The 56,377-nt window shown below is 35.7% G+C and overlaps 2 protein-coding genes across 2 annotated transcripts; one reads left to right on the plus strand and one right to left on the minus strand.

Annotated features, from left to right (window-relative positions):
* Positions 1-5,270: 5,270 nt before the first annotated feature.
* On the minus strand, positions 5,271-31,673 carry ssrp1a (structure specific recognition protein 1a). Its single transcript, NM_212802.2, is given in 18 exon segments — positions 5,271-5,760; positions 5,841-6,003; positions 9,235-9,335; positions 11,512-11,679; positions 12,321-12,456; positions 12,618-12,663; positions 15,559-15,688; positions 17,054-17,126; positions 17,501-17,722; positions 19,428-19,556; positions 19,642-19,745; positions 19,931-20,060; positions 22,334-22,434; positions 22,526-22,719; positions 25,119-25,224; positions 29,129-29,314; positions 31,004-31,059; positions 31,517-31,673. Coding segments are annotated over 17 exon segments (2,124 nt in total). The 5' UTR covers positions 31,058-31,059; positions 31,517-31,673; the 3' UTR covers positions 5,271-5,679.
* Positions 31,674-35,608: 3,935 nt separating this feature from the next.
* On the plus strand, positions 35,609-51,687 carry clcf1 (cardiotrophin-like cytokine factor 1). Its single transcript, XM_021481150.3, has 3 exons — positions 35,609-35,941; positions 46,081-46,241; positions 47,997-51,687. Exons 1-3 carry the CDS (start codon positions 35,926-35,928, stop codon positions 48,960-48,962), a joined length of 1,143 nt encoding a protein of 380 aa, XP_021336825.2. The 5' UTR covers positions 35,609-35,925; the 3' UTR covers positions 48,963-51,687.
* The last annotated feature ends 4,690 nt before the right edge of the window (positions 51,688-56,377 follow it).

Raw genomic sequence — 56,377 nt, forward strand, 5'->3', positions numbered from 1 at the left:
TCCTGCACTCCCTTCCCTTCACCCAAGGGTGCTCAAATTTAATCCTGAAGGGCCGGTGTCCTGCAAAGTTTAGTTCCAACCCCAATCAAACACCCCTGGGCTAGCTAATCAAGCTCTTACTAGGCTTTACGGAAACATCCCTGCAGGTGTGTTGAGGCAAGTTGGACACCAGCCCTCCAAGATCGAGTTTGGACACTCCTGCCTTAACCCAACTCACACAGAATGGTCATCTTGAAGTATAAAGGCTCTGCATCAATGCAAATGACTTTACCCATCATATTCGAAGTCATTTGAAATATCCCAGTGCTACTGAAATTATCTCATTCTCTTTACAAAAAGACATATTAATGTAAAGATAACAAGATAACAGATTTATAACTTCTGGGCCCGGTTTTTCAAAAGTAATCCACTAGGATTTTGGATAAGGGATTGGATCAAATCTTGAAAATGGGTTTTTCAAAAGAAAAAACAGATTACATAATCGGATTAGATCACGTAATCCAATCTTGGTTTTGATCCGGATCAAACCTTTGGGTTTGGGGTTTTCAGACCTTTTTTGTAGGATCTGGATCACTTTGATCCAAAAAACCTGGATTAATCTGATCCCATCAGAAGGGTGGATGTAGCTTGGATTTCATGCCCAAAATGTAATGAAAACTTAAAATATTTAGGTTTTAATTTTATTTGTTCATCCATCAGGCTATAGTGAGTATAGGATTTAATGCAAAGTAGAAAGAGTTGGGCCTCATAAAACAATCCCCCAAACAGCGGTGATGCAGCAACTGACCAAAAACAATCAATTTTATTCTGTCTCTAATTGATTTATCTATATTCATCACAATGGAAAATAATTTTCTTTTTAGAATATTTATTAGTGATGCATGCAATGATTACAGAATAACAACAACAACAAAAAAAAATGCAAAGAATGTCAATGACTGATTTTTGAAATCTCTTTCAACAATTGCAAAAAGAGACTGAAAGGGCAGAAGCACAACTTCGTCTGGCAGAGAAACAACTGACCCTAACCAAACTTGAATGCCAATGACTTGAGATCTGCCTCCTAAGAGCTACGCTCAGACAAGCTGCTCTCTCCACATTAGATGAGGAAGTCTGAGATTATTGTGGAGTTTTTGACATTAAGTCTTTTTTTATTTTATTTACATCTATATTTGAAATCTATTATAAATAACCTCTATGTACAGTGTTGTAGGTCTGTAGGACTGCTGAAAGAGGATGGGGTGGGGTTTTTCTTGTTTTTATTATTTATTATTATTTTAATAATTGTTATATTTACTAAGTTTTCATTTCAAATAAAAATAAAGTTATATTGACACCACGCTGGCTATTCTACTTGTTGCTCTTTACATATCTATACTTCTACATTGTGATGTCCTATCCTGTTTGAGCACTGGTTATCCAGATTTATTGATCCAAGATTTAGATTTAAGTTCCTATCCGAATCAGATTGATCCAATCCGGTGTTGCTTTGAAAAACTGGCTAAAAAAGTAAGCTGGATTACGTGATCACGGATTGCAAAAACAGGATTACTAAATCCAGATCAATTTTATCCGGATTAAATCTTTTGAAAAACCGGGCGCAGGTTATCTTTGACCCACTGCAGGGGTGTCTTTTGTCATGGCTCTCTACTCAAATTACCTTCTGATTCCCACAGCAGGTGGGCTTTCATTGTTGTTTCAGACATCCCTGCTTGGACAAGGTTTTTTTATGAGTTGATTATTTAAGGAAACATGTCAAAAGACTCAAGGCGATTCTGCAATCAGATTAGCCCGCAGTAGAGAGCTCAAGCTCTTATGCCGTGTATATTTTGAAGTCAGGTGTGGATCTTTTTATCTTAGATCTATCTTTGAGAAGTTGATGTCTTGTATTGAGTGTTTCTACATCGACTAAATAATTGGCATAATACACATTTACCTATTAAATTATGTTTAAACACATTCTGCTTATTCTGTAATTATTCGTACAGTAGATTATGCTGTTTTCACACTTCCTGCATCAGATAAGTAGATGGGAAAAAAGTCCAGTTGAGATGGAGCATCAGGCACATTAACTGTATTTTAGAGATCCGACTGACTCTTGATATTGACTCAAGTGTCCTTAGGTGGAAAAGGAGTTATTTCCGTCTCGGGCAACAAGGTTTTGCATTACTAACCTAGATAGTGTGCCTGACCCTTGTTTGAAAGTAGTGTTGTTCTAAAATAAGTGTACATGTGAAACCATGGACTTGGCTAAACCAAAATTATTCTAAAGCAGTGGTACTCAAAGTGGGGGTCGGGACCCCCCGAGGGGTCGCGGGACAATGAAGGGGGGGTGGGGGGGTCGCCTGGTGATTTCCAAAAATCTATTTATTTTTAATAAACCATAAGAATTACCTTATTTTATTTATAACCTACTAAAAAAAGAAAAAAATAGTTGTATATAGTTACTTTATAGCTTATAGTTACTAGTTCTATTGGATTGCAACCCCTGGGGTAATTACAATACATTAAAGACACAGCAATAGCGTGAGATGCAGCAGATTAATTTTATAACACCAGGTTAAACTTTCTAGCCTATTTACAGCACTGACATACATTACAAAAATTTCAACCAAGAATAGACTTGGGTCTATTGGTGTGCGTGCCATTGCATGCAAGATTTCTGGATTTATAACCACCTCAGAAGATATTGGGGTCGCGAGTCACTGGCATTGTTATTTTGGGGGTCGTGGACTGAAAAGTTTGGGAATCCCTGTTCTAAAGAACAGTAGTTGGTTATATTTATAATAATGGCCTTGACCTCTTATTAGAAATAATATTACCTTTGACTAAAGGATGTACATCTAAGGGGGACTAATCAAAAATAATTCAGTACGAGTAAGCATAGAAGCGGTCATCTAAAAGTATTAGTCAGTTACCTCTGTTTAATAATCAAGACTGACAAGAGTGTTACCGTCAGGGATGCCATCAGTCGAGGTGGTTCCTCTGAGCGACATGAGCACCCAAATGAACAAATGTAATAGTCACGAGTAAAGACAAAATGTTCAAACATTTTTTTAGAAACATATTTCCTAACAGGTCAATACATATAAAGATCAGTTTACACAGTGTAAAAGTACAATCCATTTCTCCCAATATTGCAGGTATTTGTCTGTTCGTAGTTTTGAAGAAAAAGTCTTCCTCTCCATATTTTGAACATTGGATACAATATCCAACCATTCAGATTTTGCAGGGGGTTCGAGTTGTAGTCAAGTTTTCTTACTGGTTGCTAGAGTTATTTTTAATAAATACTTATCTTTTACCATTAAGTTGGCTGCAATATTCTCCAGGTTGTAAAAGAGAAGTCAATTTCATCACCAATAATATTTTGTTTTACTTACATTACTTTCTGCCAGTATGACCAAGCAACTCTAAAATATGCGGAAAAGGTTTGCCAAGTCTTCCCCACATTTCCTCCAGCGCTGTCCATTATCTTTCTCTTGTGTTACCATGCATGTTAACTTGGGGTTATCAAGTATCTAGTAAGGTTCCTTCAGAAAAAAAAAAATCTCACCATATACCAGAGTTGGAAGAAGTGGTTTGTACAGAGCAGATATTCAACCAATCTTTCTCGGAGATAGGTTGGATTCTCTCTCCTTTTTTAGTCTGATGTCATTTGTCTAGTGTTTCTTCGTGGATTGGATGTAAGATTACTATTTTGAAAAAAGTGTCCTACTGTTTTTGTTTTATAGATGTCAATAACTAAATCGATTAAGTTGGGGGAATGGCTCTCCAAACACCTAATAAAGTAGGTCCCGATTTGCAGGAAATCACCTTTGTCCAGACTAGGCATGAGCCAACAAAAGATTTGGTTCACGGTATTGTGATTACTGCTCTAAAATATATTCTTTTTAAATTTCTGGGTTCGAAACAAATCCTTTTCCCCTTTAAACACAATTTATTTTATTTTGAGAAACATTTATAATATTCTGTAGCAGTAAACCTGTCAGGCTAAATGATTAAAATCAATTGTTGACTTCTGTTGTCTTCATTAGTTTTCAAAACAGTTTTCATTACAATTTAAAACAGCCTCTTTGGATATCTTTTCTGCTAGAGATACTGTTGTCCTAAAAAAAATTAAAAGAAAATGAAAAAATAAAAAATAAAGAAACACCTTACATATGCCATAGGAACGGTTTAGACTAGGGTTGTCCCGATCAGGTTTTTTTGCCCTCCAGTCAGTCATTTGATTTTGAGTATCTACCGATAACGAAACTCGATGCGATACTTCTGTAATACATAAAGGCTTAGTAGAGACATGTGAGCTACGGATGAACTCCATATGTCTGTGGTAAACGAAACATTGGGTACATCTTATAACAGGACAAGTAGTCTGTCAGAAATTTTCTTCTAAAGGGCTGGCAAAGCTTTCTCGGGGAAATGGCGAGACAGCATTTTGAATTGAGGTTGTACTTTATTTTTGAGGTGTCTTATCAGGCTTGTTGTGTTAAATGTAGCCTTTATCTATTCACTTTTTGCAATGCCAACTTTACATATCTTACAATGTTGGCAATGGCAACGTTGTCATCATCAACTTTATAATGCCTCCAGACCAGAGACATCCTCGCGCTTTCCACTTCAAGCTGCTTCAGTGTTCTACTTTGCCAGCATTTTACCAATAGCGTCTCTGCAACAAAGTGCTGTCATGCTGCACACGTTGCTGTTTCTGTGTGAAGTCAAGAAAGTGATCTAAACCTGTGCCACCGCATAACTATAGATGTGTTTAAAATAATGATATATATATATATATATATATATATATATATATATATATATAGTAGCCGAGTCCTGATTGGGAGGTTACATCTGATTCTGATAGAGTCTAAAACTGCATGATCAGGCCCAATATCCTATCACGAGATCAGATCTGGACATCCATAGTACAGACAAAACTTTTTGGCGGTTTGAAAACCCTGACTTCTCCAAACCGCGGTATACCTTAAAAACAGTTATCGTCCCATGCCTTAAACAGATCGTACATATCTGAGATTTTCTGAAAGCTATCTAATACCCCATTTGAAAAAATAATTAACTCTAGATTAGCCACACCGCTCTTGTTTGTCTTGTTTTATGCATGTATTTTTTTGCCATGATTGCTGAACCACACATGCACTGACATGACACTTTTGGTCATCTTACTATAATGTTTGCAGATTTTTACCAGTATTCTTGACATCACATGGCATTTACTGATGGCTAATCTACTGATCACATGCATGGAGAAACAGGAATTTAATTACTCACTGAATGTTTATTGCAAAACAGCGATTAACGATTTGATAGCTTAAAGTACAAAAAAAAAAAACACTGAAATTACCGAAGTGCAGTCTTTTAATTCTGATAAAGACAATTGTAATAAAAAGAAGGAAAAACCCTCTACAAGCAGGTCTAATCCACACTTCCCTGAATTAAATCTCTACCATATTTGAAACAAAAAAAAATTCTGAGAGCATTAGTGATGTCACTCTCGAAAAGCAGTGGGGAAAACGTTACCCGTCAATTTCCAAGGTCTCAGTCTGAATGTAAAATGTGTAACAGTGCGCTTGGAGCACGCGGCATGGAGGAGGAAAGTCTTGGTCCATCAGTGATTGCTGTGTGAAACCTGAGATGTGGAAATGTCTCTTATTGCCAAACAGGACATCAGTCAGATCCTGACTCCTCCTCTGAGCTTGCTGGAGTAGAGGCCGCCGCTTCTTCCTCCTCGTCATCATCATCAGAAGCCTGAGACAGATTAAATTGCTTAAACAACGCAGATCTAAACACAAGCGATGAACTGTAGAGGAAAAGCAGGAGTTACACACCTTGCGTTTGCTGCCTCTGTCGTGGTCGGATTCCGATGAGCTCTCCTCGCTGGAGATGAACTCTTTACTCTTAAAGCTGTCGTTTCCACCCTCTTTCTTTTTCTCCTTCTCTCCACCGCTTTTCTTCTTGGCCTCCACCTTTCCTCCCTTCTTTTTCTTTTCTCTAAAAGCACAAACCAAATGACCGTGTCAATAAAATGTTCAGAAATGCTGTTCTTTTGAACTCTGTTGAAATAATCCTGTGAAAATTAATTCTTAAAATAAAAACAGAATGAAGCATCAGCTTGCTTTGTAGGGCTGTTGTTAGGTTGCATTTCACCACATCTACTCTACCTGACATACAGTTAAAGTCAGAATTATTAGCCCCCTTTTCATTTTTATTTTCTTTTTTAAATATTTCCCAAATGATATGTTCTTCTGGAGAAAGTCTTATTTGTTTTATTTCAGCTAGAATAAAAGTAGTTATTAATTTTTTAACAAACATTTGGGACAAAATTATTAGCCCCTTTAAGCAATTTTTTTTTTCGATAGTCTACAGATCAAACCATCCTTATACAATAACTTGCCTAATTACCCTAACCTGCCTAGTTCACCTTATTAACCTAGTTAAGCCTTTAAATGTCACTTTAAGCTGTATAGAAGTGTCTTGAAAAATATCAAGTAAAATATTATTTACTGTCATCATGACAAAGACAAAATAAATCAGTTATTATAATTAAGTTTTTGAAACTATTATGCTTAAAAATGTTCTGAAACAATCTTCCCTCCATTAAACAGAAATTGGGGAAAAAACTAAACAGGGGCGCTAATAATAAAGGGGGGCTAATAATTCTGACTACAACTGTAAGTCTTGTCACCTATCTAAGTTTTAGGAACAACAAATAATTTGACTTCTAGTTGATTGTTTATTATAACAAGAGCCTAATTTGAAAGGCAAAGGCCTCTAGATGACACTTATTTTACCAAAATAAAATATGATCTTGCCTTGATTTTAATTATGACATTAACGTCTGACCTTGCTTTGACAAAAAAGTATTGTCACTTAACAGAAATAATCTACAGTATAGAATATAAATCATGGTGTAGTGGAAAAAGATTTAATATAGTGTATGACTTCCATGAGCTTGGACAACTGCATCCATACATCTCTGCAATGACTCAAATAAGTTACTAATAAAGTCATCTGTAATGGCAAAGAAAGCGTTCTTGCAGGACTGCCAGAGTTCATCAAGATTCTTTGGATTTATCTTCAATGCCTCCTCCATCTTACCCCAGACATGCTCAATAATGTTGATATCTGGTGACTGATCTGGCCAATCCAGTAGCACATTGACCTTCCTTGCTTTCAGGAACTGTAATGTGGAGGCTGAAGTATGAAAGGGAGCGCTATCCTGCTGAAGAATCTGTCCTCTCCGGTGGTTTGTAATGTAATAGGCAGCACACGTCTTGATACTTGTTGATGTTGCTATCGACTCTACAGATCTCTCGCACGCCCCCATACTGAATGTAACCCTAAAACCATGATTTTTCCTTTACCAAACTTGACTGATTTCTATAAGAATCTTGAGTACATGCAAGTTCCAGTATGTCTTCTGCAGTATTTGTGATAATTGGGATGAAGTTCAACAGATGATTCATCAGAAAAATGTACCTTCTGCCACTTTTTCAAACAATCCACTAGAAGTCAAGTTATTATTTGTTGCTCTTACAAGCTGGAATTGAAGACAAGACTTTTGTCAGGTAGTGTATTGCGCACAGCAAGCATTATGTCATTGTATGTACTTTTTTAAAGTTTTTTTGTATTTTTGTTTGTATTTATTGTGATAGAAGAGTAGTTGGACAGGAGAGTTTAGCGAGCCAAGAATCGAACTCAGGACACCCGAAACGAAAATGTGTTAAATGTTGGTGCACTGACCACAAGGATATTAGTGCCAATGCATTGTCACTGTTAAATCAATTGTTTACATTTAATGTACCCGATACATTTAGCTCATGAACGTGGAGAAATAAACATTGCAAATGTATAATGTGAGGCGAGTTAAGCCTGATTAAGTGGGGTAATATCTAAATGGCAAAAGTTATTAGCATTGGCCTTTTCACACAGTCCAGAAGTTTCTTAATATGCGCAATTTGCTATGCACATGTGGGAAGAAAAGACAGAAACTAAAATATTCAAATGCTCAAGACACAAACATGCCCAGTTCACAGTGTGTAGACCATGAGACGGAGCTATTGAAACACTGTACTACCAGTCATTAAAAGGGTTAGGATCGCCAAAAAAAAAATAATAAAAAATCTGTTATTACTCATTTATTCCAAACCAGTTCAAGGTTTCTGCATATTTTAAAAGCACATGTAAGACTACTAAAAAAAGTAATAATAATAACAATAATAATTTGAAGAAAAACCAAAACTGCAAGCAGTATAATGTCTATTGAGCACACAAACAGTTGCAAGTATTGTAAAATTTTAAAGTTAATTCAAACTGATCAAACTTTTAAATAATCTTAAAAGAACTTCTCTTATGATCAGAAACCATTGTATATGTATATACATGCCAGAACAGTCAAATGTGTTGCTATCATAAAACTCTTCATGTGATGCTGACGTATATTCCAGACATCTGCATATTCTGGTTTGAGTAAGTAAGACTGCTAGTGATCCTCTCTGTGGAAATCCTCAGACATGTTTACAAAGACTATGCTCTTATCTACAGCAATTGTCTTCCTCGGCTTGTAAACAACGCACAGACGCATCCGGTTTAGTGGGACTTGTTGTGGCTCTCATGAACGCGTGACCTGAACTTACCCTGAATAGAAAAAAATGTTGAATTAAGATGTTATTTTTGTTTTATTTGGGTACAAAAGTAACCTCATAGCTTTGTTCAATTACAATTGAACCACTAATGAGAGATGGACAGTTCTGACAAGTTCCTTTCTGGACTTATTTCAATATTTCAGGACATTTGCCGTCTATGGAGGGTCGGAGAGCTCCGGATTTCATCAAAAATATCTTAAAAATGAAGATTAAAAAAATGTCAAATGTCAAATGTCAAGAGTTCAAAACAACGTGAATAGGAGTATTTTTTGGGTGAAATATCCCTTTGATCAATTATGAATCATTGTTCACTTTTCATTAATCATACTACTCTTATTTATAGTAAAACATCTTTCTTTGGCTGAGGATGCTTGCATTTGAGTGTTATTTGCACATCCTGTCATGCCGGTGACAATGTACCACTAAAGTAGACACTTCTTGCATTATTAATATTATTGATTAATCGATTGTTAATTTAAGTGATGACTCAAGGAAATTGACATCCTTAGGTTTTCAGAAAAACATGAAATGGCTCAACAGTTTTCAACATGGATAATAAAAACAGTGTTAAGCTCACTTAGTAGCAGCAGCAGTGGCGGCTCCTCCTCCACTCTCTTTGTATTCTTTCATGGCTTTTTCATATTGCCTCTTGGCCTCTTCTGCTTTTTTGTCCCACTCCTGCAAAACACAATTAGCAGAACATACCGCGGAATCACATAAACAAGTCAGTTTACTACCAGAACAGCTTCAGTTTATGCCTCAATCATCTGTGTGTGGCACAATAAAACAAACCACAAGCAAATAATTCAGTAAGTGGCTAATTAATGTATTCAGTGGTGCATAGACAGTCAGCATTTGCAGGAAAGCAAGCAATTTTCCAAAAACAACGCTTCATGCATAAAACATTGAGTTTGCCACAGAGCTAAAACAAGAGCCAAAAGACTGGAGAGTAAAATGTAAAGGGTGTATTGCAGAGTAGAAATGTTGATAAACTAAGTACATTTTCAGCCGTTATATACATAAATATAACACAAATATAAAAATATGTAACATTTTTCCCCACAATGAGATAAAGAGATTTTTCCTCACAGTTCTGTTGAGATCTAACCATTCTGAGAAATGGATTAAGCTTTTTATCAACTCAGAAACTTTCCCTCACAACTGCAAGATGTAAATTTTGGGAGAATTAAGTTCTGAGGGGAAAAGGATATTCTCAAGACTCTATAATTTTCTTTTCTCTCAAAACTGTTCTTGCATTTTAGACTCTTTTGTTTTTGAAGAACTGCAAATTTATTTCCCCCAACTTGTTTTATTGCTCAGCACCATTTCTTAAACTTCTCCTGAGAAATGTAACTTTCTCTCCCTTTTAACTTGCAGATCTCACTTTTTTTCTTTTTTTTTTTTTAGAAATGAGGCTTAATTGACCCCAATTCTGTCTTCAGAACTGCAACTTTCTCCAAATGCAGTTTTATTCACCCGTTAGAATATGGACATTTTCCCAAGAACGCGACTTTTCTTCCTAAATCTGTTTTTATTTCAAACCTGACTTTTCCCCCTGAGAATTGCAATAAAAACTTGCTATTAAAGGTGCAGTAGGTGATTGTCTTCAGAAACATTTTGGTTGTGTTGGTAGAAAGTCTCTTCACATTCCAATAGTAATGATTAAAGTAAATGATCTAAATGTATTTCTATGAATTTTTATATTCTGGGTAAGTCAGACTAAAAATTTTTTTGTTGGGTCGATAATTCCCATAATTCTGATAAGTAGCCTAAACTGTCTGTCAACAAATATAGATTTGTACATCTGTGCACCCCTGTTCATGCAGATCCGCCACTTTCCCTGTTCATGTGCAAACAAGATAGTGACAGTGGTAAAAACAAATGCTCTATTAAAACTTTATAATCCTGAATCAATATTGGAGTTACTTTTGCACACTGGAGGAAGGATGACACTATGGCTGAACTATTTCTTTTAGACAGGTAATGTTGTTTTAAGACTATTTTAGTCACGCAAAGCTTATGCAGATTTTGATGTTTTATGAATGGGTTATAATATATGCACAAAAGTGTTGTCCAGCTACGTAAATCTTCCAGCATAAGATTAATGAGACTATTTTCAGTTTAATAAGGGACCTTTTACAGCATCAATAATGTAATTCTTATTTAGTTTATCAACAAAACAGAAGTAAATAGCGCTATTCTGCCTAGCCTGCTTTACTGAGGTAAAGTTGTTTTTCACATCACATTGGTTCACTTTTGAACAATGACAACCTGTGACGCATCTCTATATTGTTTTCCATGCTACTTTGAATATTCGGTCTGAAATAGCATGTAGATATGGCTCAGTAATAAGTGTAATTCCTGCAGCCCGTCGGCCAACCACTAAGCATACTGTAATCGCTTAAGGACAAAGCACATGAGAGGTTGAGACCAGCGATCTGTGTATGGATGAAATATTGCACATGACAAGTTTTGTTGGGAATTATAGTATTATAAAGTACTATAATGTTTTCTAACTGGCGAATGACATGATTTAGTGGGTTGTCTACTGTCATCTTTACAGTGCGAGTTCGTGATTTTTAGATGTTGTGGCTTTGGACAGCAGGGGAGGGAGTGTGTTTATGCTAGCTATTAGCATTTTGGCAGATCAACTACTGCACCTTTAATTCTGACTTTATTCTTTAGAACAACACTTTATTTCTTCCCACCACCCCGCCACCCCCAAACTATTCACTTTTTCCCTTAGAAAAAGCATTTTACTTAATCCATTTTTAATCTGGCAATTGATTTTTCCTTTCAACTGTGAATTTTCTCTGCTTATGGTGTTTGTGTGTGTGATTTTACTGCATCTGACCTCCTTTTTGTCTTTTCCCAGCTGTTTCCACATTTCTCCGGCCTTCTTGGAGATTTCAGTGATTGATATTCCAGGATTTTCACTCTTGATGCGCTCTCTGTTGCCGTTCAGCCACAGCATGTAAGCACTCATGGGTCTCTTAGGAGCAGCTGCGTCCTTCACCTTTTTCTGTTGGTCACAGAAAGAGGAAGAGAGCTTTAATAAAGTCTGCTAAATGGGGGTAATGCCTGTTTCGCTTTCTGAACTGTCAGTGAAATCATTACATATTTCACAGTGTGTTATTGGGTGCCGTTTTAAAAAGTTCCTTTAATTTCAAAACAGTAATATACCACTTTGTTAAAGTAAAAGGTCTTCAAAGTGCACAATAAATGGAGTTAATTTCTCCCAAATGAAAGTGCAGATTCCGAACTGCCTGAAATGAGCTGACAGTAACTCCAACAGAAGCCTATGCAGGTTTATAGCAAAAATCGGCATAATGCCAGTCAATGGTCTTCAGCGAACTTTAGAAAACATCTTTTCTGACAGTTAAACATTGGAATTGTGTCAGAAGCCTGAAACAGTGTGGTTTCGGTGTGTGCACAGAAAAATGTTTTTGTCCATGAATGCATGTAAACCTATTGCAGGAGACCATTAAAACAAAAACATTTAAAATTCATAACAGAGGGGCTTCAATTGACAAAAACAAACTCTTCAGGAAGTCAATCAAATAATCATTAATGCTTTCACGACACTACAGCACTGAAATGTAAATACTGATGTCTGAGATATCGATAAGACATAAAAATAATAATAATAAAACACTCCTAGACCTCTTTCCGTGGTTTTCGCTCTTTCTTCTCCTTCACCACTTTCTTGGGCTTCTTTTCAACTTTTTTCTTCTTGCCTTCATCCTCGCTGTCTCCATCATCTCCTTCACTATCACTCACTGAAGCGTTACTGTCATACCTGCACATAAAATATCATATTATTGCAATCATAAATTGAACATATATATATATATATATATATATATATATATATATATATATATATATATATATATATATATATATATATATATATATATATATAAATAAAAGAAAAGACAGTATAAAAAAACTACTCACTCTTCTGGGACATCATCATCCTCTTCTCCAGGGTTGAAAGACTCGTCTGCCGGAAGATGTTACATATTAACAACAACAATTGGGTAACTTCAACCAACAAGATTTAATTTAGAGTGTCATTACTGTATCACACTACACCCACAAATACCACATTTTTGATGTCTAAACGGAGTAAAATAATGGATAAATTTATAAAAAGTATTGCTTTACTCTTGATTTAATTATGATGTAGACTAGTGACTGTGCCTGATAAACCACAAAACGGTCATTTAAATATTATATGTCTCCAAGTTTGGAGTGTCTGAGTGAGTAAATGGAATGGTTTTAGTTTCAGCACACTCAAATCAACAAGTAACAATTGGTTGTTTTCATCGCATTTGTACACATCACCTCATAACTTGTATATTTATAATAAATCTGTACATACAATTCATGATCCAGAGCTCTTTCTTCTAATTGCATCCCTGTCTAATGTTTGTCATCTTTTCTAATATTTGTTTGCGTTGTCACTTGTCACTTTATGTACACTGGAAGCTTCTGTAGCCAAAACAAATTCCTTGCATGTGTAAAGCACACTTGGCAATAAAAGTGATTGTGATTTTGATTCTATACGAGGACATAAACTTCATCTCCAGAGCTGCCCCAGAGTCTCTGCATGAGCATTTTCCATTTCATTTCGGAAAAAAAAATACGATCATCTTTAACCGAAACAGTGCCTTCACCTGGTTTATTATAAAGAAATTGTGATAAAAAAATTAAACAAACTTTCATGTATAAAGCACTTATCAGAAAGTAATAATATAATCATTTTAAAGTAACAAATACAGATTGTACTTCCACAATTAATCTGAACAGAAAAAATTAAATGTTTCCTAAACAATTTATCTGTTAAATCAGTATAATGACAATTACTTTGGCAGGCATTTTGTTAATAAAAATGTATTTAAAACAAACACTACACTTGTTTTGGAAATTAATATTACGAATCCCCTCCGAACTCAGAGAGGGTTTAACAGTTGAGTTTATCATATTTGTAAGCATTCAGAACAGGGGTGCCCAAACTAAGTCCTGGAGGGCCAGCGTCTTGCAAAGTTTAGTTCTGACCCCAATCGGTCACACCTAGGCTAGCTAATTATGCTATTAATAAGCTTTCTAGAAACATTTGTGCAGGTAACTTGAGGCAAATTGGAGGTAAAATATGAAGGACCCCTGATTCACATAATCTCTGGGTTTGGGGGGAGCACTTTTAGCTTAGCTAAGAATAGCATTAATCACCGAATTGGATTATATCAGGGAGGGGCAAACTTGATGCTGGAGGGCTGGTGCCCTTGCAAAGTTTTGCTCCAACATGAATCAAACACACTAATTAGTGTCTTCAAGATCACTAGTAAAGCTACAGATAGGTGTGTTTAAGGTTGGAGCAGAACTATGTGGGACACTGGCCCTCTAGGATAAAGTCTGCCCATCCCTGGATTAGACCATTAGCATCTTGCCCAATAATTTATTTATATATTTTTTTTATTATAATCTTCCTATTTAGAAAAGCTACACTCTGTCATTACATCATTGCACCTCCTGCAGCTATGGTACAGCAGCAAAGTACCTTGATTATATCAGATTGAGAGTATAGTTCTTAGCCATAGCCATATTGATCTAGAAAAGAGCAACTTTATTGGTCTTAGTACACCATGTAACCACAGAGGAGTCAATCTTTGATTACGAAAAAAAAAAAAAAAAAACTTTAAATAAAAAGGAAAAGCACAACATAATCTAGTATAATGAAGGGCTGCTCGATTATGGGAAAAATCATAATAACGATTATTTTAGTCAAACTTGTAATCACGATTATTCAAAACGATTATCAGTTGAAGTCAAAATTATTCACCCACCTGTGAATTTTTTTTTTATACATAAATATTTCCCAAATGATGTTTAACAGAGGATTTTTTTTTTACAGTATTTCCTATAATTTTTTTTTCTTCTGGAGAAAGGCTTATTTGTTTTATTTCAGGCTAGATTAAAAGCAGGTTTTAATACTTTGTAACCTATTTTAATAACTCAATATTATTAGCCCCTTTAAGATTATATATATATATATATATATACACACACACACACACACACACATACATGTGATTGTCTGTAGAAGAAATTACTGTTATACAATGACTTGCCTAATTACACTAATTAAGCTTTTGAATGTCACTTTAAGCTGAATACTAGTATCTTGAAAAATATCTAGTAAAATATAATGTAATGTCATCATAGCAAAGATAAAAGAAACCAGTTATTAGAAACGTGTTATAAAAACTATTATGTTAAAACTGTGCATTAAGCATCTTCACAGTAAGGAAAAAAAATTAGCTACAAAAGTCCTTCAGTGAGTTTTACTAATAATAAAAACAGGCGGCAGCAGGAATATTGCGCGCTGTAACTTTAAGAATAGTGCGACTTTGATATGGTTTCCCTTTCACATGTCTCTGGATCCTCAACTTGTTTGTTTATTATGAGGGTTAATATGAATAATTACTAAACACCGCGCTCTGACATGTATTTGACCATTAAAGCGCTCGCATTAAGATGGCGTTACATGTGTGCTCTGCTCGTCTCCTATTTGTCCGAGGCTAAGCGTGGCGCGTGCACACACACAACACCAGCATGTGCTCTTTAGCGCTATTAAAAATATAAATGATGCGCATCCCGTGCTGCAAAAGTTACATTACAGTACATGCGTTTAGTCATTTCCAAGTGGAACTGAGCTTTGCAGAGCAACAAATGTGTACAACTGGAAAGGGGGCGTTATATGATGGAAATATCATTTTTCTCGATTAATGGTTTTTCATAATTGTTAGAAGCCAAAATCGAAACCGGATTTTCGATTAATTGCACAGCCCTAGTAAAATGGTTGGCATAATGTATTCTAGCTCAGATGTATCAGTACCGCTGTCGCCTTCAGAGTCATCGCTGCCATCTCCCTCTTCTCTGATCTTGCCCTCTTCCTTCATTCTTTCCAGATAAGCGTCATGCTGGTCTTCATCAGAGTCGCTGTAGTCTTCTGCTCCTTTCATGCCCTAGTGCACACAAACAGCTCGATAAATAAATGTCAATGTAACACATTACTGTGTCTACAAGAAGTTAATGTCGAGTCGCCATCAGGGCCACTTTAGCATAAACACACACAGAATCTGGATCACAGAATTAGAGGTTCAAACGCTTTTCCTGCATATTCCCATGAGCGCAAATCCATCAACCGAATAGATTGTTTATTTAGTTAAAATCCGTTTCAGACTGCATGTCCACCCGCGCGTGAACACGTTCGTTTGGGTGTGCCGAGAGAAAAGCTCCTAACATCATCTATTAAATTATAACATTGGAAACAAAATACAATCCTAACACTCAATTATAAGAATGAGAAAAGCTCAAAGAAAAAGTAAGAAATGTGCATTAAGGCTGGGCTGAGTGTCAAATATTGACTTTTATTATGATGTCACTAACCAGGACTCTAAATTATGTAAAGCTTATAATGAACGAGAGAGAAAAGAGCATTATTCAATAGATACATATGATTTAGTTTGTTCTAAAGTAGCATAGGGATTAAATTTAACTCCACATGAACACAATACTGTGATTAGGCTCATGAACGGTACTTACATCTTATCGCTATTACGGTTACTGCTAATTTAATTGCTCTATACAAGCATGTATATGACTGCATTTCCGCTCTGACCAAAGCACTAATGCTTTTCTGCTGCAGACATAGGATGTCTTACGCTCATGTATAAAGAAAACTGTAGGAGCGGGAAACAGCCATGTGCCATAATACTGCATGTTGCTTTTCAAAAGCTTCCAGTCACACCAATTTTTATATCTAAAATAGTTTTTCTACTCCTGATCATTTATTTCTTTGTAACGCACTTTAATAATAATAATAAATAAAAAGAAAACTGATACTGCATATTTGATCTGCACTTCTGTATTCATCTCCAAATCATTTGCATTCTCTTCTCAGTTTGAAATAGCATCCTAAAATGAGCCAAAACACACATTTTTTTGTGGGAACCAAAAAAAAAGGTTGAACAGAAAATTAAAAACAGCTTTTTAAAAACATAAATTTTGTAATATAATAAATTATGCAAAGAACAAATATTTGCAAAAACAAAACACTATTTTGAGCTTATTTATTTAAATAAACTGTTAAAAAGATGCTTTAACAGCGCGCTTTAGCTAAATTTGTGATGAATTTACTACATATTCTATCTTGTATCAGCTAAAAAAAACAAAAAACAAATTCCCAGCAGCCAATAAATAATCAGAGGTACATTTAACTAGATATCTTTTTTATTATTCTAACTATAATAATAATAAATTCATCTTGATTATGATGGCCAGCCATGCATATAAAACAAAATAAATGTCTTGGAAAGAACAAAAATTACCTCTTTAAATCCTCTGTTCTTGATAGTCAGCTTCTTGGCGTTGACAAAGTCAAAAAGCTTTCCATATTCTTCCCTATTAAAGCAGAAGAGAGGATTATTTCTGAATTATGGAGCACAGAAAAATTACAAGGTGCTGCAGACAACAGATATTTAGTGGAATATATTATATCTACAGTATCAGTGAAAATGTAATTAAAAAAAAATTTCATGTACAGAATAAGGGACAAATTTATCAAATCATTCAGAAATAAGCCACAATGGATGCATCAAACAGGAAAAAATTTGCAACTGCATTTTTTTTGTAAAGAAACGCATGATCAGCAACAGGCAGATTTTTGATTTCAGTTCAATTCAAAAGTAATGTTTGGTTTCTGGTTTCTAACGAAAACCACTGCTGTCTGTGTTTTCTGGGTAAAGATGTTTGGATTTTAGGGTAATGTAGTTTACCTCTCAATGTTGCTGAAGGTGAATTGATTGTTCTGCTTGGTCTCAATCTCGAAGTCAAATGATCGTGTGGTTGTGGTTCCTCTGGCAAAGTTGACGCAGGAGATTTCTTCAAAGCGCAGGTGAACTGGTGGCTTGTGCACATAAATAAAGCCTCTCTCCAGTGGATACAGCAGCCCTGAGCTCGCCTTATATGCACACGTTATACACTGAGAACCTGAGTGACTACAAACACACAGAATAAAAAACATTTGTGAACCTTTGAAGAACAACAATTTATCTTTACGTACTTGTGCATGTAACAACTAGGTGTGGGCGATAACACAATTTACAATGAGAAAGAAAAACTATTTTGCTCTCATATCATTGCTGCCTGCCCGTTTCTCCATTTCAGCTTTATTTGTCACACTTTAGTTTAGGGACCGGTTCACAATATTAACTTCAACCTTTACCTAAAAAAACCCTCTAATTTGTTTTTTAAAGGATCATTCAATCCTTAAATTGGATTTTACCATTGTTAAGTCACCAGAATTGTCCTATTGAAAGCTTTACTCTTCTGTAGTTACATTGTAGTCATGAAGTGCCTTGATTATTACACCAGATTGAGAGTACAGTTCTTAGCCAAATCATCCTAGAAAATAACAAATTGAAAATTTCTGTCAGTCTTAAGGCTGATTTATATTTCTGTATCAAGCGTATGCTCCGGCACAGCCTTTGCACGGTCGCATAGCCCTCACCGTGGCTGACACCATCGCGCACCTTTCAAAAAAATGTAACTACATGCCGTAATGATGCATAGCGCAAGCTCTATGATTGGTCAGTTTGATACCTGTGACCAGCGTAGGCAGGACAGAGAGCCACACAAACCTGTTAGAGCGAGTGTTTACAAGTGGAGACCCATGAAGGAGCTCCAGATGGAAATTTTTGCTTTGTGTTTACCATATGGTTAAAGTTGTTAAACATGCGCCAGTTTCCGCCTTCAAATGAGTAAATATTTGCTACATTAAGGTAGTGTTCAGAAAAAATAAAACACCCGTAAAGAAACACGACACAGAGGAACATAAAAACCTGCTGCCAACTAGTGTTTTGGAAGTGTTATTGCAGAGCAACACATACAGCACGCTGAAGTATAAATGCATGGCAATGCACAAGGCAGGCACGGTGGATCACAGTGATAACATGACGCAGAAGTATAAACCAGCCTTTAGTACACAAAGAGTCTCGCCATAAATGAGAAAATGTTTTAAACTTTTTTTTTAAATAACATTTAAGCGAGATGCTAATGGTCTAAACTGATTCACTGAATTATTATTATAAGCTAAGCTAAGCTCAGCTAAAAGTGCTCCTGCCAGACCCCGAGATTGCCTAAATGGATTTAAAAATGGTTAAACAAATGTTTTAATAACTCTAGGTGACTAGCAAAAAGAGCTTTTACCAAAAAATTTAGTGTTAGGCTAAATATAAATTAGGTAAAATTAAAAGGATAGTTCACCCTAAAATGAAAAATTCCTAACCATTAAAAAACACTCAAGTAGTTCAAATCCTTTTATGAATTTCTTTTTTCTTTTAAACACAAAACAACATATACTGAAGAATGTTGGAAATCGGCAGCCAGAGACATCCATAGTAGTAAAAATGAAGAAAGATTTAAATAATTTTTGGGTGAACTGTCCCATTAAGGGATCAGGGAAAGGGGAAATGTTTAAGGGAAATAAGGTAATAGAGAATAAGACATTAATCAGTACTAACAAACAGACAATATTCTACTAATAGTCTTCTAATAAGCATATCATTAATATTGAAAACTAATCACCAAACGTGCTAAGCTTTTAAAAAAGATTAAGTCTTTGCTGTTAGTCAAGTCTGTCTGTGGGTTGAGACATATGAGAAACATTAAAGTCTTGTGTTTAAGCATCTATATGTGCATTACCCCTGGAAGTTTCCAGGCACTGTGATCTTCCTGTTGACCAGAGCCTTCATGACCCTGCTGACGATCTCATAGAGCGGACCAGACATGTTCTTGCTGAGCTTCCCTTCATAACGCTTCTCCACCTCATCTCTGAGAGGAAGAGAAGACACAGATGCAGTCAGCAAAGCCAACAGCGCTTTACATCTGACAGACTGAGAAACTGCAGTGTACTCACTCGCTCATGTTGAGAGCCAGGCTGATGTCTTCATCTTTGGAGAACAGGAGGATGAGGAAATGGTATCGAGTCTGACCCTGTTTAATAGGTGGATCGAGGCTGATCTACAAAATAAAAGGATGAATCATTTAAAAATAACCATGAAGAAAAGTTACAATAAACAAAGCTGCAAGTCTACATTTAACAAGCAGGTGACAGCAAGCTATTATACTGTGCACGTGTGCTCTGTGTTTTTTCAGTCAGATTCAGGTATTTATATAGGTGTTCAGTTGATCTATATGAAACTCACCACAAAAAACATCTGCCTCTGGTCCTTGTGTGGGAGCAGGAAGAGACGCAGTACAGTGGTGTAGGGGATCTTATAGTCAAAAGTCTTACCGTGGAGGTGCAGAAAGGTCGGGTAGATACGGATATCATACCTAAAAGAAGTACATTAACTCAGTCAAACATAGGACATGATATGGACAGAGACAGATATATTAAGGATACTAAGGGTGTAATATTTTGGTGTAACAGTTCAATACACATTACAAACTGAACAATTCATCATGGTCATTTCTGCAAATAATAAAAGCCTAATGTGTGCAAAATATAATGTTGTCAGTGCCATCGCACACTAGAAGTTTGTTGCAATATGTCTCAACACAAATGCTGCTGATATCGCCAGCGCTCTTCCAAAAAAAAAAAAACAATCAGTTGTGTGTTTGTGAGAACACTTCTGTAGCACTGAATTTAATGCAAATAACTTAAAAGCGCCAAGCACTGAAAATTAGTTTGCCCTGTTATGTTCTAATAAAGGCAGCACTCTCATTGAAAACAAAGTAGGAGAGGAAGCCAGGTATTATTTTTACAGTTTAGTTAGTTTACATTAATTAAGCACCATTACACTGTTTGCTCATGAGCTCAACTCCTGGCAGTGTCTGAAACCTCTATTTCAACTGCAGGAAATATGGTCATATCAAGCAGATCTGGGCTGTCCACAGAAAATGAGGACAGAGCAAAACCTCACAAAATACTTATTTTGCATTCGTTCTTAACTATAATAATCTTACATTATTATATTACGCTTGAACTGTGATTCATACAGAACACAACCCATGGTTCAGAACACACGTGACCCGCAGATTAATAATTTTTTTTTTACTGGTAGATTAATCCTAAATTTTGTAATGATCACAGAGAGATTGCCTTCTGTGTCATTCAAATTACATGTATAAAAGCATTTAGGCTTTCCTTTAACATATAATGATGATGGAAGAAGTCGTGGTAGGTAATTTGGTATATGGTGGATATCATTAAAGGTGTTTTCAGTAACTACATGTTTTGTCTGCAACAATGCATTCAGTGTAAGCTGCACAATTAATCATAAAAAGATCGGGATCTCAACAACCATGCAACAAATTATAAATGATGCTGATTTGCATGATGATAAATCCTTGAGATTCAGTCTTTAGTCTTTTGAGTTAGTTATGAAGTTACAAACAGTCAAATACCACAGAAGTTCTGGGATAACAGTTTATACAAAATCTAAATAGATGATGTTTATGGTACAGATTAAAATCACCGTCATTTGCATTTAACGAAGCTCAAAAATAAAAAGTTGTAGGTAGAAATTTAAGCAGTAGGTGGCGACAAGCAGCCATCAAAAATATTCCAACTGAATAATCCTTCAAAAAAATTAATCTAGCAATAAAATATGAAGTTGTATGAGTAAATAACTGAATCATTTATAGAAAAAAAACACAAAAAAATAAATATGGGTTGTACAAATTATTATGTTAGATTTTCACATTTAATGTCATCAGCAACATTAGTAGTAACTGAATTTTTCACAGAACTGAATATTTTACTATTTATTTTTATTCAGATGATAATTTCTTCATTTTAATAAATTACAGCTAGGGTCTGTTTGTTAAAACCAAAAGTGTATCTTGGTATTGATTTAGTAATAAATGGAAAGCAAATTACATTTGTCGGTTCCCTTTTTTGCAGATCCAAAAAAGGGCCTGATCCGTGACTCAAAAAGTATAATGTGATCTGAACCATGAGATTTGTAAGAAAGCACATGCAATTATAAAAACACCAGCAAACAAAGAAACGATCTTCATTAATTTGACAACACACGTTCCAAATTCTCACAACACAAACAACTAAAGAAACGCGCTGCAAATTGGTCACAACACTTGCAAATATCCAAGTAACACAACGGAAATGACTTCACTGAGCAACAGTCACGGCATAATAATACATACATATCTCAACAGGGTCCGTCATGTTTCTGGGTCCCCTAGAAACATTTCTGTTGTGTTATGTGGATATTTGCAAGTGTTGTGACCAATTTGCAGCACGTTTCTTTACTTGTTTGTGTTGTGAGAATTTGTGTGCTTTCAAATTGATGAAGATTGTTTCTTTATTTGCTGGTGTTTTTAGTAATTGCATGTCCTTTCTTAAACTGCAGCGCGTTAAGCTCTGTCGGCCACCGTAGATTTGTGATCCGTTAGATTTGTGACCTCTAGTTTCTTTAATCAGGAGCTGATTTATATGCTGCTGCTAAGACACCCCAGAACATCAAGTTTAGCTCCATTGTTGGTTCAAAGTAAAAAAAACAGAAATAAATGCTCAGGTAAACTAGTAGAACAGTTTGGTCAAAGCAGTGTATAGTCAGTCCAAAAACACTTTAAAAACAACCCACCTTCCTCTCGGCGTAAGGCACTGAAGCTCTTTGAAGATACACACAGCGTCTCCAGTAGCTTGAATGACATCTGCTTTTGACAGAATATTCTGCGCAAATGCCTGTGAAAGAGTGAAATCCTCGGTATTAACAACAGCAGTACACACCCTGACTCAGGCTCTTCCATTCACACACACACACACACACACACACCTCCACAGGGTCTGAGCCGTCGTCTCCAGTGTTTGGCGGGACATAAAAGCGGACCTCCATGAGTGAAACCTCAGCGTCATCATTCTGATGAAACTCCACAGTCACCTCGTTCTTGCCGGTTGCACACTGGGATACACTGGACAGTGGGATCTCAAAGACAGGACTGTCGCTTACATCAAAAGACAGCAGAGACCCTGAGAACAAAGCAAGAAATGCACAACATATTAGCCACAAAAAAAATTTTTGATTGGCCTAGATCACGCATTACTTTATTTTATTTTTTCATTATATAATTTGACACTATTGATAAAATGTTTAGGCTCGTGTAGTTTTTATTTGTGTGCGTGTTTAAAAAAAAAATTTACATTTACATTTCAAAAACACCATATTAACTGTAATACTGAGAACTACAATCACAATTCTGTGCAATAACTTTTCCATTTGAATATATTTTTCAATGCCATTTATTTCTGTGATGATAACTATGACTTTGCAGCCATTTCTCCAGTCATCAGTGTCACATGCTAATTCAGAAACTAATCTAATATGTTGATTTGAGTCTAAAGAAAAACAAGTATTATTATAATCAACTTTGAAAATTAAAAAAAAAAAAATCAAGTTTTTAATAAGTTTAAGAACAGTGTTTATTTTGTTTTTTTGTATTTATACAAAATATTGTGTTATAGAATTAAGTGTTCATTTTCTCAAATTATAGTTACAAAAATAAACGAAAAAACTAAAACTAGAATTTATAAACTTTATCGTTAACTGAAATAAAAATAAAAACTAGAACTAACTGAAACTGTATTGTCTATATACAAAACTAACTGAGACTAACTAAAATTATAGCAAAAACGTCCTTCATTTTTGTCTTTTTTAAATGTTACTACATAAGTCTACAGTATCCCTTTAAGAAGTAAATCTATTTATTTTGCGCTGCCAGGTGTTTGACCTTACGGCACCTCAGAGTCTGTAATCCTGACACCATTGGCCAGATCAAGCCTGTCCTACAGTCATCCTCGTTGTTGCTCCCGTGACAAAAAACGAGTGGTCATGACAGCAGCACGACAAAATTAAATATGACCCGAAAAGACACTTAAAAGTATTAATTTAACACATTTGTGACCAGTAATGGGTTTAATTTTCGTATTAGTGATCGCGAACAAATCTTTCTTCGAATTGAACCAGTTCACCAAATCAAACTGAATCATTTGAAACGATTAGTGTTAGTGTTCATGTGTCCTCTAAATAAATATTTTTAAAAATTTGCTTGTTTTATCAGTTTTTGTTATATAATATAACAAAAATCCTTATTTACAAAAGAAATTAAATAAAATAAAAAAATAAAAAGAACACTGAAACTAAGAAAAAATAAACTAAAAATAAGCAATTTTAAAATATAAAGACTAATAAAAACTAGTAAATCCACCTCTAAAAATAAAAATATAACAATATTGCTGAACACAAATTAAGATATTCTAAAGAATGTTAGAAACCAGTAACCGTTTACTTCTATAGTAGGAAAAACACATTGTAACGTTCCCTTGCAGAACATATTTTGGATAAGTGTGTGCGTTCGTTTGTATGTGGGTGTGTCGTTTCATGCATGTGTTACAGGTACGAATGGCATTGGAGGATCCGCATTTCGTGCTGATGACATTGGTCGCTGACGCTGGGTTTGCGCCACCAATTGCTGGTTGGCGTAGCGTTTAAAAGCCGAGCCCAAACTGCAATGGCGATCTCTCTCTCTCTCTGTCTCTTTCCTTCTCGCCACTTCTCGCTCTTATGCTTTCTGTGGGTCTCTGTGAGGACAGTCTCTCTTGCGAGGGCTAGTCTGAGAGAATGTGTTTTGCTTGTTTAATGCTCTTGTCTAAAGTTTGCGATTTAATAATGCTTGTGAAATTGTCCAGTTAACTGACATGTTTGAGTGATGCCTCGGAGAGGTGTAGGAGTGAGTAAGTCGCGCGATATACATATACAACACTCAGATTGATATTTTTGTATTAGTTCATTAGGTTCAGGAGAATGTGCTGTTTTCTGTATGTTTTGTTTTTAGTTAGAACAGTTTAGTTAAGACGTTTGGTACTTTGAAGAAGTTTCTTTTCATGCTTTTCTTTTCATATTTAGTTTAGTTTGGTGAAAACAGTTACTGAGTTTTGTTATATTTATTTCTTTGATTTAAGCACATTCAACTACTTCCTGTCCCCCCAGGTAATTCATTATTTAATCATTGTAAATATATTTCTTTCACTGTATAATATATTTTCACTGGTTTTCATTGGATATATGGGCAATAAATAATTGCAGTGATTATTTGATTCAGTTTATTTCTTTCTCCATCCGCTTGTCACACACATTAAACTAATGTATGTTATGTCATCTTCTACTAGTTTAACTAGTATTAACATCTAAAAGGACGTAACACACATACTAAGGAAGTCAATGGTTCCATGTTTCCAACATTTTTTAAATTATCTTCTTTTTTGTTCAGTAGAAGAAACTCAAACAGGTTTGGAACAAGTGAAGGCTGAGTAAATGGTGCTAATTAACTGTTTTGGCCGAACCATCCGTTTCATTTCCAGTGTATTTGTACCTGCAAATTTGGCAGTTCCCCAATTCCAGCCCTTCACACACATGTCCTTCTCCTCCAACTCCACTTTGTAGTTCGCTTTGAAAAACGCTGAGATTTTCTCATAATCCTGCAGTGGGGAAGAATACAGAAAGGAAGTCGAGAGTGAGAGAAGGAAGAGATAAACAGAATTAATGCCTCACTTCCCCTGACTCTCTTTCTCATCCAGGCCTGGATTCATTAATAAAAAGATTTGGCAGCGGCACTTGGCCCTATGGGATAACGGAGGTGTGTGTAATCCAGCCGGAGGCTGATGTGGAGCACGCTCAATCAGCCTGTTTATTTATCCAGCACAGCACAATCGCTTCCACATGTCACTCCACCAGGTGTGTGTGAGTGTGTGCGTGTCCATCTGTGTGCTAATGAGCTTGGCACTGGGTTACAGAATCCCTCACGATTACTTGAACATTACACAAACCAGCAATCCCTGAGTCTCGTAACACTGCCTTCTCCCTCATGTACAGATGAAATAGTGATGCTGTTAGTTTAATGCTAGCTGCTAATCAATGCATCCAAATACACAGCAAACAAACACACCTCGACTCTGTTACATAACAGTCCGGGTTCATACACATTTTTACTGCAAAAATTCCATGACTTTTCCAGGACTTGTAATGTCTACATATACGTGGTAAATCATAAGAAATATTTTAATTTATTACAGCATATCATAAAATATGCAATGGGTTCGATTTATTTTTATATATATGTAAAATAGATGATGCTTACGCTAGCACTAATAATGTGAGAGCATGTTTTTGGCCAAGAAAAGAAAAGTAAAAACATCTAACCTCCATTTCGGTATACAGATATTTGTCAAACTAATTTTAGATACTCTTAATAGTTTGTTACACTAGTAATAGTAGGTAACACTACTTCTATTATAAAGCCGCGATCACACTGCATTTTTGCTCCATAGACTTCCATTCATTGGCGTGTGAATGCAGCAGACCAGGGGCCTCATGTACGAAGACTTGCGTGGAAATCTTACTAAAACATTGCGTACGCACAAAGCTGTAAATGTGCGTACGCAGAAAAAATTTCAGATGTATGAAACACTGCGTACGCCGAATCTCACGCATATTCTTTTGTACATCTGAATGAACGTGAAACTGAGCGCAACATGCACGAGCACATAACCCCTCCCTGCCTCCTCCCCCGTATGAATATGCTAATGACTATGCTAATGGCAAAACCCAACGAAAAAGCAACGGCAAAAGCAAGCAAAAAGAGAAACTTTGAACAGAATGTGAATTGGAGGTGCTGCTTTCGGAGGTAGACCGGAGAAAAGCGGTGTTATTTGCAAGTTTGTTCTCCGGAATTAACAACAAAAGAAAAAAATAGAGTGGGAGAGTTTAGCTGATGCGGTTAACACAGTTGGGTCTGAACATCGCACCGAGTGCATTAAAAAAAAGAAATAGTGTGGTTTATATCTGTAAAATGTTGCAGGACGCTTAACAGTTTCAGTGGCGCTACTCGTTAGACACATGTGATCATGAATTGATACGTTCGAGCATGAACTCGGCTCGAATCCAGCGTCTGATGAACTCTTTCTTGTTTTTTCCCCCGCTACATATCAGATTTTGCCAACTATTTATCACGAGAAAGACAAGTAGGAATCATCAATAAGTTCATATCAATAAGCATCATATTTTATATGCACATTTATTGAATGGAAATGTTTCTGATTCACGCATGCAAATTCATCTTCAGATAGTGTCTTTATAGCAATGTGTGTGCGGTAGATCGCTCAGATTACATTGGGAAAACAGGCGACTGCTGCAAATTGTGCTTTAATGTTTAGCTGGTCAATTGTATGGTATGGAAACCTTATATACCTGCTGAACCCGTCTCATACAGCTGCCATTGCAAGGCTCAGACACTTTGTAGAGAGGAATTTAACACAACTGCCTCTAGGAGTCGCCAATGGAAACAAAACAGACACGCACAAAAAATGTGCGTACGCCTGCCAGAAACCTGCCGTGAAGCTGCGCACATTCCCACGTTCAGTTCATTGTTAGTAAATCCAAACGTGAGCGATTCTGAGCGTGAAACCTGGCGTACGCAAAGTTTTTGTGCGTACGCAGCGTTGATACATGAGGCCCCAGGGGTCCGTTCTTCATACCTCGCTCAAATGATCTAAGATGATTTTGCAGATCCTGGATCTTTTAATCTTGATAACTGATCTCTGGCTAATTTGGTTCTTCAAACAAGTTCGTGAACCAGATTAAAATGTCTGGATGAACTGATTTGAGATTGCTGCGTGTATTGTAGACTGATCTATCGATTCCCGAAATCATGATCAGCAAAGCAACGATTGGCTGACGGCACAGCAGCGTAATGACATCATTTGATTAATATTCAATTATCCATGTGAGCAAAATGACATAAAATTAGCAGTAAATGGTTTGTTAAAATTAATGTGCAAATTACTTTCCATATAAGCTGCAGGCTTTACACTTTTATGTGTCAAAGAGAATTCATCATGTATTTCAATGCATATTAATGTATTCAGTTCTACATTTAGAGAATTTTCTTTATTATAGTAGCCTAGGCCTACTCAAGTTTTTTTATTCGGCGTTAGGAATAACTGTATAAATTAATTTTGCATCAAAAAAGCATTTTTATATTGGGAAAGGTGTCTGTAACATTTGCGAAGCATCAATCGATGATTTAAATTGATTTAGATCATTGGTATAGCGGTCGAAACACATGCATGACTGCATAAATTATTATCTTTTTTTTTTTTTTTAAATTGAATATTGTGCATGTATGCTTTAACTAAAAAGTTCATATCAATAATGTTCTCTTTAAACCACTAGGTGGCAGTCTGTTCACTTTATTTCGGAGTGCAGATTGCATAAGTTTTATTAATATATATTTTTTTACTTTATATATGTATAGTTAAAAAATTATATTTACTATTTTGCCAAGTGTATATAACTACTGTAAGAAAACATCAGCCTTTGGTACATACTTTCAGTATAATCTTTGCTTAAAATGACCTAATGATGATCTAATCCTGTGAGCCTGCTCCCGATCAGGTTTGAGCTACCAGAACTGTTGCTATGACAACAACTCTTAGATGAGTTTTGAAGAACTAAACGATCCTGGATCATGTCAAAACGTCAATATACAAATCCAGCTAACTGAGTAATCCACCTACGAAAAGCAGACCCCAGAACAGCAAGGACGTGCAACAAGTTTCTCATTTTACTGCATTTGAAAGTTCAAGCTTGGTGAATTCTTACCTGCGAAATCACATCAGTTGATTCCATGAGACCAATAGAAGATGATTCAAAATAAGAAATTTTAAATATGGAGCAATCGCTCACTTATTAATGTCTAACAATCTTGTTTAACCCCGCGCCTTTTTGCAGTGCCGTACGACAGAATTTTGCAAGCACTAATGTGACCGCAGCTTAAGTCGCTCTGAACAAAAATGTCTGCTAAATGACTAAATGTAAATGTAACTTTTCCAAAACCTTGTGGGTTTTTCCAAAACTTTTCCAGGCCTGGAAAATGACATGTCAAAATTCCATGACTTTAAGGTTTTCCATGACTATATGAACCCTGTACAGTCTGGAGTTATACTGCATTGCCATATTTATTTTCAAAAACCTTCAGTTACAAACTTTCAAGGTCCCATGGGATGCCTGTAATAGTTTCATGAATGCACAGTCACGAATTAAGACCACGGGTCTAGGTTAGAATTTTTTTTTTTTTAAATAAATAACATTTAATTTTGTTTTTCATATACTTCTTGGACACTTGGAAAAACTTGATGCTATTCACTAAAATTACATGGACTAGCATGAGAATGTAGTTTGTGGTCTGAAAAGAGGGCCTTAAAGCATTGCAACAACCCTAGGAAATGACAGCATTTTGGAAAGTGAATGACAGCATTGTAATTTTTGAGTGACCTTATTTTTACATTCATGGATTTACATTTATTATTGAACCAACAGACTCACTGTTTCTTTGAAGCCGTCATATTTGTAGATGTGTCCAGTGCTGGTGGCCAGTTTGAGCCCATGACCCAGACAGACTCGACGCCACTGGGCCTCGGAGAGGTCGGGAGCGGGGATACTGTCCACCTTCCCTGTTTTATGGCTTTTATAGACCACAGTCTGCTTGCTGAACCTCAGACGCCCATCATTCTGACACAAAAACAAGCAGAAAAGCGTGGTGAGCAATTATTAATCATTTTTTTACACACAAGCTTTAGTCTTGTGTGTAGCTATACATTACTTTTCATACATTCAATAATGATTCTCCCTGAAGGCGTCATCAACAAAGGAAAATAAATAATAATTAAATAAATAAAAACAAAATGATGGACCACACTAAAAGATTTTTTAAATCTTATCAGAGTTTCAAAATGTGAGAACATAAACTTGACAAAAAAAAGTTATTTAGTAATTTTGTAGTTTTTGGAGTGATAATGCCAAGAGTGGAATATATGCTACAAAATATAGTATATGTGCTAGCAAAATAGCGTATTCCACTCACAAATAACCGACTGTGAATCTTTCGAATTTGCAAAGAATACTTTTCTGAGATTATATTATTAAAGAGAAAGACTGAATGTGTGAATATAAAATCAACTTTACCTCAATCAGGTAAACTGAGGTTGCTTCAGTCCAGCAAATTTCCTCAGTATTAATCAAACTAATTAATTAGTGCTGGGTAAAAATTAACTGTGATTAATTCCATCAAAACTATAAGTTTGTTTTGACAATTTTTCTATTTTAAGATAAAAAATATATACATGTATGATACAAGTTAAATATACACATTTAATTATTTATTACAAAATTGCTTTGTACAGTTTTGTTTTAGTGTATGTGTATCAAATACTCATAAAAAACCAACACAATTCACACACTTATTATAAAAAAAACAAACTTTTAGTTTGGATAGAAATAAAATCACAATTAATCTTTTCTCAGAACTAAATATAATATAAAGCTCTTTTTATTGCCTCCATTACAAAAAAAACAAACAGAAGTATTAATTTTAAGTAAATGAACCCCAGATTTAGAGGGGATGTTTTTCTTGCTAGAAAAATACATTGTAACTTTTTAAAGCAAAGTTTTGATCATTTTATGAGCATTTCCAGCGTAATGGATGTGACGATTGCAGTAAAAATTCTAAACATAAATTGACAGAGAGAGTATGTTACCTTTTATTGAAACATCTGTTCAAATTTTAAAAAGCAACTAACCACAGAGATATGAGACCAGAAAAAATATCAATCTGTAAACATATTTATTATTCTAAATAAGAAAAATAAACATGCATTATGGATGTGTCTAAAAAAAGTCAGCAAGTTTGCAGTTTAAGCATACTTAGTAGAAATTCTGTAAATTAATCTGCACAACCCCAAAGAAATAATGATAATCAGAAGGATGAGAGTTGTCGCTTTATAGAACAAAAATGATTGATTTTATTTTATTTGAAATTTTTTAATTAATGAGGAAATGGATGTGACCAATGTGAAATTGCCACTTGTGTGACTTTGGAAAATTAAATATAATTGTTTGAAAACATTGACAGAGACATTTTTAAGCAATTTAAGTACTGTAAAATATTTGCTTATACAAAAAAATAGAAAAGTTTTTGCTATATTGGTGAAAACCTAATTTTTTTTAGACAAAGCTGACATTTAAATGGAATTGTTCTGATCATAAAAAATTAGGCATTCAGGACAGTTGGCTTTTCTAAACATCATGCAGAAGTGAAATGTCAAACTGCGACCCCCATGGGTCGTTTCAGTTTATGTAAGTTATTTTCGGTGTTGTTTAAAAAACCTCATTCCTCCGTGAAAAAAGCTTTGAGTCACCTACCCAAGATCCCTTCACCTCCTGATGAATGTCGTTAAACTCCAGAGTGTCTCCCATCTCTGCAAAACAAACACAATAATGTTAACCACAATAGAAAACTGCAGATTACCCCAATCACTAATGCATTTATATCAGTCTGCTTGACTCTGAAGGCTTTAATTCGTCTGTAATTAACATTAAGTCTGTATCAACACCGACAATATTGAGAAATAAAGCCGCTTTCATTCTTCATCTTTATGAAATCAGATCAGTTGAGTGTCTACGAGCTACTGAGCAACGGACTAAACATTTTCTTACTCATTTAACAAGCAAATTGTTCAATTATAAAATCATTCTACTGTATTTGAAGGTACTAAATGCGTAAAATATGAGTATTATGATGTTTTAATTCAGTAGAGCGTGTTCTGAAGCGTCGCCGCTGTATCCGCTCCGCCGTACATGTGGAGCAGCCGTGAGTCTTGCAGCCGCTCATATTCAGGCGCTAAAGTACATTATACTCTCTTTTTTACAACTTACTTTGGGTGAAGGACGTCTTTACAAAGGTATGAAGGTGTTTCCCGGTGGCTAAAGATATTTGAGGAACTATACACAAATAAACACAACGATGAAGATCTTCTATTCTCCGGTTTCCCGCGTCAAACCTCCGGGTTCCGAACACCGTGACCCGGAAGAAGAACTCAAGGGTCACGCGTTTCCATGGCACTGCGTTCACAATGGTTATTTTACCCATAGACTTGATATAATAGATTATAAATGTCTATGATTTTCCCACAGACGTTATAATAATATGTTCTATTAAAATATGTATGATTTGACCTTTACTAATTGAACTGAATTAGGTTTAATTTACCAGAATATAAAAACAAACAACACGTCTAAAATATTTGTATAAAATAGTTCTAATTATTTAAAATATATTTAAAAAATTAATTGACTATAATTGAGAGCAAAAAGGTCTGTTTGATACTTATTATAACAGACAATTAAACATACGTTTATTATTTAGCACAGTTTTTATGGATTATTATCAGTAATACTGGATAATAAATAAATTCCAATATTACAGAAGCTATATAATCATGATTGTAAAAATAAAAAATAGCTTAATTATTATAGTAAAAATGTTTAATATTTAGTAAATTGGTAAAATGTATATATTATATTAAATCAAAATTCTATGCAATAATATCTGAATTATTACATTAAATAAAATCATTAAAAGTGAACAAAACAAAATTAGCTATGTTAAAATGTTTAATTTATGATAAAATTTAAATGATAATGTTAATGAAACAATACTTGAACTTTTAATTTTAAAAACCTTTGATATTTACTATAATAAATTATTTAAATGTTTACTGTTACTGTTATGCATAATAATAATAATGAAAATAGGGCAAAGCAGTGGTGCAGTAGTAGTGTTGCCTCACAGCAAGAAGGTCGCTGGGTCAGTGGTTCGAGCCTTGGCTCAGTTGGCGTTTCTGTGTGGAGTTTGCATGTTCTCCCTGCGATCGCGTGGGATCGCGCGTGTGCGCGCGCGTGTGTGTGTGTGTGTGTTTGTGTGTGTGTGGATGTTTCCCAGAGATGGGTTGCGGCTGGAAGGGCATCCGGTGTGTAAAAACTTGCTGGATAAGTTGGCGGTTCATTCCGCTGTGGCGACCCTGGATTAATGAAGGGACTAAGCCGACAAGAAAATGAATGAATTAATGAATAATGAAAATAATAAGATTACAATTATTATATTATACAATGTTATAGCTATTGTACAACTATTATAGCAATTATAAAGATGCAAAACATCACTTTATTAAACAAATTTGTTAAATAAAATTCTTTATTAAAGTAAATTATTCAAATATTTTTTTTATCATTTTTATACATTATTATTAATGCTTTTTTATAAACAAATTAGAATATTAATATATATTGAAAAATAATATTGTGATAATAAGTTAACCAAATAAAATGAACCCATGTCAAAATGTTTTATATTTATGATTAAGCATACTTATGATTAATAACAATAAATAAAAATAGACATAACACAATATATACAATATGTATATACTTTTTAAGTCAGAATTATTAGCTCCCCTGCAAAATTTAAGTTCTTCTTATATTTTTTCCTCATTTCTGTTTAACTGAGAGAAGATTTTTTTCAACACATTTCTAAACACAATAGGTTTAATAACTAGTCTATATACAGTTAATATTTTAGTTAATAAATAGTTTTAATAATTTAATAACTTAACTAAGATTAACTAGGCAAGTTATTGTAACCTGGTTTGTTCTGTAGCCATCAAAAATATTGTTCAAAATACTGATCTTAAAATTGTTTTACATTTTTTTAAAACTGCTTTTATTCTATGTGAAATAAAACAAATAAAACTTTTTTTCCAGAAGAAAAAATATTATAGTAAATACTGTGAAAAATTCCTTGCTCTGGTAAATATAATTTGGAAAATATCTTAAAAGGAAAAGAAATTTCACAGGAGAGCTTATGATTTTGGATTCAACTGTATATAACCCAATTGAACAAAGCTGTTTTATTATTGTTGTTGTTATTATATGCTAAGGTACAGTTGAAGTCAGAATTATTAGCCCCCCTGAATTATTAGCGCCCCTGTTTATTTTTTTTCACCAATTTCTGTTTAATGGAGGGAAGATTGTTTCAGCAAATTTCTAAGCATAATATTTCTAATAACGGATTTATTTTATCTTTGACATGATGACAGTAAATAATATTTTACTTGATATTTTTCAAGACCCTTCTATACAGCTTAAAGTGACTTATCAGGTAAATTTAAAGGCTTAACTAGGTTCATAAGGTGAACTAGTCAGGTTAGGGTAATTAGGCAAGTTATTGTATAATGATGGTTTGTTCTGTAGATTATTGAAAAAAATAGCTCAAAGGGGCTAATAATTTTGTCCCAAAAATTGTTTTTAAAAAATTAATAACTGCTTTTAATCTAGCCGAAATAAAACAAATAAGACTTTATCCAGAAGAGAAAATGTTATTAGACAAAAAATAAAGTAAAATCAAAAGGGGGCTAATAATTCTGACTTCAACTCTAAATAATTAAAATGTAGGCAATACAAAATGTTTAGACGCATTTGGATTTATTTTATTAGGGATTTCTGATCAGCTAAAGTTCTAATGAAACTTTATGATGATAAAACCCTATTTAAATCTTATTATAAAGTTGCCTTTTTGTATAGATAAAATATAGCTAATACTAAGTAGGCCTACTGTTTTATCCCAAAAAATTCAATAAAAATTATTATTATTATTATTATTATTATTATTATTATTATAAGGCAGGCACATCATTATTATTAGCCTTTTATTATTACTATTACTACTATACTACCACTATTATTATTATTATTATTATTATTTATTATAAGTCAGGCCCATTAATATTCTTATTAATATTATTATTAATAGTATTAGCTCATTATTATTATTATTAGTAGTAGTAGTAGCTTATTCTTCTTCTTCTTATTATTATTATCATTATTATTATAAGGCAGGACTATTAATATTCTTATTAATATTATTATTAGTAGTATTAGCTTAATATTATTATTACTTTATTAGTAGCTTAGTATTATTATTATTATTATTATTATTATTAGACTTTCATTATTATTATTAGATTATTCGTATTATTACTTTATTATTACTTTATTATTATTAATATTATTATTATAAGACAGACCCATCATTATTATTATTATTAGACTTTTATTATTATTGTTGTTATTATTATTATTAGAATTTCAGGATTATTAGATTATTCTTAATATTACTTTATTATTACTTTATTATTATTATTATAAGACAGGCCCATCATCATCATCATCATCATTATTATTATTATTATTATTATTATTATTATTATTATAAAATGCTGTATATTGACAGTCGATCTGTAATTTGCCAGTGTCAAACAGCAGAGGACGCCCGCATCCCGAATCAACTGACCGCAGATCAGTCAAACATCCCAGGTTCTGCAATAATCATCGTGCTAATCTCTTCCTGACTGTTCTCTTAATGTCAGGCGGTGAAATGAAGCGCCTATTTATCCTCACACCGGCGCCGCTTACACACACACACACACACACACACACACACACACACACACACACACACACACACACACACACACACCTGTGAAAAACCCACGCACACACAAACGCACATAATCTCGATAATCTCACTGTCAATAGCGCTAATACCTGAAGAGTGACACATTAAACAAGCAAAGACTGGGTCACAAAACAGCTACACCAGTCCAAACACCGGCCACTCTCAGTCAATTACTCAACGCCGAGTTATAATTGAGTCAGCGGACCCGACAAAAACTACACGTGTTGCAGACCAGAAAATAAACGGAGGAATTATGAAATATCTGTCAGAAGAGTAATTCCTCCCAGCTTTGTGGTTTAGGAGTCTCGTGCAGGGTCCTTCACTTCAGAGGAGATGAACCAACAGTGAATCACTGAGGAGAGGAGGAGGAGGAGAAGAGAGGGACTGGGGAAGGAGGAGAGGGGGACAGAACTTTCTCTCAGGCATGTGTATAAAATCACTCCAGTCAGTCAGTCAGTCAGAGTTTCATCGACAGACACCTGGATTAATCAGAGTCTCCCAGCAGCTGTCAATCATCTCGCGCGCTCACAGTCAGACTTTATATTTGACATCTTTTAATTCACGCGTCAGATATTTGATTTCTCCTGTTTAGTGCGCTCCAGCAGGCGCTATTTAAGTTTGAGGAAAACAAAAACTTTAGGAGAGATTCCTAAAACACCGGACAGCGCACAAAATAAAAGGAGTGATTATGTCCAATCCTAAAACTCTGTAAGAGACCTCAAAGAAAGAATAAACGGATAAGAAGGGAAATTGAGGATTTGGTCCAATTAAAATGTGTCCCTGGAAAGGTAAGTGATGACGGCCGACTTTTGCTTTTAAGAGTTAATTTAGATTAATTAATTATTCTTTCTGATTATTTTTTTAACTAATTATCTATTTCTACTATATGAGTTTATTATAAAAATAAAATAATATATTTATTTGTTTATTTTTATTTTAATCATTTATTAATAGGCTATTTTGCTTAGATTTCAATCGTTTATTTAGCGCCGGAAGGAGAACGTTTTCTTAAGTCTAAATAGCTATCTGCTTTAAGTGCACTATAAGATTTATCAAAGACAGATTCTCTAAAAACTTTTGAGGCCTATAAGCCAGTGTAGTTAAAAAGAACATGCTTTTAAAGCTGTAGTTTAATTAAACGTTAGATCCTATTCATTGCTTTTTGAATAAAATAATCGATTTGTTTATTTGCAAATCACCCCAACAAAAGGTGACGCTGGCGCCAAAACTGAACACGTGTAATGTGATTTTCCGTTAAAGAAGTGTTTTCTGATTTGTTTTTGATTTACTTATTGTCAAATATTTACTTGTTGTCAAAGAAATGATACAATTTATTAAATTAAATATAAAACAACCATGATTTTACTACAAATAAATCCAAAAAATGTTGTTATTGTACAGTGTAAAAATTATATGATCATCATCAGTCTTGACAGCATATGTCAATTAGTTCTTTGTAACTTAATAAGCTGAGTAAATCAAGTTCTAAATTAATTTTATAAATTACACAAGCTTAAGTTTTAAGTCAGTTTAACATAGCCTAATATAAGTTCAATGGACTCATAGGGTTAATTTGATAAAGCTTAAAAATTGAAGGCAACCATGATTATTTACTGTGTAGTAATAGAACCCATTAACAACCACTACATCAACCACACTTTAACTAGGATGTTAGTAAAATGTGGTTACAATAGTAGCCAAAACATGATTGCTACACTATAATAAAACCATGATCAATGTTCAAAGGAGGTGCTATTACTGACATGGTGAGGATGAGAAATGTGACGAATTGTAAAAGTACAAAATGCTCTGTTCCACACAATTGATTTGTGCTCAGGCAACATGAAGGAATTAAGTTAACTTACTAATATTTACGAATTAATGTAAATTGAACATAAAACAAGTAAGTTGACCACAAAAACCTCAAGATTTTTGTTGTTACAGATAATTTCAAATAAGTAGTTTAAACTAACAGCAAACATCATTATTTTAGTATATAGGCCTAAATTCAGTTACATATATTAATTTAGCCGATGATTTTTATCCAAATATTTATAAATGAGTATAAATTAAGCACTTCAAATCACTAGAGAGCAGTTGTGTCTGTGATGTAAGTTGGCAATTTTTTAAATATTTATACAAAGAAAAGGGTTGTTTTACGTAAAACTACACTGTAAAAAATTCTGGGTTCCACATAATCAAAAGAATTAAGTTAACTTATTACTTTTTACAAATTTAAGTGAATTGAACATGAAGCAATTAAGTTGTCCAAAAAAATCTCAATAATTGTGTTATTTCAGCTCATTTTAAATAAGTAGTTTAAACAAACAGGATTGTTTTCTGTAGTTTCTTTTCTGTATGATAATTTTAAGTAGTTTAAACAAACAAACTTGTTTTCATAACAATGTATTTTATAAAAAAAAAACATATTTCCTCAGCAGAGATCTCACAGACGTTTAATTCAAAGATTGTCAGCTTTTCTAAACTCAAACCCCAACTCTCACGCAAACCTGATGATTAAAAACTGGTGATTTATGAGCTTTTCAAATTGAAGACTTCTTCAAAAGTCCTCACAAGTTCATTTTCCTCATGTTTCACTATCTGAGGCTATTTTCATAAATCTGTTCCTCACAAACCTGCACACACACACACACACACACACACACTTGGACACATTACGCACATTATGCTTCTATTCTAGTTCTCAAGTGCGTGAGGTTCATAGGGCAAGCTCACCCTGTCTTGTTAACAGACACTGATATGAGAAAGTACATGATTCATGTTAGTCAGGGTCCAAACACACAAACCCACACACATACACACCACCTGTCTTCAGGGAGCCCTGTCTGTGAAAAGGAGGAAGAGTGTGTGACGAAATGATGCGATTTACGCCTGAACAAAGCAGCAGAGCATTCTGTCACGGTCACACACACACACACACACATACAGTCTCTTTTTCCACTTCATTTTGTCCCACATGCATGCTTTTCCCCTACAATGCATCTATCATACACAACCCAAACTGCCAAATACACTCACACAGATGGTCTGAGAAAAAAAAGCCTCAACCATTAACATGTCACATTGTGCCCCACGTATTTGCATTTTAATCCACGCAAAGATGCAGACAAGACAGTCGGTTTGGGGGAAAAGAGAGAGAGAGTGTGTGTATGTGTGGTGGATTTAAGTGAGGCAGAGGGATGAAGAGCTTCAGGAAGTGCAGGGCTTAAGGAGAAAGAGAGAGATGGAGTGATGGAGGAAAGGAAAGAGGGTTAACGCAGCCCAGATTCCCTCTAAAAGAAGAAGGAGAGAGAGCGAGAGCACAGGGGAATGATATAAAATGAGTTGGTCACGGTTTGAACAGTTACACATGCTGTTTACATTTTTCCCAAATTAACATGGCCCCTCGCTTCACCAAGCCCCTTTCTCTCTCTCCCACTTCTTTCTTTCTTTCTTTCTTTCTTTCTCAAACTTTTCGAGTTCAATATTTGATCCTCCAGATCGGACGTTGCTCTTCATTTTGTCATATTTATTTTCAAGAGCGGTTCATTTTCAGCCATCGTTAAATGAGAAACTTGAGTCAGAAAGATGGGGAAAGGGCGAGGGGGAGGGAAGAGATAATTAAAAAAAGCAAAAGAAAAAAAAAGGAAGGTAATTATAGAGGTGGAAAGATACCGTGGACCAAAAAAGGGCATGGGAAGAAAGATCAGAGATGGAGAACGTGTGAGGAAAGTTCATGGAAACAGGTTTTATTATCCGTTCCTGCTTTGTTCTGAAGGTCTTTGGCAAAGTCCAGCACATTTCAGGCCAACTTCCATCAATTTAAATTTCAAACTAAGCATCCAGGGGAGATTGAGGAGTGTACGTCCTCTTGTAAGGGATCACAGGGAGCAAGTGTGCGAATGAGTGAGTGATGTATCTCGAAGCTATCCACATCCATCATGTGTGTATTATATTCTAACATCCATTTGTGTGTGTATGAGTGTGTGTGTCTAGTCAGTGGAGGAATGCACGTTTGATTGAGTACAGACTGCACATAAATCTCTACTTTAACTGTACACAGACACACAACATGACCCTGACCCTTTTCGCAAACACACTCACACAAGCTCATGAATATGGAAGACTATAGGCTCTTTGTGCGCTGAACTGACCAGCCCATCATATGGGCAATATAACTTTATATGATGTGATAGGAGGGAACATGTTTTATGATATTGCACCATAATGCCGAATTCTTGGTATTGTTGACTGGAGCCTCTAAGAGTCGTCTGTTTAGTGTTAACACAGAGGCAACAAATCAGTCAGAAGATGGAAGGCGAGAGGCTACGTGTGCATGTGTGTGAGACAGAGAGAAAGACAGACTGATATACCGATTTGACATCATATCATTGCTGCCAGCTGTAGGCTTCATGCAGGCAAACACACACACACACACACACACACACACACACACACACACACACACACACACACACACACACACACACATACACACACACACACACACACACACACACACACACACACACACACACACTCACACACACACACACTCACACACACACACACACACACACACTCACACACACACACACACACACATACACACACACACACACACACACACACACACACACACACACACACACACACACAGATCTGTCCTATAAGGAAAGCTGTTGCTATTTAATAAAGTCGTGAGGGATTTGTTTCAGGGGTTATGTAAATATGCCAGTACTCTGTTTTAGTACAGTACATCCAAGTAAACAGTAAGGGAGAACAACATTCTTCATGAGCTTCTCAATAATATCCATTGTGCTGTGAGAAAAGCTTTCAATTTAACAGAGAGGCTGAATGTTTGCAAAGACGCAGCAACTGATGATAGTATCTTTAAAATGAAACATCGATAATATAAAGTCAAATTGTGGGCTTTTGTTTTTGTGTTAGAAATCTGAATGATTATTTTTGCCCATGCAGGAACAATAAATGGCAGCTTTTGTATGGAAAAAAATAATTTATTTGTAAAATGTAAAAAAATAGATTTCCTAAGATTGCCTTTATATTTAATAATCCACTTTTATTTTATTTACATTTTTATAGTGTGTGGCAGAAGAAGAGAGATATCTTCAATAAAATAATTGTACTTTAGGTCACACTTTATATTGATGGTCCATTTGTTGAATTTAAGTTACATTGCAACTAATTCTTAGATTATAAGTAGACTGTTAGGTTAGGGTTAGTTTTAGGGTTAGTGTAAGTTGACATGTACTTACATGTCTGTTAAATGTCTGTAAACTCTGTATCAACAGATATTAAGCAGACATAGACCATCAAAATAAAGTGTTACCATACTTGCTTAATTTTATCGTAAATACTTAAAATAAAAAAATAAAAGGATTTCTCTCTGTGACTTCATTAAATAACTGTTTTGGTCCCCTCAAGAACCATTGAGTTAACTGTTCTTAAGAAGCTTTTTTTTTAATAGTGTAAAAAAACAAATTGAAGGTTTTAGTTTCACTAATAATAATAATAATTGTCTTTTATTTGCATCTTTCATTCTACAGTGAATATGTTTTACATTATATTAAAGAATATTATAATTCAATTAATTATTTTCTTTTTTGGCTTAGTCCCTTTATTAATCCAGGGTCGCCACAGCGGAATGAACCGCCAACTTATCCGGCAGGTTTTTAGACAGTGGATGGCCTTCCAGCCGCAACCCATCTCTGGGAAAGAATATTAATAAATTAAAAGAAAATATTCAAATATTAAAAGAGTATTACAATATCATTCACACTCATAAAAGTAACTCAATGAAAAACTGTTTACTGAAGGGTTTTTTGAGGACACACAAGTATTTTTATGGTCCTTTTTTTATTAAGAGTGTACCTTTTTCCACTCAAAATAAACTATATAAATGAAAAGTTCCCATAAATGTTAAATGTTCCTTGTGAAACCAATAATGCCAATAAAAGAAACTTTTTTTGAGAGAGAGAAAAAGAGAGAGAGAGAGAGAGAGAGAGAGAGAGAGACTAACAATGTTTTAAAAACTCAAAGAAATCACAGAGAGTTTCACACTGCATCAGCTCTTTATCAGACGTCATAAAGACTATTATTTATTTTTATGAAACTCTAAAAGATATAACATTTTAAAAAATATATATTTTTTAGTATTGAAGAGAACATGATTTCATTTTGGTTTCTATTTTCTTTCACAGTGACCACTTCTTAAAAGAAAACAAACAAACAAACAAACAAAAAAAAAAAAAAACAATCAAATCAAATGAACTAGACATGGGCTGGGACAACATTCTGACGGTATGACCATCTTGGATAAAAATATCACAGTTTGACGGTAATTACTGCTCTAAAATACATATTTTTTTTAAATGTCTGGGTAAAAAACACATTTTTTTTCCTTTTAAACACAATGTATTTTATTTTAATGAACATTTTTTTTTTGGAGCAGTAGACATGTCAGGTGGAATAATTAAAATAAATCGTTGACTTCTGCTGTCTTCATTTGTTTCAAAAACAGATTTCTTAACAATATAAAATGGCATCTTTGGATATCTTTTCTGCTGGAGATACTGTTGTCCTAAAAAAAATGCAAAAAAAATGTAGGAACGGTATAGCAGAACCTTTTTTTTTCGGTTTTAACACCTTAACTTTCCAAACCGCAGTATACCTTGAAAACGGCTATCGTCCCATGCCTAATATGAACCATATAAAACACTTTAATGCACTGATCACTTCATGATGTATATGTTACTTTGGATTATTAGCAAAACACAGAAAGTTAGTGTTCTTTTAAGAACTATTCACTGAGAGTTTCTTTGGCAAAACCAAAAAGTTTTTTTTATTGATTTTACTATAACAAAAGGTTTTTTATTGGCATCAACATTTCTACAAATAACCCTTAAAATCTCTTCACAGAAAGAAAACCAAAATGGTTCTTCGGTGGCAAAACATCCTTTTGAAACCTATTTCATAAAAAAAAAACATTAAGGAATGGAAAGTTTCCTGAAGGTTTTTCAAATGCCAACTAAAACTCTTTATTTTTATATTGTGCTTTAAAAAAAATCCCTTTGGAAATGTAATAGTGCAAACTTTTGAGAGGATGTTAATACTTAATGAAACAATAGTGAATTCCACTAAGCCTCTTGAACTCTGCAAAAGAAACCTTGGAGTAATAAAATGTTCCTCAGAGTACCCTTATTCAGTTATTCGCCTGGAACGAAAGACAATTCTAATAAGAATAAGATGTCAGTCAAAGTTTACACGACTTTAATGGAAGATTTGAGTGTATTTAGGTTTTAATGCGTTACTGTAACACGCAGAAAACATCGTTCAGTTCAGTTTATCTGATGTTTTCAATAAGCCGATGTTGGATCAGGATCTGAGATGCACTGCTGAACTTTTCCACTCCCTGCTACTAATCTCACACAGAGAGAAAGAGACTTTGACGATTATCATAAGGAAAAGGTGTGTCATTGTGAAGTGTGTGTGTGTGTGTGCATTTCAGGTATACTGTTTTAGAAGAGCATTTCACGAGAATTCCTCCCTCTCCAAACAGAATGAGCGAATTAGAGAAGAAAGAATGGAAGGGAAAAAAAGAGAGGAACAGAGTTGAAAAGAAAAACTGGCAGGGCTAATCGAGGTTAATAAGCTGTTGTTATTTTGGCCGGGGGCAAAAAAGAGATAAACCACTTTAAAGAAGGGGAGGAAAGGCGTGTGTGTGAAGATTAAAAAAAACAACCTGGAGAATTTGACAGGGGAATATAGAAGACCGAAACGAGAAAAATGTGTGATCGTGACAAAGAAAAAGGAAAGACGGAGGACAAAATGGACATTGGGATGACGGGGGAAGGGGTTGGAGAAGAGGAGACGGACAGAGATAAAAAGGAAAAGCAGAAGGGAGGAGGCGCACATATTTCACACCTGTTGAAAACACAATGCCTCCAACAAGTAATTACACATCTCTGCCGTGTTCCTCTGAATGCTTGACACAAAAAAAGAAAAAGAAGAGAGACACTGGATGAGATGTGTCTTTGCCGAAGGACTCCCCGAGGCTCATACACACTCATAATAGGAGCACTAGCTGACCCTTGCAGAACTTTGAAGGTTGCTTCTCATTTGCTGCCATTTTCTCAGTGTGATTTTTGAGGACATGGGCGTAAAAGGGGCTCTGGGTGGGCACATTTACTGTACGCAGGCTCGCGCGCAATACCGAATGCAGAAAGTTCACTAGTCTGTGTACAGGCATGTATATACACATAATCCAAAACAGAAAGCTGCAAACACACATACACACACACAAACTCCAAAACAAAAGCGTGTCCCAGACTAGAGGACCACACACACTCCTGAGCTGGAAAAAAATGCATGACAAGATACTGTTATTTGGCAAATGATAACGCTAAAGATGTGATGATCTACACTTATGTCGAAAAGAAAAAAAAGGTCCTAAGGTTTTCTGAAATGGGTTATTTATGAGAAGATTTTACTGGAGATTGTTAAAAATGGCTCGTTTATTCAAATAAAGTTTGGACCTCTGAATTTATGGTTAGAGTTGTGATTAGGTGCCAATTTTTTTCTTTAGTTTTTCATTTTGGTGTCTGCATCAAATAAAAAAGGTCAGAAAATAGGTGAAATAATGTTCCATCAGTCCTACATTGTAAAACCCAACATTCAACTTTATCAAACGAAATGAGTGTAGTCAACTCAAAATTTACTGAAAGTTAATTCTACTCATTTGAAAAGAGTTGAACTCTAACTAACTTAGTTAATTTTAATTAAGTTAATTAAATACCTCAGTACTTCACAGTACTCATTTTGATTAGCATTTAAACTTAAATGGTTTGTAGCAATTGGTTTCCTCAAATGGTTTATTACCTTAATTTTTAGGGTTTTACAGTGCATATAATGTATTTATGTAAATACAAAACAGCATGCTTAAAATATAAAAGCATAAGTCTAATATAAGACTAATATATATATATATATATATATATATATATATATATATATATATATATATAAAGTGTTTTTTATTATATTTTAATTGACTAAAAACTTGATAAATGATAAATTGGTTTGAATGATAGTGGTAGGGTTTAAATATGTTTATAATGACAATATTGTTCTTCTAAATAGGACCCACAAGTATTTTTGGTATATAAATTGACTTTTTAGTTGGTGTCTCATTTAAATCATAGTAAAAAAAAGTGCTTGATGGTCACTTTTTTTGTTCAGGAAAACATAAAATTAAATTAAGTTAAATTAAACTTTTTTTTGGTTTAAAGCTGAAAAAAAATTTTTTTTTGTCTTTGATGAGTACCCTGTGAAAACCAAAAAGTTATGGTAATTCAAACCATTTGAAGAAACGGATTGCAACAAAGATTTAAGTTCAAAAACTAATCCTAATGAGTACTGTCAACTTAATCTATTTGGGTAAACGAAGCAATTTGAGCACAGTAAAACCCAATAAATGAAGAGAACTCAAAGCAACTGAGTACTGTAAAACTCAATAAGTTAAAGCAACTCAAACCTTTTGAGGAAACCAATTGCAACAAACCATTTGATTTAAAAAGCGAATCTATATTAGTACTGTGAACTTACTCCATTTAAGATGAAGTAATGAGGGATTTAATTAACTAATTTCCTTCAACACTGAGATCAAAACTCTTTTCAAATGAGTAGAATTAAACTACAGTAAATTTTGAGTTAACTACACTCATTTTATAAAGTTGACTGTTGGGTTTTACATTGAACACAGAAAATATAGTTAAGGCTAAAAGTTTGAATCAAGACATTGTTTTTTTTTGAAAAATAAAGTAAATTTAAATGAATGAATAGCTTACAAGATCATTGACGTTTCATTTGATGTAAACTGGAATTTGTTACAATATTGGATTGTTATTTTTGCAGAAAGGGTATATGAAAAACATATTAGTATAAAATACCATATGTAAAAGTATGACCCTTTTCAATTAGAGCATAAATCCCCTAAATAATCCGATAATCCTGTGGACATCCCCCCCCCCTCTCTCTTTCTTTCTCTCTCTCTTCTCTCTACAAACAAACTCTACCACAGTGCAGTAGCACCGCCAGATACATCTGTGTGAAATTGTAATCTCTGTAATCAAACTGTAACTTACAACCAACTGTTTAATTTATCAATACCTCAAAGGAATTACAGCTAAAACCACCATACTACAGAATCTTCCAAAAACTTGACACAGCATAATCTCGGTGAACTCCTAAACCAAACATTTATTTAGAGACGATTACACACAGATTCTCTCTGCTTGCTTTTATTCCCTAAACAATATCACAGTCTTCATTTGTGTTATTTGAGAAATAGCAATATTGTAATCTATTTTTCACTCAATGTAAATGAATAATTTACAGGGGAAAAAATCATATATGTCATAATTTTGAGTTTCTTTCTTCTGTTCAACACAAGAAAATGTTACAATCTGGGTTTTATTGGCTTACATACTATTTTGTTCTCACTATGGATGTCAGTAGTGTCTGGTTTCCAACATTAGATACCTCACTTAGTTTTCAACAGAAAAAAGAAAGTTATAAAGTTTTGGAATTGCTTGAGGGTCAGTAAATGTTCATTTGGTAGCCCTTTATATTGATGGTCCATTTGAGTAATAGTAGACTGTCTGCTTAATATCTGTTGATGCTGCTCCGTCAACAGACATTTAACTTAATATAAGAAACTTTGCAAGTACATGTCAACTTGCACCAACCCTAATCCCAAACAGTTTTATAATCTATGGAGAATTAGTTTGCATGTAGATGCAATGTAAATTAAATTCAACAAACGGGCCATCAAAATAAAGTGTGACCGTTCATTTTTGGCTGAACTACCTCTTTAATTCCCTGTTTGTTTGTTTTTTTTTTTTTTTAGTTGGTCAGGTTGCTGTGCTGCTTTTATTGGCTGTCATGGTGGGCAATGCTCAGGTGCTGGACCGAACACTCATTCTGTCCAATGAGAGGAGCTCTATCGAGAGAACATACGAGCTAACCAAATACCTGGACCACCAGCTGAAGGAGATCAGAGACACTTACGTGAGTCACAGTCTGTTTGTGTGCTTGGGTGTGTGTGTGTGTTATCAGCGTGTGAGGATGACGTTTTTGTTTATAGATGTTTTCCTGTGGATGCTCTTCTTCCCCCTCAATCTCTTTTCCTTCTCTTTCTGACTGTATTGTAAGACATCCTTTAGTTTACATTATTAGTTTCTAGAATTGCCAAACGTTTAATGGTGTGTTAAACAAAACATGTAAAATTAATTGCAGTTTTACCGGTGTACTGTTTTTATGTGTTTACTTAATAATGAAACAGATTTCAAAACAGTGATCTGACGTCAATGTTTCAGTGAATAGATCCTTTAAAAATAGCATTTTTAAGGTATATTTGAATAACTTGATGAACTTTTATCCTTTTCTTTTTTTAATATATCAAAATGTCAAAACTGGACCTAATATCAATAATAATAATAATAAAATAAATTAAATAAAAACACCAGTGGACTGAACCAAATTCCCTAAGTTATGCTATATCCTCACAATATGAAAAAACTATGATGACAGGATATTTATTTTTAAGTGAACTATAGCGGACAGGCCAACAAACCAATGCAAACAACCACAAAGCCAATAGAAACATGCCAAATCCCTTGATTTGATACTTTCCAGCGCACAGCAGATAATATTTAATATTTAAGGGGACATGCTTAGTCTAGACAGCATTTTACTGGCCACAGTCATCTACATTGGTGTTTATTTAGTAATCTTTTAGGAGTACGCACTCTTAAAAATGGGTTGCAAAATAAGGAGAATGTATGGCAATGTAATAGAATACCATGTTGGTTTCTCACATAATTTCCCCCTTAGTGTGAAGAATATGTCAACACAAAGAACCCATTTCTACTGTAAAAACAGCTTTAGCGAAATGGAAAAATTTAATGCAGGGGTCATAAATCTCGATCCTTGAGGGCCGGTGTGCCTGCAGAGTTTAGCTCCAACTTCAACACACCTGCCTTAAAGTACCTAGTAAGATATTGATTAGCTTGTTCAGTTGTATTTGATTAGGGTTTGAGCTAAACTCTGCAGAACACTGGCCCTCCCGGAACAAGTTTGGTGACCCCTGATTTAAGGTAAGATAAGGTAATGTGTATTTATATAGTGCATTAATCGTGTATTTTTATGTTGACAATGGTGCCAGTGTGCTCACCACACATCAGCTATTGGTGGAGTGGAAAGACAGTGATAGAGTCAATTCGGTGGATAGGGATGATTGGGAGGCCATAATCATAAGGGCCAATAGATGGAATCTGGCCAGGACACCAGAGTTACACCGCTACTCTTTTTGAGAAGTGCCATGGGATTTTTAATGACCACAGAGAGTCAGGACCTCGGTTTAACGTCTCATCTGAAAGATGGTGCTCACTGTCCCTTTCACTTTATTGGGGCGTTAGGACTCACACAGACCGTAGGTTGAGCACTCCCTGCTGGCCTCACAAACACCACTTCCAACAGCAACCTAGTTTCTAGTGGTCTCCCATCTAGGTTCTGAGCAGGCTCAGCCTTGCTTAGCTTTAGTGAGTAACTGGTCTTGGGCTGCAGGGTGATAAGGCTGTAATTTAATGGATCTTAAAGGTCTTGGAACCATCAAAGCCAATAAGGATGCACAGTGGATGGCAAAACTACATTGTTAAACATCTTCTTAAAGTACCATGGTCTTAAAAATCTAAAAAAAAAAAAAAACTGACAGGATCAGTGTAATTGTTCTCTAATATACCTTTTTTCATATTTTTTCCTCAGCTGTCATATCTCGGGCCTCCATTCAGTCATCCTGGCTTTTCTCCTCCCCGTCCTAACAGCTCATCTCTGTCCGTGCCCAGTGCAGCAACACGTGTGGACTTATGGCGCGGGCTGGAAAATGGTGCTCGTCTGGCACAGAACCAGCATGCATACAGCATTCTTCTCTGTGCGGTGAGGGAGTTGGCGCGCTCCACCCTGTGCCCGTACCTTCAGAGCTCCCTCCTGCACTTCTGCTCCGGCCTCAGCGGGTTGCTTGGCTCAATATCCGGGCTCATGAACGCCCTGGGCTACACCAACCTGCCATCCTCTGCAGGATACGCCACCCCTGCTCAAGGATATGCCCCAGCCATGTCATCACAGTTTCAGGGTGTGAGCGAGAACAGCCCCGCCCCTCTACGGAGTTACGTGCCTCGAAATCAAGGTGCTAAGACTGTTTCAGGTGTGAGAGAGGGAACGACCCGGGCAGATCTCAAGCGGGACAGAGAAAAGGAGAGGGCAGAGAGGGGGAGAAGAGGGAGAAGAAAAGAAGGAGAGAGTTGGGTCGCCAAAGAAGAGGGAGAGAAGGAGGAAGGAATGGAGAGATGGGGCAAACGGAGAAGACTGCTGAGCATGGATGAAGAGAAAACAATAAAGCTGAACAACATGAACTACACATCTTTAAAATTTGGAGACGGATACCGAAAGCAGCCTTTACTCTTTTCCACACCATCCTTGCACCCTCGCAGATCTGTTCGCTCTATCCCATCGTCTCACTCTGGGCTCTCCCCGCTCTCACTCCTCTATCAGTATGGAGGACCGGTCTCTGAGGTCCACACTTTACTGGCGGCCCCTGTGCTGTCATCTCATCCCACCGCAAATGACTTCTCGCGGAAGGTGGAGGGATTCTGGGTACTGAGAGAGCTGCAGAGCTGGCTGTGGAGATCTGCAAAAGACTTCACCAGATTGAAGAAACGACTGCGTGTTTGAGATGACAGAGACTTGGGTCTAAAACCTAGTGAGCTGATTCTAGCAAGATGCGGTCACATTTGTGGCCAAAAACAAAGATGCATTGCCTACTGTCAGCAGTGTAGCAAAGTACACTACTCACTCAAAAGGTTCATTTCAAACCAGGTCGCTTTGGTCAACACTACGGCAAACTATTGCAGATATTGTTGTTTCGGCTGGTGCTTAGCACTTAAATAGAGCCAGGGTTACAGCCAGTATTCTGTTCTTAAAACTAAAATTTTGATTCACTTACTCTCTCTCACATGCTAGGCCACCCATTCATGTACAATTAGTGCAACATTCTTATATTGATCAACATAACTGCCATGGACAGTTGAAACTGGAGACGAACCATAAAGTTCTACTGTCGAAATTTGCTAAATTGTTCAGGGTCTAGGGCCAGGGGTGTCCTAAGTTAGGGGGACGTAGGACCCATACACTAGATAAGACCATAGGGAATTCATTATCACTCACTCATTTTCTTTAGCTTAGTCGCTTATTCAGGGGTCACCACACTGTCATAAATTTCTAATTATTCCAATCCTACCACAACCTACCCCTGAAAGTGCTCTAACTTATGAACCCCCAGTGCTGGGAAACACCAATACACACTCTCTCATTCACACATGCACAACATTTTTTGTTTATCTAATTCCCCTGTACCATGTTCTCGGGGAAACCACACCATAGAGAGAACATGCAAACTCCACACAGAAAGGTGAATTGCTGTAACTTTGAACTTCTTGCTTTCTTGCTGTGAAGTGACTGTGTTATTCCTTGAGCTACTATGCCACCCCCACCATTGAAATCTTGGGTCACAATTTTTACCTGTGCATAGGGCCCAAATTATCTAGCAATGTCACTGTCAAGAACTGACAAGCCAGGACCTCACACTGAAACCATATTGGTACTCACTGGTTGAAGGGTAAAACTATGTGACCAATTTAAACCTGTATGGGGAAATCTTTCACTTTCATCCACAGAATGTGTAACCCCACCGGTCCTACACCCAACCCGCTCTGAGCTGGGGATCGAACCGCCAACCTTCCTTATGGGAGTTGGTTGCTTTACCAAGGAGGCTAAAATCATGGCCTATATGAGGTTAACCTGCACAGCACTTCACCAACTGGCCTCTGCTACACTCACCCCCTTTTAAACCTCAGTCCCATCCGGGTCATGGCAACAATGTAACCCTACAAATGTGGTCCTACACCACCCCACCCACTCTGAGCTGGTATCAAACCGGCGACTTTCCACATGGGACTTGGTTGCTCTACCAAGGAGTCTAAAGACCATGGCCTCTAGAGTCTGTCGCTAGAGCACTTTAGGAGGTCAAAGGAGTGAGGTTTACCTGCACAGCACTTCACTAGCTGGCATCTGTTACAAATGCAAAATATTGGATGGAATAATCAAGCAGCTACACTGAACTACTGATGTTTTGTGATATTGATTGAAATATATTCATATTTGAATCAAGATCTGTCATAATTCAGGGTTTGCATTGCATTTTATTTGCAAGAGATAGAAGATGTTCAACCTGGTTTGGGCCCAAACGTGTCCACATCAGGAACACGGCATCTGTGGAAGCAGCTCGCTAGGTTTTGGAGTAGAGCGGAAGAAACAGATTGATTCATGCTCTATGGATGGAGATCTAAGAACTTCAGATGGTCACGCTTTGCACTAAATCACCAAACAGAAAAGAGCCGCCTGTACGTCACAGACAGAGGAAAGAGAGCGCCCATTGAGAGAGCGAGACGTGATTCAGCAGAAGGAAAGTGAATCATGTTTGGAGTCATGCAGTAGTGAAAGGGTCAATGGGCAAAAGTGGAGGAAATGTGGCATAACCAAAGAAACAATGGATTTTTGCTGCCTCACAAACTGAGTCAGTAATGCCTCACTGACTCGTCTTTTTCCAGACGCAAATACACACCTACACATCTGGTAACAGATGCACTAATCTGATGCTCAGATGGCGTGTGTACCAACATAATATTAGTCATCTGATCAAATATTATTCAAAAACTATATGATATCTTGGTAATACTGTTTTCTAGAAATGTAAACTGGTAATACCTTGGTATTTTTGTAGAAAACATGGAATACTACGATACAGTATGTAAATAATTTTGTCACGTGAAGTAACATGAGAACATTGTATGTGATATGATAACCATTCACATACTATTGCAATTTTTTCCAAGCACTCTTAAAGTTCACTGGTGTTTCGCATAAATATCACGGTATATTATAATATACTATGGTGTAAAAAGCATTAGATGATAAGCCCATGTTTTTTAGGTACCATAGTATTCTAGACAAAAGGAAAAAGGAGGGAAATTTCGAGCCATAATCAAAGTATTATGGAATTACTGTTTAAGAACAATGCCAACCAATCTGTATTGTGGTATATTTTCTCACATGGTACTTTTAGAAGGACTTAGAAAGGCTATACTTATATATTTCCATACCATTCTTTTACCTTAGTACTTCCACCGTTACAGATAAGGCATTTCACACATGAACATGAGCTATAATGCAGGTGAGAGAGTGTATAAATATGAGTGTTTGTGTACAGTCTGTACAGTGATTTCTGTATGTGTGTATATGTCTGTTGTATTTATTTAATACTATTTATTTTTTCTGGGCTACGACTGTATGATGTCACATGTTTTTTTGCAATGAGTACAAAAGACCTTTACTGGCTACACTATGGGTGTGTGTGTGTGTGTACTCTTACCCCTTGAGGAAAAACCAGAGGGACTGGGAGAATAGCAAGAGTTTTATTCGTCTGTCTGAACAAAATTTATGACCACTCCATTCTTTCATGTAATCCCACATCCTCTCATCCCTCTCTTCCCCTCTATCTCTCTCTCACGCCTCTCCTCTTCCCTAGCGCTCACCTAGTACTGACACACACACACACACACACACACACACACACACACACACACACACACACACACATACACACATATTTATTTAGCTGTTACACTTACAGTGCTTAGCATAAATGAGTACACCCCATTTTGAAAATTAGTATTATTAGTATTAAATATGAATTTAAAAGATAAATTTGTGTGGGGTGGACTTATATATGCTGAGCACTGTATGCATTTAATATTCAGTTAGTGTAAACTAACATATAAACAAATTTTCAACATTTTAATAGTTTAAAAAAATTATATTCACTTCATGATCAAAAGCAAAAGGGTAATTATGTTCATCTTATAAAATTATATAAAATTTCCAAAATATAATTAAATAGGTATAATATACAAGTTTACCTAAAAATATAAATGAGAACACAATATATAGACTTTGATTATACTTTAATCATAAATTTCATAATCCATAAGTTATATAAGTCTAATTTATTTTCATTTCCCTTTGACATTCTGTCAGCTTAAGATTTACATGACAGAGTGCTGGAAATGGAAAGGTTTTTACAATTAAAAAGAAAAAACTTTTGTGAACAATTGACAATTTTTTAGAAACAATACAATTTTACATGAATTTGAAGAAAGAAATACAAAATAAAAAGCAAAAACATGTACACCACTGGTCAGGGGTCAGCTTTACTAATTTTTTTACGTTTTTTTTTTTTTTAAGAAAATGATTCTGTTTCATCAAGGCGGCATTATTACAATTTTAAACAACTGTTTTCTTTATTGATTTTATTACTATTACCATTAATAATAATAATAATAATAATAATAATAATAATAATAATAATAATAATAATAATAATAATTACTGTTAGAGTGCTATCTGAAGGATCTTTTGACTCTCAAGACTGGAGTAATGAAGCTGAAAATTTATCATTAAAATCACTGGAACAAATTATTAAAATAAATTATAAACTACTTTTGAACAGTTGTATTGTAGTGCAATAACATTTCACAGTTTTACAATGTGTACTGTATTTTTGATGAAATTAATGCAGCCTTTGTGAGCAGGATAAGCTTATTTCAAAAGGTTTAAAAATACTGACCTCAAACGTTTGACCGGTAGTGTATATTACCAATAGTTGTTACACTGTAAAACCCCAAAAGTTAAAGTAACTCAAACGATTTAAGTTCAAAAATTGATCCTATTGAGTACTGTGAACTTAATCGATTTGAGTAAATGAAACAATTTGAGCACAGTAAAACCCAATAAATGAAGAGAACTCAAACCCACTACTGTAACACAGTAAGTAAAAGCAACTCAAAGCGTTTGAGAAAATCACCACAAAATGAAACTTTACTTACTATTTACTCACTCTCAAGTCCTTCAAAACCTTTTCTCTATTCTGTTCGGGAAATTGGAAAACTCAGCAATGAAGATACATTTTTTATCCAAAGGGTTTGTCCATATTTGACCCATCCAGTGGTGGAAAAAACACTGAAAAATCATACTCAAGTAAAAATAGCATTACTTGCCTAAAAATGTAGTGCAAGTAAAAGTACTGTATCTGTTGTAAATATTACTCAAAGCATGAGTAAAAAGTAGCACTTTTAAAAGTACTTAAGAGTAGTGAGTAGTATTACGCTGTGAACGGCTGATGATGTGTGTGTGTAAACGTAACATTCTGTAGTGCATGTATACAGAAAACATCCGCCATCTTCTCTTCAGTGACATTCGGTCTAAACAGTCTTTGCGTCATTGCGTGTAGAGATTTTGGACATCTCAGACACGTGTAATGCTTCCAAACAGTTAGCTGCATGTCTTAAGGTATTTCAGTATAATGTGATTTACATTATGTGCGATTTGATTGGACAGGAAATCGCAGGACTGATCTTTCTAATCCCCAGAGACAGGAAAAAATAAAGTTGCGACTGAAGGTTGAAGGAAAGTAGTGGAGTAAAAGTACCAATACAGCTCTAAAATGTACTTAAGGGAAAGTAAAAAAGAACTTTTTAACACTACTTAGTAAATTACAATTGCTGAGAAAAACAATTACAGTAATTTGAGTATCTGTAGTTTGCTGCTACCTTACAACACTGCCCAAATCTGAGGTTAAAATGTCACATTTCAAACTGTTACTTGAGGGATAAACATTACAGTATAAACACTATCAAGCAGCATTTAAAATGAGCGAATGTTCAGGTGCTTAATGTCTCATTTCCTCAGGCTATGTTTGGGGTAAAATTAAAGGATCAATGAGAATTGTGTTTCCCTTTGAGCAACACACCTGCACTGGTGTTATCACGGCACACACACACACACACACACACACACACACACACACACACACACATAGAGATAGAGAGGGGTGTGACACGTTCTTTTATGTGCAATTATCACAAATGACGGGAAAAGATGAGTTTGGTTTGGGGAATCTCTCTCTCACACTCACACACATGGCCGAAGACTCAGTGAAATGCGTAATGCAGAGTCCAGTCGCTCTTCGGCCGCTAAATGGATGACCACACATCAGCAACAAAGACCGCATTGTGCGCCTGCGAGTATGTGTGTGTGTGTCATCACGTGTCGCTCTGAATCAGCTTGAGTGGATGTGTGTGTGTGACTGTTTATGCATCTGTGCGACTGTAAAGTAGTTTTATTTGTTTTACTTTTAAAGCCGAAACCTCTCATCTCGTGCCATCGAGCACGCCTGGATCTTTCTGCCATATGTTGAGCAGAGTGCGAGTCTCCCCTGTCAATCACGCATTAAATCACGCGTCTGTCATCAGTTCATCAGCAGAAGCCTATTTAGAGAGTCTTTATCGCTCCCTCTGTTCTCATTCGGTCAGCAGTTGCTCTTCGTCACTGTCTTCACCCCCGTTTCCCTCTCCTATCCTCGTCCGTCACACATACACGCTTTCTCTCTTTAAGCCTCGATCACCTGCAGCACATAAAAATTCCTTTTTTCTCTCTCCAGAGGACCGTGCAGCTGCCTATGGGGAGTTTCTGCATTCCTGTTTCTCTTTCTGTCTGACTCTCTCTCTCTCTTTCTCTGTGCCTCCTCAAATCTGCAGTTTTTTTTCTTTCCTTTTTTCGTTTTCTCCTGCCGCTTTGTCTTTGCCTCTCACCTGTGGCCCAGCCCTTCCTGTTACCTCACGGCTCCCACCTGCCGCGCCCGCGCCCCCGCCGCGCTGCAGGGCTGGGCTGAAACTCTCCGAAACCGCTCGGTGCGGGGGAAACCTGGGGCACAGGTTGACTGATTTATTGCCTAATCAATTGATCCTCCCAGATAAGAGTCGGTAACCACAGTCACAGTGCATTTTATGTACATGAGTGTTGACTTAGCCCTGGAGGAAAAACAGACTTTAATGTACCGTGGCGTGTTTTAGTGTTATTCAACATGCTTTCAGAAAAGATTATGGATGATTGTTTTGGACTGCCTACAGAGAATTTGGTGTGTGTGTGTGTGAACGTGGGTGAGTGAGTCAACTAGCAGTGTGCTTAAAGTTGCACCAAAGTGAGCTATACTTGCTACCTGCCACCTACATAAGCAGCATCTTAACTCAAGTGACATACAGGTGACTGGTTTCTGAAATGAACTACAGGGGTTGGACAATGAAATTGAAACACTGGCCAATTTAGTGTTGGGGGTTTGATGGCTAAATTTGACCAGCCTGATGGCCAATCTTTATTGATTGCACACTTCACCAGTAAAGCTGCGGTCACACTAGAGTTTGATAACGCGAAATTCTGTCGTGCGGCGCTGCTAAAAGGGGTGGGAATAAACAAGCTTATTAGACATTTTCAAAAGTGAGCGATAGCTCCATGTTTCAAATTTCTGTCTAGAAAGGTCATGTTTTGATCCTCGGTTGGTCTCACGCAGTCAAGTGATGCATGACCCTGCGTTTCCGGTCTGACGCATTCGCATGCATATGAATGGAAGTCTATAAGAGGAATGCACACAACATTATGAGGGACATCATATCAAAATTGGACAAATTATTGGTACGCATCTCACTGGTGCATCTGTGACCAGAAAAGCAAGTATTTGTGATGTATCAAGAGCCATAGTATGCATGGTAATGTCAGAATACCACCAAGAAAGACAAACCACAGTCAATATGAGTAACTTTAGATACAAGAGGACCTGTCTGAAAGGGATGTCCCGATACTAACCCGGATTGTATCTAAAAAACTTAAACCCACATCTGCCCAAGTCACTGCAGAATTAAATGTGCACCTCTCAACTCTCCCGTTTCCACAAAAAATGTCTTTCCCACATCTGGGAAAGTTACGGTGTGGAGAAGCCCCCAAAAATGTACCACCCAGACTGTTGCATGTTCATAGTGAAGCATGGAAGGTGGATCTGCGATGGTTTGGGCTTCATTATCATGGCATTGCCTATACCCAATAGTTGTGCTATAGATGGGTGCATCACTGCCAAAAACACTCAAACCCCCTCAGTAAGATTATGTACACCCAATGATTAAAATATTATTTTCTGAAGGCAG

This window comes from Danio rerio, chromosome 14 (assembly GCF_049306965.1).
Source record: "Danio rerio strain Tuebingen ecotype United States chromosome 14, GRCz12tu, whole genome shotgun sequence".
Classification (NCBI taxonomy): domain Eukaryota; kingdom Metazoa; phylum Chordata; class Actinopteri; order Cypriniformes; family Danionidae; genus Danio; species Danio rerio.

Bases quoted from the DNA above. Each gene is read 5' to 3' on its own strand.
- clcf1 (XM_021481150.3), top strand. The intron at 46,242-47,996 runs GTGAGTCACAGT...TTTTTTCCTCAG, and splicing joins AGGAGATCAGAGACACTTAC to CTGTCATATCTCGGGCCTCC.